The 72,089-nt window shown below is 42.9% G+C and overlaps 1 long non-coding RNA gene and 7 other non-coding genes across 8 annotated transcripts; 6 read left to right on the top strand and 2 right to left on the bottom strand.

The window, feature by feature from the left end:
* Nucleotides 1–15,350: 15,350 nt before the first annotated feature.
* Nucleotides 15,351–23,753, top strand: LOC148804747 (uncharacterized). The gene is made up of 2 exons (XR_016090717.1): nucleotides 15,351–15,610; nucleotides 16,491–23,753. It is a non-coding gene; the product is annotated as an uncharacterized LOC148804747 (long non-coding RNA).
* Nucleotides 23,754–26,809: 3,056 nt separating this feature from the next.
* On the top strand, nucleotides 26,810–26,891 carry trnas-uga (transfer RNA serine (anticodon UGA)). Its single transcript has one exon. It is a non-coding gene; the product is annotated as a tRNA-Ser (tRNA).
* A 14,100-nt stretch (nucleotides 26,892–40,991) lies between these two features.
* trnas-uga (transfer RNA serine (anticodon UGA)) lies at nucleotides 40,992–41,073 on the top strand. The gene has a single exon. It is a non-coding gene; the product is annotated as a tRNA-Ser (tRNA).
* A 1,532-nt stretch (nucleotides 41,074–42,605) lies between these two features.
* On the bottom strand, nucleotides 42,606–42,678 carry trnar-ucg (transfer RNA arginine (anticodon UCG)). The gene has a single exon. It is a non-coding gene; the product is annotated as a tRNA-Arg (tRNA).
* Nucleotides 42,679–45,428: 2,750 nt separating this feature from the next.
* Nucleotides 45,429–45,510, top strand: trnas-uga (transfer RNA serine (anticodon UGA)). Its single transcript has one exon. It is a non-coding gene; the product is annotated as a tRNA-Ser (tRNA).
* A 3,015-nt stretch (nucleotides 45,511–48,525) lies between these two features.
* On the bottom strand, nucleotides 48,526–48,598 carry trnar-ucg (transfer RNA arginine (anticodon UCG)). The gene has a single exon. It is a non-coding gene; the product is annotated as a tRNA-Arg (tRNA).
* Nucleotides 48,599–49,783: 1,185 nt separating this feature from the next.
* trnan-guu (transfer RNA asparagine (anticodon GUU)) lies at nucleotides 49,784–49,857 on the top strand. Its single transcript has one exon. It is a non-coding gene; the product is annotated as a tRNA-Asn (tRNA).
* A 1,525-nt stretch (nucleotides 49,858–51,382) lies between these two features.
* On the top strand, nucleotides 51,383–51,464 carry trnas-uga (transfer RNA serine (anticodon UGA)). Its single transcript has one exon. It is a non-coding gene; the product is annotated as a tRNA-Ser (tRNA).
* Nucleotides 51,465–72,089: the final 20,625 nt, after the last annotated feature.

Genomic DNA, 72,089 nt, shown 5'->3' with positions numbered 1-72,089 from the left:
TGTCCAAGGTCATTGATTATTAATACTATAAGTAATATCTTCGGTAAAGACTTTGATGGCGACAGCTCACACATGAAAGGTTGAGCTTTATTAGCTCCACCTTGCGGAAATTCCGGATATTATTATTTAATTTGCGGTACCACATGGTATCTTGCGGCACTATGCGAGAATTTACAGTATTAATACTGTAACTTGTGTTACACTGCGTCAAGTGCACTGCAAAATAATGCAGTATCGCCCGTTTGTTTTGAATAGCTGCATCTGTACAAAGAAGAGACAGACAAAGTAATAATTCTATATTAACGTGGCCTACATGTTGACAATGATCTAACTAACTGACATGTTCTGATTCAGATCCCCTGCAGTTCATACTAATTAAAGCAACAGCAATGCTGAGTCCTCCCCACCCTTCTGAGCACAAAATCAGCTGCTCTCCAGTTCTGTTCTGTATAAGTATAGAAATAAAACAAAAGAAAAAACGGTGTCGCCAAAGAATGCACAGCTCTGTCGCCTTGGGGAGGTGTCAAGGGCACTGAGCTCCTTGGACATGAAAAGTGCCAGATAAATGCCATTTCTCATCATTTCTCTTGGCGTCAGTTCTGCTATTAAATGGGACGGAGGCAACGGGCTCAGAGAGCAAGTTAAGTGCAAACCGAACACAGATGTGTCCAAGTGTCTGTAAAAGCGTGGTGCTCCGCTGGCGCAGTTCCCTAGTGGCTTAAAGTGCCTGCCTAGTAAACAGGAGATCCTGGATCTGAATACCATCGGTGCTTTTCTCCGTGTCTTGTTGTGCCGAATGTATCATTTCAGACAAACGTGTACAGCTTGGTTCAGTTTAATGCAAGAATACATTTCATTTCTGGAATAACTTGTTTTTGAAGAAATCCATACAGCTTGTGAAAGATGAAATCCATTTCTTGGTTGTCAGTGGAAAAATATTGCTGGCTGCAAGAAGCGCAAGTGATTGTTTTCTTTGACTATCAACCTGCAAATGTAGGGAGGGAAAAAGGCAGTCAGTTTCTGTGGCGCAATTGGTTAGTGTGTTTGGCTATGATCTGAAAGGTTGGTGGTCCAAGCCCACCTGAGAATGCATGTCTCAGTTTTTCCAATGTAAACATCATCACCGCTAAAGAAGATGGCGCAGAAGGCTCCACAGCTGAAACGTCTTGTTTCTTTTCTTCTCTTTTCAGCATGGAGTAAACCTCTGCTTGATCCTTTGCAGCCTACGCATGCTGGCGCAGCTAACTTTCTCTTAACGCGCCTCAATCATTATTCACCAAAACGATCAACAGAATATGTCGCCTTTGTGGTGATATCACTCCTCTGCTTCACAAATGTCCTTAGTGACGGGCCATTTTTTTCTGTCATTTTTCCAGAGCAGTTATTGATTGCTCCATCATTTCCCTCATACTTTCCATCACTAGATTGAAAAAAAACAAAACAGGCTGACAGGACGACAATCAAATTGCAAAAACTTATCAAAGCATCCGATAGAGTATTTGAATCCACAAGTACCTACGAGCAACTATGTCCTGGCTTGCATGAAAGTCGGAAAATGTCAAAAAGAAAAAGATGGCGGCTTTTTCATATTTGTTATTTTATTTTTAGTTTGTTGGCTCTTCTGTCCATTGTCCTCCTGCCTGGCTCTTGACCTTTGACTGTCTGAACGCACACAGTAGACTTTCAGGCGGGGGGTTTGTCCTGAGCCTCTGTGAAAGACCCACCCACCCCCATAAATAACTGCTCTAGAAACACATGAATGCAAAACTAAACCACAGCTTAAAGAGGAGCTCCAACTCAGTGCCATATTAATGTAAACAAGTAGACATGTTCTTATGGATTTGTCTTACCTTGAGATATGTAATTGGATTTCAGGATTAACTTCCACATTCAATGTACTGGTGATTGTTTGCCTGGTCAGTACCTGGGTGGGAGACCTCCAGCAAACAATTAAGCTTGCTGCTGGAAATAGTGTTAAGAGACTCTTAGCATCTTCCAGAGGTGTCTGTCCAATAGCACCAGTTGCCTTAGAGCTGGCTCAAACATTGCTCAAGAGTATACCTTTCACAGATGCGCAAAGATGAATGATGGGGGTACTCGGTTCAAGGAGCCTTCCAACTGTAGGGACTGATTAGAGACGATCCGTAGCGTGTGTTCGTTTCCATATACGCCCCGTGTCTCAACGGTAGGACGGAGTCAAATACTGCCTCGACACGTAACAGCATTATATTAAACCGCAGGACTTGAGGGCTGTTTTGTTTGAATGTTCAAGGCATTCGTAAGAGCGTAGGTCAAGGGCCATTCGTGCATCTCCTGTAACTCGAGTAAAAATGCTATTCAAAGTGCAGTGACTGAAATCGTCGTCCACATTTCTCCGTTGTTGATTTCTTTCTCTCTAAGAAAGTTCTATTTCCATGTCCGAACGGGGAGACTTTATTATTCCAACTTGAAGCCACCCTTAGGTACTCTGAGGTGTGTGTGTCTGCTTGCACGTATGGCGTAAAAGGTTTCTTAAACGGAGAGTGAACTTGAATAAAGTTTCTGCCGCCGCCGCCGACTCACACTCCCTGTTTGATTGTAGCAAGAATGCAGTGGCCTCAGTGCTTGCTGTAGTTGTGGCCGAGTGGTTAAGGTGATAGATTATAAATCTGTTAGGGTCTCCCCACGCATGTTTGAATCCTGCTGACTATGTTGTCTGCCTCCTGTTGTTGTGTGCTGGCGCAAGCAAAGAAAGGTGCCTTTTGCTTTTCCTGGCAGTTTTAAAACGCGAAATCGCTTGTACCCGCTGCCTTGGAAATAAATTCTTCAGCATCCGCGAACGGCATTTTGCAGCTTGAAGCAGATGTCGACGCTTTTTGCACAGAAAAAAGCGTCTTTTTTGGAGTCCTTGGCAGTGAGCATTGGTGGTTCAGTGGTAGAGTTCTCGCCTGCCGCGTTGCAGGCCCACGTTCGATTCCCGGCCAACACAGTGGCTTTTGCAGTGAGCGGCTCCATCACTTGCATCCCCGTGCAACTCGCAACTGAAAACCCACTGAAGCTAAGAAGGTGTGAGCCAGGTCAGTACCCGGATGAGGGTGAGCTACAGGGAAAAACAAAGCTTCCAGCTGGAAGCTGTGTTAATGGAGCCAGCTGGGGGGCGCTCACCCTGAGGTCTGTGCGGGTCCCAATGCCCCAGTATAGTGACGGAGACGTTGTGTTGTAAAAGGGCGCTGTCTTTTGGATGAGATGTAAAACCTAGGTCATAGCGCTCTGTGGTCATTCAAAATTACCACCAAAAGCTCTTGGTAATTGATGGTCTTCAATAATGCTTCTCCTTTAGGTACATTTTAAATCAGCTGAAAAATGCTGTGAAATGGGGGGACACTTCAGGCCAGTGTAGGATTTGGGTTACAAGAACCATTAAACCACACAGAAAGCCCGTACACTGAATTGCACGGCTTTCTATTCAAAGGAGGACAAAAGAAATTCCCTGAGTTCAATTTTTTGCAGCACAGAGAGAACTGCTGTCGTGAGGTCGGTTAGCTCAGTTGGTTAGAGCGTGGTGCTCATAACGCCAAGGTCGTGGGCTTGAGCCCTGTACGGGCCAGGTCATCTCCTCCTCTGTTACCAAAGCTGTTAGGTTCCTTTCCCTGGTAAGATGGGTTGTCATGCAACGCTGCCCCATAGTGCCGACAGATGAGAGTGTTGCAGGAGAAGAGAAAAGTGTTTGAAGATTGAAGAGTGTCTTTGGTGGAAGCAAAATAAAGTATCACAAATGCAAGTGGGAGGATTTCCAGTGTTTAATATGGTAAAAACAAGCAGAAGTTATCTAAAGAAGCCTTTACCGAAGATATTACTAATAGTATTAATAATGAATGACTTTGGACAAGCTGTAAACTCAAAGTATAATGTCTTTAGCACATTTGTACAAGCACTTGGAATCTGTCCAAGCTCTACTTTGTCAGGCATTTTCTTTTACTGCAACGGACATAAAAACTCCCTTGCTTTTAACAGAGCGTTTCATAATTTCTAACTACGAAAATTATTTAAACTGCGACACTTATCATTCAACCAGAGCTCAAAATATCACAAGGATCCTCTAGAGCACAGCAAAGAGTGTATTAAAAGAATCGCGTATCTAAAGAAATTAATACGATATAATTATATTCGTGTACTGCGACAGGGCTGTGTAGGGCTGTTTCACCTCTCTCTTCATGTGACTCTATTCAAAAGCCATTTAGCAAAGAGGGGATGAGAAGAGTGACAAACTAGTATACTTTAGATCTTTTTTTCTGAACCGGGGAAAATCTGATCATGTTTCTCTATAACAATAATAAAAAACATTATTTTACATATCACCTTTAAAAGTGGCATCTCAAAGCAATACAGTAGAAGGAAAAACACTTAAAAGGACCAAAGTAAATACCAGACAAACGCAAACGCGTTTTTAATAAAATGCTTTTATTCATTCAGCAGAGAGTGAGAGGGACATCCAGCAGAGAGAGACACACACACCGGTTTTCATTGACAAAAAGTAATTGTTTTTTTACATTCCTCTTGTCTAACAGGAATGTTTTGTTTGTGGACAGACTGTCAGACTAGAGGAAAAGAGCGCCTCCTTCTACGAAGCATTTCGTTGATCCGATCACGAAATTCTTTTCCAGTCGCACAGAGTAAGGGTTGAGAATCTACGATTCACCATGCTGCTAATGGTTTCCCGGAGATTGCAAGGCAAGGCACTTTTGCCTCTGGACCCATCGAAATTTACAGACGTGGTCCACCCCCAGTAAATTTCAAAAGTCACAAGATTTCGAAACACGGGGGCGGCGTAGCGGTCGGCTCTTGCTTTCCCGTCCAATGAAAGGCAGGTTCCTTTTGCCAAAGTCGGGAGACATTAGAGGATGCCACACCCGGACTGTTAAACCAACGCAGTAGCACGTCAAACCCCATTGAGGAGCCGGGCGCAATAATTGTTTTGTCCCTTGATTTACTGGTCTGCATTAATTACAGAAATCGAGTTCCTGCTCTTTGCAGACGACCTGGTCCTGCTGTCGCCCACAGAACAGAGGCTGCGGCAGAACCTGGCACTGCTGGAGCAGCACTGTCAGACCTGGGCGCTGACAGTCAATCTGGACAAGACCAGAGTTATGGTTTTCCAGAAAAAAAGCCAGACCTCAGGGAAACAGGTACAAATTCACACTTAACAACAACACATTAACACCTAACAAGGGGAGCAGGGCCGAATTAGGCCAGTACCCACTATTGTTAAACATACAGAAAAGAATATTAAAGTATTGGCTTTAGTATTAGCCATACAGAACATTAAAGTGCCCCTTTCCATTCAGCGGGTGTCTGAGCCGCTGTGTCCTATCTTCTGACAGTCGCTGTTGTGAATGTCTGTAGAGTGTATCTTATTTTTATATTATATTCCCTATTAATCAAACTCTAAGAGTATGTATCGGCTTGTCCCCCCCTCCCGCCCCTCTCTGTGTACAGTAGAGCCTCCTGTCCAGCCAGCACGTCCAAAGACATTCACAATTATTACTTGTTTTTCAGGAAGTTAAAAAAAACACTTGAGTTACTTATCCAGTCTCTCAAAATAAAGTTATTTTTCAAGCAATGCAACAAACGTCGGGCAATGTGTTTTTTTTTAATCCAACATTGACAGCCACATCTTAAATCTTGTGAGTCAGCTCTTTTTTCTCTATTTGAATTGTGGCGAATCAAACAACTTGGGATAACAAGTGGTCTCAAAGTCACCGAGCTCACAGAGCTTCAACAACAGATGACAATTCCCTTAGTCCTTCCTTAGTCTTCCTGAAATTGTCAGATTATGAGTGAATAAAAGCATCTTATTAAAAACACATTTGTGTTTGTTTGGGAGCTATATTATGTATTTTTCATATGTAAGATATAATGATGTGTTCCCGCTTACACATCGCACGACTTTAAAAGCTAGAAAAACAGGTTTCGATTCACATTATCTGGCGAGCCTTGTTTTGTCAAAGGACAGCACAAAAAAAACAAACAATACACGGGGGGGGAGGGCAAGCGAGAGAGAGAGTTTTTTACATTCTGTCAAAAAAACCCAAATCACCCGGGGCAGAGACTCTGGGGGGATCATTGTGTGGTACAGAGCGGAGCTCAGTCAATCCAGACAAGTACAGTAGTAAAGAGAGAAAAGTCAACAATTGATTTAAGGACGATCTGTCAAAGTGCAATGAAATACAATATTGTTGTTGTTGCTGTTATTGTTGTTTTTATCCTGTAAAGCGTTTTGAGAAGCCACCTTTAAAGGCGATATATAAAAGCACTGATTCTTATGGAATGTGTTCCGCCGGGGAACAAGTATAACCTTGTTCATGCACAAACAGTGGCATGTTACATTATTAATTTGGGTGTCTCCTCTTGCCAGAAAGCTCTAAATTGCATTTTGAGTGCGGTTTTTGACTTTTTTTTAAATTGTAACCCGTAAATAAAGCTGATACTGTTTAGACTTATATTAGGATTACATACTTTGTGAAAAGTGATAGTCTTTTAACCTTTTCTGTGAATTCGCTTGTTATCTAACAAATGCATACTTTTTGAATTTGATTAACAGGGAATATAATATGGAATTGCGTATCTAAACAAATTAATAACGATATAATTATATTCATGTACTGTCTGGCGGAATAAACTGAAGAGGTTAGTTAATGCGGCACGGGATTACTTTCCACCCCCTCTACATTCTCAGAGTAGAACAGACTAACCTTCTAATGAAAGACGGTCCACCCCCCACGGACAGGAAAAGTGCCCACAGGCACTTAAACTTAATATGGTCAGTAACAGTAAACAGTAACATGGTCAGAAGGAGCACGTACAAACGTTTCCGAAATAACCACATGTAAGACTCTGATGCTTAAAATGTTTAGGGAGAAAGTGGAATACTGGTGTGTATTTTTTCTTTGAACTACCAATACCAGCCATATACAGTCTGTAACGTAGGGATTTCTATATGTCTTTATTTAGTGGTTACATATTTTGACAAAGGCTAAACTTTTAGCTTCAGTAACGCGTACATATCTCCCCTTTTTATAAAATGACATGGTTGAAAACTGTTCCAGAGCCACTGTTGTTTCATCAGTGAAAAGTACATCATGAAATGCCTCTCCTTGTTCAATCCACTGGAAAAAAGAAAAGGAGCATAAAGCGTCTGATGGTCATAAACAATATTCATTTAGGAACAGCATCAGAGATATGTTTTTAACTGCACTGCATCGGAGAGAATACCATAGTGTGTTTTTTTTTTACTCCCTGGCGGAAACTGGCTTCCATAAGAATCAGTATGGCTCAGAGATTAAATAAAACTTCACTCGCACCAAACAAATGTATATTTCTAAATATCACAACATGATCGAATTTAAGTCATTTTAATAACAATGAATAGTCACCTAGGCGTTACAATATAAACATTTATATTGATTTAAATCGCGTTTTGATTTAAATCTCAAACGTGGGTTTAAATATATGTGTTTTTTGATTCACAATAATAATAATAATAATAATAAACTTTATTTTATATAGCGCCTTTAAAGGTGGCTTCTCAAAGCACTTTACAGGATGACAATAACAATAAATAAGAAGACTACAACAAAGAAGATTTCACAAGATAGGACATAATTATAATTACAACAATACAACAATAACAATAGAGGAGACCGTGGAAGGTGGTATTAAGAAGAGCAGAGGGGTGAAGAATGGAACCAGTTAAGTAAAGACTTTTCTGAAGAAGAAGGTTTTGAGTCTGGATTTGAAGGAGTTTAGAGAAGGTGACTCTCTAATATCCTTGGGCAAAGAGTTCCAGAGCTTGGGGGCATAGCAGGAGAAGGCCCTGTCGCCCATACAATGTAGACGGGCTTGGGGGACAGTAAGGAGGACAGAATTTGAAGAGCGGAGGTTGCGAGGTGGGGAGTAGGGCGATAAAAGTTCAGACAGGTATTGAGGTGCCAAGCCATGTAAAGCCTTATAGGTGAGCATGAGGATTTTAAAGTCTACGCGGAATTTGACTGGAAGCCAGTGCAAGGACTCCAGGATAGGAGTAATGTGAACACTTGCACTAGACCTGGTCAGGATTCTGGCTGCTGAATTTTGGACATACTGCAGCTTGTTCAGAGTAGATTTAGATACCCCAGGGAGTAGAGCATTGCAGTAGTCAATTCGAGAGAATACAAATATGTTGATCAGCTTTTCAGCCACAGTTAATGATAGCATAGGGCGTAGTCTTGCGATATTTCTAAGGTGAAAAAAAGATGTTTTGACAGTAAGCTGTACATGTGGGTCGAATGTTAAGCCAGAATCGAATATAACCCCAAGGTTTTTCAATTTTGATTGAAGCTCAAGTACAGAGCCATCTACAGACAGGGTTACAGGACTGGCTTTACGAAGTTGATGGGGGGTACCAATAAGCATGACTTCAGTCTTGTCACAGTTAAGATGAAGGAAGTTTTGAGCCATCCAAATTTTTATGTCAGAGATGCAATTAGATAGAATAGAGACAGCCACATCAGTGTCGGGTTTGGTATGGATGTATATTTGAGTATTGTCAGCGTAAAAATGAAAGCTGAGGCCATGTGATCTTAAAAGCTGACCAAGTGGGAACATGTAAATGCTGAAGAGCAAGGGGCCCAGTACTGAGCCCTGGGGGACACCAGACTTGACAAGACCAATTTCAGACCTGTACCCATTGAGAGAGACAAAGTGACAGCGATCAGTGAGGTAAGACTTAAGCCATTTGAGGGCAGTGTCAGAGACTCCAAACACAGTCTCAAGACGAGAAAGTAAGATGTTATGGTCAACAGTGTCAAAGGCAGCACTGAGATCAAGAAGGATGAGTATAGAAAGAGAACCAGAATCAGAAGCTATTAGGAGATCATTGGTGACTTTGACTAGGGTGGTTTCTGTGCTGTGAAGTTGACGGAAGCCAGATTTGAGGGGTTCGAAAAGGTTGTTTGTCATGAGGTGGTTATGTAACTGAAGTGTGACAGCACGTTCTAGAATTTTAGAGAGAAAGGGTAAGTTGGAGATGGGGCGGAAGTTGTTAAGATTGTCGAGAGCCATGTTAGGCTTCTTTGGCACGGGGGTAATAGCAGCAGTTTTGAGGACCGTTGGTACAATGCCGGTGCTCAAGGATTCATGTATTATATTGAGGACAATGGGACAGAGAGAAGAGAAACAGGACTGGAATAAAGTGGTGGGAATGGGATCTAAAATAGATGTGGTGGGTTTCATGCACGTAACTAGTTTGTTTAGGGATGCTGAGTCAAGAAGAGAGTAGCTGGAGAGATGGGAACCAGAGAAGTTGGATGAGGAGGGAGGAGGTATGGAAATTATATCCGTAGTGGAGAGAATGTGATGCCGGATGTTGTCAATCTTAGAACTAAAGAAATCTAAGAATGTGTTGCAAAGTTGTGATGAGGCAGGTAATGTGGTAGGGCAGTTTGGCTTGAGCAGTCTGTTGATGGTGGAGAAAAGATGTCTGGGGTTGTTTTGGTGATTTTCAATGATGTGAGAGAAGTAGGTGGATCTAGCAGACTCTATAGTAACCTTATAATCAGATAAGTAATCTCTCCAGGCCTGATAATGTACATTTAGGCCAGAAAGTCACCACCTACGCTCAAGTTTGCGAGAGGCTGCCTTCATGAATCGCAGATGGTCATTGTACCAGGGGGCAGGGCGAGAGAAGGAGATGGTTCGAGTTTTTAAAGGGGCAAAGGTGTCGAGAGTAGATAAAAGAGCATTGTCAAGTAACTGTATTTTGTCCTCTAGAGGGTCAGAGGAAGAGAAACAGGATAAGGAGGACAGAACAGAATTTGCAAACCTTGGGTGATCAATTGATCGCCAGTTGTGGAAATTTACAGAGCGTGGGGAGGAGGTGTTAGAAACAGGTAATTCCAGATTGAAGAGAATGGCTAAGTGGTCAGAGAGGCCTAGATCAAGGGGAGAGCAGTGGGAGACAAAGGAGTCATTTGCAATAATTAGATCTAAGGTGTGTCCTTTGTTATGTGTAGGGGTACAAAGTAAGGTCAAAGCATCCCAAAAGAGAAAGGAAGTCTTTAGCCAGACTGGAAGAGGTTGAATCAATGTGTATATTAAAGTCCCCTAGAATAAGGATCCTTTTAAATTTAAGGGATAAGAATGAGAGAAAATCAGCAAACTCACCTAAGAAGACTCCACTGGGTTTGGGTGGTCTGTAAACTGTGGCAATAATAGTAGATTGGGGGATAGAAACATTTAAAACAAGACACTCAAAAGAAGAGGGAGGAGGTATAGTTATAGGACTTAAATGTAAAAAAGGTTGTAAATAACAATGATGCCCCCGCCTCTGCCTGAAAGACGCGGAAGGTAAAACAAACCATATCCAGGAGGAACTAGTTGGTTGAACAGGAGTCCATCGTTTTGTTTGTGCCATGTTTTGGTTAAACACAGAAGGTCCAGTTGTTTTTCTTTGATAATGTCACATAAAAGAAGAGCCTTGCTGTTAACGGAGCGGGTGTTGAGTAGCGCTGATCTGGCCAGTCTCGGGGATGCAGGGGGAAGCGGAGTGCGGTCCAGGTGCGGTAGTGAGAGGAGATTTTTTAGATCGGCGCCGGTACGTGATGGACTTACAGACTGCGCCGAAAGGCAGGGATAGAGACTCCGCAGGCAGACGAACGAAAAAAACGGCATCCTGTGCTGCGATGGATGTAGCGAGTCGGTCGTAAAATCCCAGTAAAACGGCAGTAATCGAATGTGTCTTTGACCAGGAAGTAGCTTTGTTTTAGTTGAAGAAGTTGCAGTGCAGTGTACCTCAGAGACATGATCGATGAATCGAGACGGGAAGGAAATCCAGAGAAGGCGGTAGCAAGTGGTGAAGGTCTTCAGTTGAGTAAGTTCACAATGCAGTGGAAGTCGCATTTGTGAATTTGTAACGTGGAGCGGATAGCGTGAAGCGGATGAAAATAGATAAATTAGAAATCAGTGTAATCGAGGAGAAAAGGGAAAAAAAACTTAACTAAGTAGATAAAAATGAAAAACTGGTGAGAGGAACGGCAGCCAAATGCGCCAGCATTCCCTCTCGACCGGAACCAATGTTGAATGTTGACAAATGCAACATAAATTGATATCTTTGTCTTCTAAGTATCTTAATAAACTTTCAGCATAGCTTTCTCCCCGTTTAGATTTATTTTTCTTAACTAGTATACTTTAGATCTTTTTTTCTGAACCGGGGAAAATCTGATCATGTTTCTCTATAACAATAATAAAAAACATTATTTTACATATCCCCTTTATGTGATATCACCTTAAGGACAGCACATACAAGGGTTAATTGCACAGTGGACCGCGGAAAGAAATAAAATAGTCTTCTTTAGGTGTGAGGGCAGGAGTGGATCGAAGAAGGCATAATCAGCAAATTAGGAAAACAAAGAACAGGACAGGTGAGACGTTTATCCAGAGAGCGAGTGATCAGAAAAAGGAACAGCTGTTACGCCCAGGTTTTACGCTCTCTCTCTGCTGAATGAATAAAAGCATTTTATTAAAAACGCGTTTGTGTTTGTCTGAGTATTTACTTTGTAATCTGTGGTTTACATCTACTGTATTGCTTTGCGATGCCACTTTTAAAGGTGATATGTAAAATAAAGTTTTTTATTATTGTTATAGAGAAACATGATCAGATTTTCCCTGGTTCAGAAAAAAGACGATTAAAATCTGTAATCTTTCCACTTGTATGTCATCGGAAAATACAAGAAGTTTCTGCTTTCTGTAAGGGTGGTATCAAAAAGTAATCTAAGTGGTGAGAAGGCTGTGCTCCTCAAAGCGCTTTACAGGATAAAAACAATAACAACAATAGTGTTAAGCTGGGCAAACGATTTTTTTATAGAAATACAAAATGAGATATAATGATGTTCCGGCTAAGACATTAACGAGTACAACCCCCCTCTCTACGCTAGTGCTGGCTGTAATGAATTAAACCGGTTTCACCGGTGTTGATGTAGAAAAAGTGATTCGGTTTATGAGCAATCTAATTACTTATTCGTTTAAAACGCTATATAAAATAAAGTTTATTATTAATTTGCTGGACAGAGCAGTGAACATTATTATGGATAAGACAAAGATAACGATCCTGATCAGTTTAGAAATCTGTGTACGCTGTAAGGTTTTTACTTCTTAAACTTTTAAAGTACACGTTTCGAATAGAAAGAAATCATCTTCCTGGTACAGTATGTATAGCAAACCAGCACGTCTTTTTTCTCCAATCAGAGGGGTTAGACGCTCGGTTAAAAGCAAAGGAGATTGTCTGTTATAGTGGACATAAAAACAAGAGTTCGCTGGCATTATATCCTAGAAGACACAGACCGGCGCCAGAACGGGAGAATGCCCGCAGCGTAAAAGAAAATGCCTGATGAACTAGGGATTGGACAGTTTCCAAGTGCTTGTACAGTCGATGGAAATGTTCAAATAAATGTGCAAAAGAAATAAACAAAATAATCATTTATTTCTTTATCATATTGGGTAGCTAATGTCCTCTCTTTGCTAGTTAGTGGCTGTGTTTCTGCGTTGGGTAGCAACGGGTGACTGTTCTCAGGCAGAAGATGTAAACAGCTTAATTTTTGTGTTAAATAATTTTTTAAAATTAAAATTCATTCTATACAGCAATCGCATATTTGGGTACCGTTTCATAAAACTTTCACGCTTAAAATGTTTAGGGAGAAATGGAAGACAGGTGTGTATTTTTTCTTTAAACTACCAAGACCAGCCATACACAGTACAGTTTACGTACATACAGTAATGTTTATGTTCCTAAATTAATATCGTTTATGACCTTCAGATGTGTTATGCTCCTCTTCTTTTTATGCTCAGCTACTAAAAGTTCCCTTTAGTGGTAAAATTCCATATAAATATTCAAAACTAAGCGGATTAAAATGTGCACAGTAAAGACATTAAATGATTAAATCTTTTCACTACCAACCAATGCACCACGAGTGCTCCTGTCGGTCATTTTGGCCAGCCAATCACTTACCGCGGTGCCCTACGGTGCCCCGCGGTGGCTTGTGGGTAGATTACCGTACCGCGGGTTTGTACCACGCATTTTGAATGGCTGCATCTGTAGGAGAACATTCCCACTCGTCCTAAAGTTCCCAAAATCCAGCACTGAGCGTAAACAAAGTGTCTTAGTAGCATGGGAATGCTAACCCTAACCCTAGCTGGAGTTTGAGCAATCCAGCACTGAGCGTAAAAAGATGAGTCAAAGTAACGTCTAATCGGATTAGTTTACTTAGAGCTGGTTCAGAGTTTGCTCAAGAGTTTACCTTTTACAGATGCCCCAATAGAACGTTGGGGGTGCACGCTTCAAGGCGCCTTACAGCTGTAGGGAGTGATTAGAGACGATTCGTGGCGTGTGCTTGTTCCCATATACTGTAGCCCCGGGTTGCAGTGCTAGGATGATGTACAATACCGCTTCGGCACGTAACAGCGTTATATGCAAGTGCGGGACGTGAGGGTTTTAGTTCGTTCCTTTTGTTTTGCTCTGCTTTGCTTTGTTTTGCTTTCCATCGAGTTGGTAAGAGCGTAAATAAAAAGGCGATTCCTGCGTCTAACACTAATGTAAGAGCTATTTCAAGTGCGGCGTGGTGCAGCTTTTAAAATGCTTGTGGGCATTTCTCTGTTGTTGATTCTTTTATTGCGTCTAACAAAGTGCCATTTTCATGTCCGGACGGGGAGACTTTATCATTCCAACATGAAGCCACCCTTAAGTCCTCTGAGGCGTGTCTGTCTGCAAGGCTTGTATTTTGGAAATGTTCTTTTGAAACGGAGAAAGACTTTGCAACAGGCTTCTGCCGGTGCCTCGCGATCCACGTAAGATTGTAGCAAGAATGCAGCAGCAGTGGGGCTTGCTGTAGTTGTGGCCGAGTGGTTAAGGCAATGGACTAGAAATCCATTGGGGTCACTCTGCGCAGGTTTGAATCCTGCTGACTATGTTGTTTGCCTCCTGTCATTGTGTGCTGGCGTGAGCGAGGAAATGTGCCTTTCTGCTTTTCCTGGTGGTTTTAAAACGTGAAATCGCTTGTACCCGCTGCCTTGGAAATAAATTCTTCAGTGTCCGCGAACGGCATTTTGCAGCTGGAAGCAGATGTCGACGCTTTTTGCACTGAGCGGAAAAAAAAGTGTCTTTTTTGGAGATCCTGACAGTGAGCATTGGTGGTTCAGTGGTAGAGTTCTCGCCTGCCACATGGTAGGCCCGGGTTCGATTCCCGGCCAACACAGTGGCTTTTGCAGCGAGCGGCTCCATCACTTGCATCCCCTTGCTACTCGCAACTGAAAACCCACTGAAGCTAAGCAGGTGTGAGCCAGCTCAGTACCCGGAAGAGGGTGAGCTACAGGGAAAAACAAAGCTTCCAGCTGGAAGCGGTGTTAATGGAGCCAGCGGGGGGGCGCTTGCCCTGAGGTCTGTGCGGGTCCCAATGCCCCAGTATAGTGACGGAGACGCTGTGTTGTAAAAGGGCGCTGTCTTTTGGATGAGATGTAAAACCGAGGTCATAGCGCTCTGTGGTCATTAAAAATGACCACCAAAACCTTTGACAAAAGCTCTTGGTAATTGATGGTCTTCAATTATGCTTCTCCTTTAGGTACATTTTAAATCAGCTGAAAAATGCTGTGAAATGGGGGGGCACTTCAGGCCAGTGTAGGATTTGGGTTACAAGAACCATTAAACCGCACAGAAAGCCCGTACACTGAATTGCATGGCTTTCTATTCAAAGGAGGACAAAAGAAATTCCCTGAGTTCAATTTTTTGCAGCACAGAGAGGACCACTGTCGTGAGGCCGGTTAGCTCAGTTGGTTAGAGCGTGGTGCTAATAATGCCAAGGTTGTGGGTTTGAGCCACGTATGGGCCAGGTCATTTCCTCCTATGTTACCAAAGCTGTTAGGTTTCTTTCCGTGGTGAGATGGGTTGTCATGCAAAACTGCCACATAGTGCTGTGAAATGGAAATCTAATAAGTAAACTGAGTCTTAAAATGTAGAGAGCTATGCAAAAAGTATGTTGGTGCTTTTAGAAAATATATTTCAAGGATGTAACTGCTGTGCTGCAGTACGAGCAGATTTTTAGAAAACAGTGCGTCAACACAGTACGCACTGTTTAGGTTACTTTAGAAGACAATGTACCAAAACAATATATGCTGTCTGGGTCATTAGATTAGCCAAAAGTAACTGATAAGCTTTGAAAAACAAATCTAGTGGTGCTTCTTCTTTCGTTTTATGATGTAATCTGTTTTGTCTTAGGGAAAGGGGAAGTGTTAGAAGGGACAAAGTGCTGAGCTTTCTCTTACAGCACAACATCTTATAAAAACCCTGTACTGCTTGTAACAAATGGTGTCTCTGGTTGCACTTTGAAATAAAGACCTTACTCAGGTGAGAACTCTCTCTTGTGGCTTTCTTGATAGTTATATTTCCATGACAATTTGGGGGCTCGTCCGGGATCACAAACCTGAGCGCGGACGGATGCTGAAACTCCATCCTGGCCTGGACAATTTTAGCAAATTGGACGGACCTCGGAGGATAAACTGTTTGTCCTTCCAGAGACGTGTCTGGAGAATTCACTGCTGTCTGACGTCAGTAAGTGATCCTTTTAATGAACCTTTTGTTTTACGATTAAGAAATCTTGCTCTAATCCTGGGGCTTGAGTGAGTGAGTCTGGAACTCAAGTAAAAAGACGATTCAGAATATTTTCTGTGGTTTTGTTGCAGAGAAAGAGGAGGCCGGTGAGGATGTTCTCACGCGGGTTTGATGAGTCCAGGACTCATATAAAGAACTTATCTTAACACAGACGTGTGGTTTTTGCTCTGCGGAGTAGTTAATGTGATAAGGGTCTAAAGTAAGGCACCGATCGGTAAAAATGGGAAATGAAAATTCAAAGACGAAAACAGGACCGAGCGGTCCAGCGAAGTACATGTACAAAGAATTTGGAGGGGAATAAAGTGTCTTCCATCGTGGAGTAAGTTAGGTTTTCCAGAAAATGGTAGTTTTAGTACCAGGCAGATACAACAACTAGAAGAACAGTTAAAAGAAAAAGAGAAAAAGGGAAATAAGAAAGTCGACTGGAAGTGTTTTGTGTTGTGGAAAATTGAGGAGCAAGTTAGAGAAAGACAAAGTAAGTTAGGCAATAGTGGGAAGAAAACTGAAACGCCCATGAATATAGTGGGAAGAGAATATGGGTTAATATACTGTCAACCTTTTACTGATAATATGTCAGGATGGACAAATGAGAGATGGCCATGTGCAGGTAGTTTTCAGCCATGGGCCATACGATTATTACACGAAACGACAGATTCACTTAACCCAGAGGGAGATCCCGGGTGGGATTTTGAGTACATGTGCAGATGTGTAAGTGTGTGGGAGGAATGTGCTAAGAGGCATTATTCAGGATGGGGTAAGAAACCTGAACAGATGATGTTGAGCACTACTAAAGTGTATCCCGAATTGGATTGTCTTGCAGTAACTATTGCTCCTGTGACTACCCTTCCGTCGCCTCCACCATATGGGGAGGGCCAACCGGCTTCACCGTATAATAGGCGACGGGATGAAAGAAAGGGTGACACGGAGGGGATGCTCTCACCGTCCCGCACAAGGAGAGGAGTGCGGTATGGTGGGGGTCGCTCCGCCGATCCTTCCGCCGTTCTGTGTCCCCAGTCCATGGAGGAGGGAGAGGGGGTGCTCCACATGCCAATGATTGAATGTCCTAATCCCCGCACCGGTGATAATGAGGAACCTACTGTCCTCGTTTATCGCCCATGGAAATTAACTGAGTTGGCGGCAGTTATTGGGGAGCTGCCAAACCCCAAAACCACTGGGCGTAAGTACACGACAGCCCTGAGACGGCTGGTAGCACAAACCAGACCCACGAGTGGAGAGCTAGAGACTATTTTTATAAAGACTTTGAAGCTTGATTATGGCAATGTAAGGGGAGATGGTCAAAATGAGTTTAGCCCTGACCACCCATACAGCAGCGATGCTGGCAGTGACTATCAGACCCAGCTTAATGCCATATGTCGCAGAATAGAGGCAAAATACTCGGGGAAAGTGGATTGGGTAGTGCTGAGGCGAAGTAACCAGAAACCCGGGGAAACCTGTAATGACTTTTTGGAGAGACTGACTCCTCTCTTCAGTAATCTTAGTGGCCTGCCTGAACCCCCAGCAGGAGGGGCAGGGTCAGTTTATAAAACCCAACTCACTAACCTTTTTGTAGAGTGACTGCTTCCAGAAATAGGTGGCATGGTAAAAGCTACCTGTATCGGCTGGGACACTCCCCGATTAGCAGAAGTATGTCGCCATGTTTATCATGCTGAAAGACAGCTCACAGACAAGAGAGAGCGAAAAGCCCGAAAGGATAATCATCAGCTTCACCAGCTGCAAATGGCTCAGTTACAGTTTTACCAGGGTGAGCAGAACAGAGGGAGAGGACAGCGCACCTGGCGAGGCCAAAGAGGAAGAAGCAGAAGCCCGAGAGGGGACTTCCAGACTTGCTTCAAGTGTGGACGGAAGGGACACTGGGCTCGTGACTGCCCTGAACATAACACAGCAAAACGAAGAAGCGACGGCAACAACTGGGATCTACCACCACCCCCTCCACCTGAGGTAACCGTGAGATCACCCTGGCAGTAGGAAAAAAGGGACTGACGTTCATCGCAAGCTGAGCTAGGGCCTGAGGGCACCGAGACTTTTATCTTACCTGCCCTCTCTCCCCCGTCTCAGCTACCCAAGGTCACTTTATACATAAATTGAGACCCATATGAATTTTTAGTGGATACCGGAGCCACACACTCATTATTCAGGGACAATATCTATAGGTTCGACCCCTCCTCAAAATCCATTTTTAACAATAGGAGTAACGGGACATCCCACAAAGTCTTATTTTACTGCACCCCTGACAGTGGAATGCCAGCAGCATGGGTTTGGGCCTGGTAACCACTCCTTCCTCCTTCCTAAAGAGTGCCCTGTTAATTTGTGTGGCAGAGATTTACTCTGCAAAATGGGCCTCACCGAATCGTCTGTTCAGAACAAGGGCTTGAGCTAACCCGCAATGAAGACTGCTTGCCACACACCATGTTATTACAACACTCATCCACAGTCCCTGACTACTATTACAGCTGGGACTTAGTGCAGGATGAGGAACAAACGCCACAACTTCTTTTACAAGAAATAAAAAGACTGTGGTCAGGCCAGGGTGATTTTCAGGACGTGAGTAATTTACATTGTACAGCAGAGGTTAGTTTTAGAGGTCCAGCTGAGGAATTTGAGATGGTGTGGTTCGGTGACGGACTGTGTAGTGATAAGATAAAAAGCAATGAGTATTTAATTTCGGCAGACTTTGCAGCATTAGCTATTAACTTAACAGAAGAGCAGAAGACACTTTATCGAGCGGGAACGCACCCTCATGTTTCCCTTGCTAAAGCATCAGGTTTTCGCTGGCAGGACGTGGGCAGTTTTGTCCAACGGTGTGTTGAAAGCTGCTCGTGGTCAGCTCCAGACTCTAGGAGAGTTAAATATAATGCCACCCTCCAGGCCAGTTGGTGCCCATACTCAGCGATCCTTCAAACCTGGAGGACAGTGCATCTCACGGCTCCAGATGATCAGATGGGTGCATTATTTGTGTCTACCCCTGTTGACACTTCCCATCCCGCACTAGAGGGGGTGCCCAGCTCCCTCTGGGCGGCTCACAAATATGATGTGGGATTAATAGAGGGGGCTTCCCCGCTCGAAGTAAAACGTTGAAGACGTTGAAGTTGGGCTCAAACCTGTGGTTGAACAGCTGGTCGCCGCAGGAATTTTGATTCCCTGCCCAACATCTCCCTGTAACACTCCACTGTTCCCCGTTAAAAAGGCTGATGGGGAATCCTGGCGCCCGGTACAAGATTTAAGAGCAGTAAATACACCCATATATGCTCGAGCTCCTGTAGTTCCAAATCCAACCACTATTTTGTCATCTATCTCCGGGGACTCAAAAGTTTTTTCTGTAATAGATTTGGCAAATGCATTTTTTAGTATCCCAGTACACTCTGAGTCCCAGTTCTGGTTTGCTTTCACGTTTCAAGGGAAAAAGTATACTTGGACTCGTATGCCTCAGGGGTATGCCGAGGCTCCTACTGTATTTTCCTCTGCATTGCAGTACTGTCTCTCAGGGTTTGGTTTTAAAAACGGTAGTACACTTGTGCAGTATGTTGACGATTTGTTGATTTGCTCTCCAAGTGAAAGCGCTTGCGTTCAGGATACTAAAGATCTTTTAAATTATCTTACCAGTACTGGAAATAAAGTTTCACTATCAAAGCTGCAGCTTGTAAAAAAGAATGTATGATATTTAGGTCATGACATTTCTGCAAATTCACGCTCAATTGGCACGGAGCGAATAAGTGCGATCCAAAAAATTCCAAAACCCTGCACCAAGAAGGAAATGATGTCCTTCTTAGGTTGCACAGGTTACTGTAGGGCGTGGATACCTGGGTATGCAAAAATAGCACAGCCATTGTCTGACATGGCGCACGCCTCAGGCCTGAATATGACTGACAGACTGACTTGGACTGAAGAAGGGGAAAACGCTTTTGGTGATTTCAAGACTGCACTGATGTCTGCCCCTGCATTGGGCATTCCTGATATGACTAAGGGGTTCACTTTATGTGTTGACGAGAAGTCTGGTTTCTACAGTGCTGTCCTTTTACAAGAACACGGAGACCATCTTAAACCAGTTGCTTATTATTCTCAGCGACTTACCTCTGTAACCAGAGGCCTCCCAGCCTGCCTACGTGCTGTAGTGGCAGCAGCTGCAGCTGTCATGGCTTCTGCCTCTTTGGTTTGTTATCGTCCGCTGAAGCTTTTAGTTCCACATGCTGTGGCTTTCATCCTCCTTCAGAGTAAAACTTCACATTTCTCTTCCGCGTCTACTCTTCACTACCATCATGTCCTTTTATCTCTGCCACATGTTACTATCGAGCGATGCACAGTGTTAAACCCTGCAACCTTGTTGGCCACTCAGGACGAGGGGCGGCCATCACCTCTCAGGTAACCCCCAGGCAGGATCTCTCTTCTTCTCCCCTTCCTAACTCTGAGTTGCTCTTCTATGTTGATGGGTCAGCTCGTAAGGACCCGTCCACCGGATTGAGTCATGTTGGGTATGCAGTGGTCTCTGACCACTCCACTGTCGAGGCTGCTCGCCTCCCTTCGCATTTATCTGCCCAGGCAGCCGAACTTTTGGCTTTAACAAGGGCTTGTGTCCTGGCAACCGGAAAGTCAGTTACTATTTACACTGATAGTAGATACGCTTTTGGGGTTGTGCATGACTTCGGTACTCTCTGGAAGAATAGGGGGTTTCTCACATCACAAGGCACACCGATCCAACACTCCCTCCCGGTAAGCAATTTGCTCGAGGCTATTTTGTTGCCCAGCTCTATTGCAGTGTGCAAGTGTGCAGCACACACCCACTTGCTGGATGAGATTTCAAGAGGCAACTCCAGGGCCGATGCTGCAGCAAAGGCGGCTGCAGTATCCCCTTTTTCTTCTGCACTTTTACTTCCCCTTCTCAGCCCTGAGCCCGCAATGGCTTCACTATCTGACATGCAGGCCCTGGCCACTCCGGCTGAAAAGGCAGTCTGGAAAAAGTCTGGCTTGTTTTCTAATGGGGTCTGGCTAGGCCTGACGGGGAAACCATGTCTTCCCCGACATTTCTTCCCCTACATTGCTAAAGTGACACATGGGCGAGACCATGTGTCAAAAGGAGGGATGGTAAGTATGGTAAGTATGCAATGGGACACGAGGGGATTCACAACTTTTGCAGAGAAATTTTGTAATAAATGTCTCATTTGTGCACAAAACAATGTAGGATGAGGCACTAAAACTCAGGCCTTAGCACACCCCATCCCAGATGATCCGTTTGATCACCTTATGATGGATTTTATTGAATTAACACCATGTAACGGATACAAGTACTGCCTGGTAATCGTAGACATGTTTTCTAGATGGGTAGAAGTTTTTCCCTGTAAACACGCTGATGCTAAAAGTGTGGCTAAGCACTTGCTCCAAGATGTTATTCCCAGATGGGGAATTCCAGGAAAACTTAGAAAACTTAGATCAGGTACCCATTTTGTGAACAATGTCATTACCTTTCTCGCAGATCACATGGGCATTGATTTAAAACAGCATTGTTCGTACCACCCTCAAAGTAGTGGAGAGGTGGAACGTGTAAATGGGACCATAAAAAATAAACTAACAAAAATGATGGCTGAAACAGGAATGAATTGGTTGACGTGCCTCCCATTGCATTGGTCTTGATGTATTTAAGGGCCAGGCCACATTCCACCATAGGACTCTCGCCACACAAGGTTCTTACTGGACGCCACATGAGAATAGGGCTTCCAGAAGTAAAGGGGGAGGCCACAGACCTCACCCACTTAGATGAGTGTTTGGTAGCATATCGCCGGAAAATGTCAAAACTTGTTAGTGATATTCATAAACAGGTTAAAGCTGCGATGCCTGCACCAGACCAGGACCTCTGCCATACACTCCAGCCAGGAGACTGGATTCTGGTGAAAGACTTCAGGAGAAAGAAGTGGTGTTCACCCAGGTGGAGGGGGCCGTGCCAGGGGCTGCTGACCACTGCCAGTGCTGTGAAAGTCGAGGAAAGGGTGCCCTGGATTCACGCTTCCCACTGTAAAAAGGTCACAAACAAACTGAACAAGGCGCAGGAGTGATGTCTCCACAAGGACAGATGGGGATCACCTGCTCGGGACTGATGTGCACAGCCTTTTTCCTTTTTATGTGGAAGCCTGTCACCACCCAGAAAGAGGAAGAATCTAAACGCGAAGCCTCTTTGTATACAAACTGGCTGAATGAAACAAACCATGAATAATGTGGGGGATATGAGTAATTTGTGGTACAAATTTATAAATCATACTGTAAAGTTAAAGAAATTTAATGCATCTTGTTATGTATGTGCTTTAATGCCTCATTCTACAGCCTCACCCATGCGACTTTTTCCCCGACCAGTTGGTAGTCACATTTCTGAATGTATAAGTCTAGTGGCAGGATTTCCAAAGCCAGACCCTAGATCTTTTCCCACCTTTACCATAACATATTTAACCTACTCAAAGGGGCATCCATATGCAAAAGGCCTGAAGAAAAATAAGTCTACTACAGTAGCATTAGGCTTCGTTTCTCCCAGTGATCCAGCAGTGCCTTTTGCTATTCACTTCAATGTTGCCAGTAAAAAAGCAGAATGTCCTCCTTTGTGGGATTACCTAAAAAATCACATTACCTGGACTGCTTCTCCTGTTAAAGTAGCAGTTTACCTGCCTTCTAGGGTTAATCACTCTTATTGCTATGAAAACAAAGGTCGCGGCCCCTCAGTAGGAAAAACAGGAGGCTGTAGCGCCACGGTTACTAACCATACTTTATCTGACGGAACTATGGTTTTGATGGATTGGTATTGGCAATGTGGTGCGAAAGTCTATGATAGCCTTCCTCCCCATTGGAGAGGAGTGTGTGCTCTAGTCACATTACACCACTCCATTCTCATTGTCCCAGTAAACTCTTATTTGTTAAATTCAATGAAGCCCCTTCAGAGGGAGTCAAGGGTTAAACGCGCTCTCAGTTGGGCTGACAGATATGGTCCAGATATATCTAAAATACCAGAGGACAATAGACTATTTACTGCAGCTGAAATGATTTTTTCCTCAGGACTGAGTATTCAGGCAGTAGCTAATGCCCGCTGGTTACAAATTACTCGCTATGAAATGTACTCTTTTATTAATATCACGTTAGAAGGCTTAGACGCTTTCAAACAAGAATTAAGGAGAGTTAGATTAATGGCACTTCAGAACAGGTTCGTGCTGGACCTTCAATTGCAACATCTGGAGGAGTCTGTGCTTTAGTAGGAGACTACTGTTGTACATATATTCCATCAAATGACGATGATTACGGAAATCTTACGCTCGCTATTCAGCATTTGAAAGAACTGAAAGACAAGGTGAACAAAGAAAGAGGCATTAAAGATACACCGGCTTTTCTCTCCTGGTGAGAATCACTGTTTGGGCAAGGGGGAATGTTTTTCTTTAAGTTACTAACACCGATTATAGGGGCTGTGATACTTGTCTTCCTGTTTTTATGTTGCTGTATGACATGTATTATTCCAATGCTTTGAAATATGGTAATGAATATGTTTACGCATCAGTATATTCTGATAAAAATGCAAGAATCCAAAGTATGGGATCCTCCTGGGAATCCATATGAAGAATCTAACTTTTAACCATTTTCAAGAATAAAAAGGAGGGAATTGAAATGGAAATCTAATAAGTAAATTGATTCTTAAAATGTAGAGAGCTATGCAAAAAATATATTGGTGCTTTTAGAAAATATATTTCAAGGATGTAACTGCTGTGCTACAGTACGAGCAGATTTTTAGAAAACAGGTTACTTTAGAAGACAATGTACCAAAACAATATATGCTGTCTGGCTCATTAGATTAGCCGAAAGTAACTGATAAGCTTTGAAAAACAAATCTAGTGGTGCTTCTTCTTTTGTTTTATGATGTAATCTGTTTTGTCTTAGGGAAAGGGGAAGTGTTAGAAGGGACAAAGTGCTGAGCTTTCTCTTACAGTACAACATCTTATAAAAACCCTGTACTGCTTGTAACAAATTGAGTCTCTGGTTGCACTTTGCAAAGTGGCAGCAGGGCTCCCAATATTGCAATATTGAAATAAAGACCTTACTCAGGTGAGAACTCTCTCTTGTGGCTTCCTTGATAGGTAAATTTCCACGACAGCCGACAGACAAGAGTGTTGCGGGAGAAGAGAAAAGTGTTTGAAGATTTAAGTGTCTTAGGTGGAGCCAAAATAAACTGTGACAAATGCAAGTGGGAGGATTTCCAATGCTTAATATGGTAAAAATAAGCGGAAGTTATCTGCCGGTCCTGCACAGTCTGCCATACTTTTGTCATATAAAGTGAAACTAGGTGTCGAACTGGAGCCTCACCTTTTGCATACAGATGCAGCCATTCAAAACAAGATGGCGATACCGCATTATTTATTTATACATCGAGTGTCACATTAAATGACAAAAATGAAGAGAGTTAAAGCAGCTGGAGAGGTTTTCTTACAACTTTTGAGCTGACACAGTTTTGGAAAATGTTTCCTTCACGCTGCACTGTACAACATAGGCAGCCAAGAGTCTCCAAAACAAAACAGAATTGACAGATAGGAGAAAATTCCCACTCGTCCTAAAGATCCCAAAATCCAGCACTGAGCGTAAACAAAGTGTCTAAGTAGCGTGGGAATGCTAACCCTAACCCTAGCTGGAGTTTGAGCAATCCAGCACCGAGCTAAAAAGATAAGTCAAAGCAACGTCTAATCGGATTAGTTTCCTTAGAGCTGGTTCAGAGTTTGCTCAAGAGTTTACCTTTCACAGATGCGTAAAGAAGAATTTTAGGGGTAACAACTCAAGGCGCCTTACAGTTGTAGGAAGTGATTAGAGACGATTCGTGGCGTGTGATCGATCCCATATACTGTACGCCCCGGGTTGCAGTGCTAGGATGTAGTACAATACCGCATCAGCACGTAACAGCGTTATATGCAAGTGAGAGACGTGAGGGTTTCATCTTGCAGACTCTACTTCTCTCCTGTAGAAGTAAAGCAGGGCGAGCTTTCGCTCCGGTAAATTAGGTCACGTGTCATCTTCAATCACTTCTAAACACAACATTTGCTGGTGCTAGCTTTCCCCATGAAAAGAGACATTTCCCTTACAGTACATGACATATCGTTTTTTTTCTATCAATAAGTATAGAAATAAAACAAAAGAAAAAACGGTGTCGCCAAAGAATGCCCAGCTCTGTCGCCTTGGGGAGGTGTCAACGGCATTGAGCTCCTTGGACATGAAAAGTGCCAGATAAATGCCATTTCTCATCATTTCTCTTGGCGTCAGTTCTGCTATTAAATGGGACGGAGGCAAGGGGCTCAGAGAGCAGGTTAAGTGCACACCGAACGCAGATGTGTCCAAGTGTCTGTAAAAGCGCGGTGCTCCGCTGGTGCTGTTTCCTAGTGGCTTAAAGTGCCTGCCTGGAAAGCAGGCGATCCTGGGTCTGGATACCAGCGGTGCCTCTCTCTGTGTCTTGTTGTGCCGAATGTATCATTTCAGACAAACATGCACAGCTTGGTTCAGTTTAATGCAAGAATTAATTTCCTTTCTGGAAGAACTTGTTTTTGAAGAAATCCATACAGCTTGTGAAAGATGAAATCCATTTCTTGGTTGTCAATGGAAAAATATCGCCGGCTGCAAGAAGCGCAAGTGATTGTTTTCCTTAACCATAAACCTGCAAATGTAGGGAGCACAAAAGGCCATCAGTCTCTGTGGTGCAATCGGTTAGCGCGTTTGGTTGTTAACCGAAAGGTTGGTGGTTCAAGCCCACCCGAGGATGCGTGTCTCAGTTTTTCAAATGTAAACATCATCACCGCTAAAGAAGATGGCGCAGAAGGCTCCACAGCCGAAACGTGGTGCTTCTTTTCTTCTCTTTTCAGCATGGAGTAAACCTTTGCTTGATCCTTTGCAGCCTACGCATGCTGACGCAGCTACCTTTCTCTTAACGCGCCTCAATCATTATTCACCAAAACGATCAGCAGAATATGTCGCCTTTGTGGTGATGTCACTCCTCTGCTTCACAAATGTCCTAAGTGACGGGCCATTTCTTTCGGCCATTTTTCCGGAGCGGTTATTGATTGCTCCATCATTTCCCTCATGCTTTCCATCACTAGATTGAAAAAAAAACAGAAACAGGACGACAGGACGACAATCAAATTGCAAAAACTCATCAAAGCACTCGATAGAGTATTTGAATCCACAAGTAGCTACGAGCAACTTTGTCCTGGCTTGCATGAAAGTCGGAAAATGTCAAAAAGAAAAAGATGGTGGCTTTTTCATATTCGTTCTTTTATTTTTAGTTTGTTGGCTCTTCTGTCCATTGTCCTCCTGCCTGGCTCTTGACCTGTGACTGTCTGAACGCACACAGTAGACTTTCAGGCGGGGGATTTGTCCTGAGCCTCTGTGAAAGACCCACCCACCCCCATAAATAACTGCTCTAGAAACACATGAATGCAAAACTAAACCACAGCTTAAAGAGGAGCTCCAACTCAGTGCCATACTAATGTAAACGAAGTAATACTAAGACATGCTCTTATGGATTTGTCTTACCTTGAGATATGTAATTGGATTTCAGGATTAACTTCCACATTCAATGTACTGGTGATTGTTTGCCTGGTCAGTACCTGGGTGGGAGACCTCCAGCGAACAATTAAGCTTGCTGCTGGAAGTGGTGTTAAGAGACTCTTAGGATCTTCCAGAGGTGTCTGTCCAATAGCACTAGTTGCCTTAGAGCTGGCTCAAACATTGCTCAAGAGTATACCTTTCACAGATGCGCAAAGATGAATGATGGGGGTGCACGCTTCAAGGAGCCTTCCAACTGTAGGGACTGATTAGAGACGATCCGTAGCGTGTGTTCGTTTCCATAAAGGCCCCGTGTCTCAACGGTAGGACGGAGTCAAATACTGCCTCGACACGTAACAGCATTATATTAAACCGCAGGACTTGAGGGCTGTTTTGTTTGAATGTTCAAGGCATTCGTAAGAGCGTAGGTCAAGGGCCATTCGTGCATCTCCTGTAACTCGAGTAAAAAGGTTTCTTAAACGGAGAGCGAACTTGAAAAAAGTTGCCGCCGCCGCCGCCGCCGCCGCCTCGCACTCCCTGTTCGATTGTAGCAAGAAGGCAGCGGGCGCACCGCTTGCTGTAGTCGTGGCCGAGTGGTTAAGGCGATGGACTTGACATCCGTTGGCATCTCCCCGCGCAGGTTCAAATCCTACCGACTACGGTGTTCTTTGCATTTGGTCGCGTGCGTGTGTGAAAAAGGACCAGTGCCGTTTTGTTTTCGCTGGGGCCTTTAACACCTTAAATCGCCTGGACCCGCTGCCTTGGAAATCGATTCTTCAGCACCCACGAGTGACGCTTTGCGGCTGGACGCAGATAATGATGCTTTTTCTGCAACCAGCTTTCCAGCAGCTCCGTACTGAACCCGTTCTCCATTGCAACATAGCGGAGGCTCGTCACGTCTATAGCAAGGCTGTGTAGGACCGCATACGCCACAGTGACTTTTACACAGACCACATGAAAGGCAAGCAAAATACAGTTTTAAAATTCCAAACACTCACAAGGTCAGAGGAACAGCGATGACCTGAACAGATCTGTTACAGAAGTCTAGGATGACCTTTTTAGAGCTGTAATTGTATTTTTGTTTAATAGAAGATCAAATCCACTCCCATGTACCAGCACCTTACAGTTTATTGATGTTAATTGTGTTTAAGTAATAAGATTGCTAACGCTGTTGGACTTCAGCTGGTGTTTTTTAGAACAAATTGCTTACTCTTCTGTAAGGAATATGCAGTATGCGCCTTTGTCAGTCATTGCTCACCATACCTGTAACTTTCTTATCTAACTCACTACCTCAAATGGTGAAGGTCCACAAACATAAATGAAAAAAAAACCCTTGTTGTAGATGAGGTGCACAAAAAAGCAGCCCCTGATAGTGTATAACACATTTATACTATTGCAGAGACACATGTAACACATATATATATACTGTATATATATGAAACAGAAACAGGAATCGCTTACTCACCTGAAGAATCTCTGTAGGAATATCTAGCATTTATCAATGGAAATAAAAGCTGCTTTAATACAGTGCATGTTCAAACTCAAACCCTCAGCTGCTGTTCTTGTTTGTTTTGTGACAAATTGCAACTGAGCATCGCATGAGCAGTTACGTACCCTTATCTGTTAGGGAATTTCAAGGGATGAGTAAGGTCAGAATGGGTAGGCTGCAAAACAACAAGTAAAGAGTTATTCCAAGATGAAACGTTGTGGCGGTTTTCTTATCTTTTCAGCATGGACTAAACTTTTACGCGTTCCTTATATGCTATATATGTATATACAGATGCAGCCATTCAAAATGCGCGGTAAAAACCCGCGGTACAGTAACCTACCCACAAGCCACCGCAGGGCACCGCGGTAAGTGATTGGCTGGCCAAAATGACCGACAGGGGCACTCGTGGTGCATTGGTTGGTAGTGCAAAGATTTAATCATTTAATGTCTTTACTGTGCACATTTTAATCCGCTTAGTTTTGAATATTTATATGGATTTTACCACTAAAGGGAAATTTTAGTAGCTGAGCATAAAAAGAAGAGGAGCATAACGCATCTGAAGGTCATAAACGATATTAATTTAGGAACATAAACATTACTGTATGTATGTAAACTGTACTGTGTATGGCTGGTCTTGGTAGTTTAAAAAAAAAATACACACCAGTCTTCCATTTCTCCCTAAACATTTTAAGCATGAAAGTTTTATGAAACGGTACCCAAATATGCGATTGCTGTATAGAATGAATTTTAATTTAAAAAAATTATTTAACACGAACATTAAGCTGTTTACATCTTCCGCCTGAGAACAGTCACCCGTTGCTACCCAATGCAGAAACACAGCCACTAACTAGCAAAGAGAGGACATTAGCTACCCAATATGATAAAGAAATAAATGATTATTTTGTTTATTTCTTTTGCACATTTATTTGAACATTTCCATCGATTGTACAAGCACTTGGAAACTGTCCAATCCCTAGTTCATCAGGCATTTTACCGGTCTGGCGCCGGTCTGTTTTTTCCAGGATATAATGCCAGCGAACTCTTGTTTTTATGTCCACTATAACAGACAATCTCCTTTGCTTTTAACCGAGCGTTTAATAATTTCCTAAAATGAAAATGATTTACTTTATTTCCCTCACGGGATCAATAAAAGTATCTATCATCTGTCTAAACTATGGGACAGAATTCTGGGGTCTCCCCATACCAGAGATTATGGTAGAGCTTCAGAATGGTGATTGGTTGACACCATCTGACACCCCTCTGATTGGAGAAAAAAGACGTGCTGGTTTGCTGTACATACTGTACCAGGAAGAGGATTTCTTTCTATTCAAAACGTGTATTTTAAAAGTTTAAGAAGTAAAAACCTTACAGCGTACACAGATTTCTAAACTGATCAGGATCGTTATCTTTGTCTTATGCATAATAATGTTCACCGCTCTGTCCAGCAAATTAATAATAAACTTTATTTTATATAGCGTTTTAAACGAATAAGTAATTAGATTGCTCATAAACCTAATCACTTGCTTTTTCTTTTTATTTAGGCTCAGTTTTCAACTATAGATCGTATTATTAATAACCATAATAACAACCAACCAACAAAAAAAACCATATAAACATAATACCAACCAAAAACATAGATAACAACCACAATACAAAATCAAATATATCAAAACATTTTACTCTCGCAAAGTCCTCCAATTATAATAATCCCGCCCCTTATGCAAAACCAAACCTTCCTCCCATCCCAGTTTATCCTGTTTATCATAAACAAAATCCACCTCAATTTTCAACATAAAGCATTACACAAAATCAATACCTCAACACTCCATACTCAACAACGATAATTCACAAACAGCCAGAACATGTAACTACACATTCCCAAACAGACCTAATTTCCATAGCCCCGCCCCTTATGCAAAACCAACATCCCTTCCCTGTTCTCTCTCTCCCCTGGCGGTTGTAATTGTTTTTATTTTCAAATAAATTTTAGCAAAGTCATGTATTTTAAAAATCTTAAGATTTTTATATTTATGTCTTTATTTAGTGGTTTCATTAGTGACAAAGGCTAAACTTTATTGGAAAAATGTCTTTTATGTAAACCATGTTTGCTATTAATTCATTCAGGGCTAAAATATGTTCATTGTCTTCTAATGAAAGAAGGGTTCCTTTCGCCGTAGTCGGGTTGAAATTAGAAGCTTGCCTCGCCCGGACTGTTACACCAACGCATTAGCATGTTAAAGCGATTTTATTGAGGAGCCTAGCCTTTAACTAGTAAGTACTGTACTTACTGGGTTTTTGAGGGGGGGGAGGTGTCTTTCGCTGGAAATCTCGCCTCCTACTTTGAAAATACCCGTGAAACCGGTTCAATTCGTCACAGCCAGCACTCCTGCAGAGAGGGGGGTTGTACTTGCAGTGTATACAGTACACGCGTTATGCTCTTCGTTAATGTCTAAGCCGGAACATATCATTATATCTCATTTTGTATTTCTTAAAAAAAAATCGTTTTCCCAGCCTAACAGTATTGTTTTTAACCTGTAAAGCGCTTTGAGGAGCCACCTTTAAAGGCGCCATATACAATAAAGTTCATTATTATTACTATTGTAAATTTGCTGGACAGAGAGGTGAACATTATTACACAGAAGACAAAGATAGCGATTTATGTTGCATTGTGTATCGTGCTGCTTTAATACAGTTTTTAATAATTAAAAGTCTAAACAGTATCAGCTTTATTTATGGGTTTTAAATAAAGGTGATTTAAACGCGATTTAAATCAATATAAATGTTTATATTGTAACGCATAGGTGACTATTCATTGTTATTAAAATGACTTAAATTCGATCATGTTGTGATATTTAGAAATATACATTTGTTTGGTGCGAGTGAAGTTTTATTTAATCTCTGAGCCATACTGATTCTTCTGGAAGCCAGTTTCCGCCAGTATTAAAATTCGCACTGATTCCCTTGCGAAGATACGGACATAGGAATATTCGTGCGTGGTCAAAAAATGGCATAAAAACGACAAAGTGAAGGCTGTGAAAACATTCACAATGTACTTTATACACAAAGCAAATATACCCCCCCCCCCCTCTCAATTCAATTCAAGCTGCTTTATTAGCATGACAGATGGGTACAATCAGTGTTGGGTATTTACTTTGCTTTGAGATGCCACTTTTAAAGGTGATATATAAAATCAAGGCTTTAACTTGCTTTAACTCCGCAAGTCTGAGTTCTTGTGTCTGTCCTATCCGAACCCGAAAGTATTACAATATGTATCTTTATAGCAGGTGGTGTACAGCTTTTTAGTATAGATTACACTTTTCTAAAATGTATTTAAAAAATAAAAACGATTACAATCTAATCTTTCCACGTTTGGTCCCAAAATAAATCTAAACGTGGAGAAAGCTATGCTGAAAGTTTATTAAGATACTTAGAAGACAAAGATATCAATTTATGTTGCATTTGTCTGATTGTGAATCAAAAAACACATATATTTAAACCCGCATTTGCGATTTAAATCAAAATGTTATTTAAATCAATATAAATGTTTATATTGTAACGCCTTGGTGACTATTCATTGTTATTAAAATGACTTAAATTCGATCATGTTGTGATATTTAGAAATATAAATTTGTTTGGTGCGAGTGAGGTTTTATTTAATCTCTGACTCAGTGATGGCCTGGCATGGTGAGGTGCGCTGGCAGCTATGTGGTGTTACGCAGTGGTGGCCTGACATGGTGAGGTGCCCTGGCAGCTGTATGATGCAGTGGTGGCCTGGCATGGTGAGGTGCGCTGGCAGCTGTGTGATGCAGTGGTGGTCGGGTATGTAGAGGTGCACTGGCAGCTGTGTGTTGTGACGCAGTGGTGGCCTGGCACGGTGAGGTGCGCTGGCAGCTGTGTGATGCAGTGGTGGCCGGGCACGGTGAGGTGCGCTGGCAGGTGGGTGATGCAGTGGTGGCCTGGCACCGTGAGGTGCGCTGGCAGCTGTGTGGTGTGACGCAGTGGTGGCCTGGCACGGTGAAGTGCGCTGGCAGCTGTGTGGTGTGACGCAGTGGTGGCCTGGCACGGTGAAGTGCGCTGGCAGCTGTGTGGTGTGATGCAGTGGTGGCCTGGTACGGTGAGGTGCGCTGGCAGCTGTGTGGTGTGACGCTGTGGTGGCCTGGCACGGTTACATGCGCTGGCAGCTGTGTGGTGTGACGCAGTGATGGCCTGGCATGGTGAGGTGCGCTGGCAGCTATGTGGTGTTACGCAGTGGTGGCCTGACACGGTGAGGTGCCCTGGCAGCTGTATGATGCAGTGGTGGCCTGGCACGGTGAGGTGCGCTTGCAGCTATGTGACGCAGTGGTGGCCTGGCACGGTGAGGTGCGCTGGCAGCTGTGTGATGCAGTGGTGGTCGGGTATGTAGAGGTGCACTGGCAGCTGTGTGTTGTGACGCAGTGGTGGCCTGGCACGGTGAGGTGCGCTGGCAGCTGTGTGATGCAGTGGTGGCCGGGCACGGTGAGGTGCGCTGGCAGGTGGGTGATGCAGTGGTGGCCTGGCACCGTGAGGTGCGCTGGCAGCTGTGTGGTGTGACGCAGTGGTGGCCTGGTACGGTGAAGTGCACTGGCAGCTGTGTGGTGTGACGCAGTGGTGGCCTGGCACGGTGAAGTGCGCTGGCAGCTGTGTGGTGTGATGCAGTGGTGGCCTGGTACGGTGAGGTGCGCTGGCAGCTGTGTGGTGTGACGCTGTGGTGGCCTGGCACGGTTACATGCGCTGGCAGCTGTGTGGTGTGACGCAGTGATGGCCTGGCATGGTGAGGTGCGCTGGCAGCTATGTGGTGTTACGCAGTGGTGGCCTGACACGGTGAGGTGCCCTGGCAGCTGTATGATGCAGTGGTGGCCTGGCACGGTGAGGTGCGCTTGCAGCTATGTGACGCAGTGGTGGCCTGGCACGGTGAGGTGCGCTGGCAGCTGTGTGATGCAGTGGTGGTCGGGTATGTAGAGGTGCACTGGCAGCTGTGTGTTGTGACGCAGTGGTGGCCTGGCACGGTGAGGTGCGCTGGCATATAATTAATATATTCATGTGCATCCAACACACAGTTCAACACTAGCAACTACACAAAATCTAAAATATGAGCTCTACTTGCCACTTACAATACCAACAGTACCAGCTAACTTTAGTAGTGACATTTTCATGGAGCTTTTTAACAATAAAATTTACAACATCAGACTTCAGACACAATTAAACAGGCCTCAAAAAAGTCTGGTACAAACATTTTCAGCATGGTGAAACATGGTGAACATTTCCACCACTGCGTCACACCACACAGCTGCCAGCGCACCTCACCGTGCCAGGCCACCACTGCGTCACACCACACAGCTGCCAGCACACTTCACCGTGCCAGGCCACCACTGCGTCACACCACACAGCTGCCAGCGCACTTCACCATGCCAGGCCACCACTGCGTCACACCACACAGCTGCCAGCGCACCTCACGGTGCCAGGCCACCACTGCATCACCCACCTGCCAGCGCACCTCACCGTGCCCGGCCACCACTGCATCACACAGCTGCCAGCGCACTTCACCGTGCCAGGCCACAACTGCGCCACACCACACAGCTGTCAGCGCACCTCACCGTGCCAGGCCACCTCTGCATCACACAGCTGCCAGTGCACCTCACCGTGCCAGGCCACCACTGCGTCACAACACACAGCTGCCAGTGCACCTCTACAGTGCCTTGCGAAAGTATTCGGCCCCCTTGAACTTTTCAACCTTTTGCCACATTTCAGGCTTCAAACATAAAGATATAAATTTTTTATTTTATGTGAAGAATCACCAACAAGTGGGACACAATTGTGAAGTGGAACGAAATCTATTGGATTTTTGAAACTTTTTTAACTAATAAAAAAATGAAAAGTGGGGCGTGCAAAATTATTCTGCCCCCTTGCGTTAATACTTTGTAGAGCCACCTTTTGCTGCGATTACAGCTGCAAGTCGCTTGGGGTATGTCTCTATCAGTTTTGCACATCGAGAGACTGAAATTCTTGCCCATTCTTCCTTGCAAAACAGCTCGAGCTCAGTGAGGTTGGATGGAGAGCGTTTGTGAACAGCAGTTTTCAGCTCTTTCCACAGATTCTCGATTGGATTCAGGTCTGGACTTTGACTTGGCCATTCAAACACCTGGATACGTTTATTTGTGAACCATTCCTTTGTAGATTTTGCTGTATGTTTGGGATCATTGTCTTGTTGGAAGATAAATCTCCGTCCCAGTTTCAGGTCTTTTGCAGACTCCAACAGGTTTTCATCCAGAATGGTCCTGTATTTGGCTGCATCCATCTTCCCCTCAATTTTAACCATCTTCCCTGTCCCTGCTGAAGAAAAGCATGCCCAAACCATGATGCTGCCACCACCATGTTTGACAGTGGGGATGGTGTGTTGAGGGTGATGAGCTGTGTTGCTTTTACGCCAAACATATCGTTTTGCATTGTGGCCAAAAAGTTCGATTTTGGTTTCATCTGACCAGAGCACCTTCTTCCACATGTTTGGGGTGTCTCCCAGGTGGCTTGTGGCAAACTTTAGACGAGACTTTTTATGGATATCTTTGAGAAATGGCTTTCTTCTTGCCACTCTTCCATAAAGGCCAGATTTGTGCAGTGTAAGACTGATTGTTGTCCTATGGACAGACTCTCCCACCTCAGCTGTAGTTCTCTGCAGTTCATCCAGAGTGATCATGGGCCTCTTGGCTGCATCTCTGATCAGTCTTCTCCTTGTCTGAGCTGAAAGTTTAGAGGGACGGCCAGGTCTTGGTAGATTTGCAGTGGTCTGATACTCCTTCCATTTCAAGATGATCGCTTGCACAGTGCTCCTTGGGATGTTTGAAGCTTGGGAAATCTTTTTGTATCCAAATCCGGCTTTAAACTTCTCCACAACAGTATTACGGACCTGCCTGGTGTGTTCCTTGGTCTTCATGATGCTCTCTGCGCTTTCAACAGAACCTTGAGACTATCACAGAGCAGGTGCATTTATACAGAGACTTGATTACACACAGGTGGATTCTATTTATCACCATCAGTCATTTAGGACAACATTGGATCATTCAGAGATCCTCGCTGAACTTCTGGAGTGAGTTTGCTGCACTGAAAGTAAAGGGGCCGAATAATTTTGCACGCCCCACTTTTCATTTTTTTATTAGTTAAAAAAGTTTCAAAAATCCAATAGATTTCGTTCCACTTCACAATTGTGTCCCACTTGTTGGTGATTCTTCACATAAAATAAAAAATTTATATCTTTATGTTTGAAGCCTGAAATGTGGCAAAAGGTTGAAAAGTTCAAGGGGGCCAAATACTTTCGCAAGGCACTGTACATACCCGACCACCACTGCATCACACAGCTGCCAGCGCACCTCACCGTGCCAGGCCACCACTGCGTCACATAGCTGCAAGTGCACCTCACCGTGCCAGGCCACAACTGCATCATACATCTGCCAGGGCACCTCACCGTGTCAGGCCGCCACTGCGTCACACATATTTCAGTGCCATATATTTCATGGATATTATGGAATATAATGGATGGATATCTTAGTTATCTTTCTAGTTCACAGGTTTGCATGCATAATTTAATTTTGAAAGCCACTGAGACATCAGGTACTACTGTTGTATTTATGAAAAAGAAACAAAACAAAAAACATACTAACAACTGTGCCATCCTACTCCTTAGTTAATACATTTTATTATTCATAAACAGTTAACATTGTTAGCAAAATATTTTGAATTATATTTAACCCTATTTTTTCTTTAGTTTTGTATTTAACTTATTATATGATAGTCAGACTTAATGTATATTTGAACAATGAAAATATATTTTTACAAGATTTTACATTAAGCACTTAAAATTAATATGGTTAATAATAGTAAACTGTAACATGCTGTAACAAGATCAGTTAAACTGCGAAGAAAATGCTTTCAGAGAAAATGTTTCAGGTGTGAAGAACATAGATCTCCAATGCAATTTCAACCAAACCTGTTCCCACACACCCTGCCCTCACTACCATTAGAATATACACAAAGCACTCAAATCTTTCGAGCTAATGGTCAGGTGTCCCGAGAGAGAGCGAGAGAAACACTAAGGGGTGCGGAACCAAGGAACTATTTACATGGAAAACGGGCGATCTCCCCAGACTGTCCGCCCGTTTCACTGTTACCTGGATACAGTACCTCTTTATTTAGAACTCACTAACACTGATTTTTAGTTTAGAAGGATTCAAGTAGGGTTTTAGATGAAAGGCAGCGACCTTAATCAAGCCCAAATCATAATTGAACCCATTCAGAGCCTAAATTACATTTTAGCGTTTCATTCTGAGCAGAAGACCCTCACACCTGAAGAAGGGGGAGGTGTTTTTCGCTGGAAATCTCGCCTGCTTCTACTTTACAACCGGAGTGCTGGCTGTGACGAATTAAACCGGTTTTACAAGTTTCAATCACAGACCATGTGACATGGGAGTCAGGAAACTAACACACAGCGCCACCAGATTTGATAATGCTATAAAAACGCTATAAAATAATGTGACTTGGCACAGAACAAGTTTACAGCACAGTACAATAATAAATGCTGACCATGACTTTAGAAGCATAAATTGCCTTACACTCAATTTAAACACAAGCTGTCTTTAGCCCTCTAAGCTGGTTCATACAGAAATGTAGAGATCCAGGCTCAGAACACACAGCTTCATTAGCGAATACATATGCAGGACAACTAGAGAAGACGTTTTACAGAGGATGGATTTTTAGAAACATCCCATCAGTGACATCACTGAAGTCAACTCCTAGGTACTGTAACTGTCGTGTGGATAGTTTCACAAGAATCAGACAAAGGTTTAAGTATCGCTTGTTCTAGATAAAACTGCAAAAAAAAAAACAACAACCCATAATGTACTTCTTTGCGGCTCTGTTTGCCCAAATCATATATTCACAACGTGAAATCTAGAAAATAATATTACGTAACCAAAATCCGCAATATGGAAACAGAACCTGTGTAATTGTTGATAGATGATGTACTCGTAACATTTTTTCAAGACGAACTACAACATTTAAAAAATGACTTGTATGTACTTGATATCTCTAATCAATCCATGGGTCCCAGCACGAAACGAAACTAAAACGCATACCGTTTCGCGCTTCTTATTAGTTGCTCAAAAGTAATTTGACCGTATGAAATGCATAATATAAACCTAGAAACATATACGTGAGCAGTACTTAAGCACTGTAGTATCGGTGTTAAGACATACCTCTCAAATACTATAAATCAAGTTAAAAATATCTCAAGACCGATTCTGGTCATAATGAAACCATGTTTCGTGTATGTTTTCTTTAAAGTACCGAGACCAGCCATATACTGTATGTTTATGTTCCAAAATTAATATCGTTTATGGCCTTCACACGCGTTGCAGTATGCCCCTATTCTTTTTATGCTCAGCTACTAAGATTTCCCTTCAGTGGTAAAATTAGATATGAATATTCAATACTTAAACGGGCACAGTTAAGACATTAAATATACATATACATACTGTATACAGTACAGTTTGCATACGGTAATATGTTTATGTTCCTAAATCAATCTCTTTTATGAGCATGTGAAAGGCATGGTGAATCACTGTACTTTGCATGATTGGAAACAAATGCGTGATTGCGAAATGCTGTGGTGTTACTTTTACAAAGATGGTCAATGAAAAAAAGAATGTTGACCAGGGCAATACTTTGAGTTTACACTTACAGCTTGTCCAAGGTCATTCATAATTAATATTATTAGTTATATCTTCGTTAAAGACTTTGATGGCCACAGCTCAAACATGAGAGGTTGAGCTTTATTAGCTCCACCTTGCGGAAATTCCGGATACTATTATTTTGCTTGTCGTATTATAGGAGAATTTACGGTAACTCGCGGTATTTACCGGTAGGTTGCGGTAGACTGCGTACAGCGTACCGCAAAATAATGCGGTATCGCCCGCGCATTTTGAATGGCTGCATCTGTATTAGCACCAATGTCGTTCTTAAAAACTAACATGAAATTGTCAGGGACATTCAGCTATATACAAAGAAGAGACAGACAAAGTAATAATTCTATATTAACGTGGCCTACATATTGACGCAATGATCAAACTAACTGACATGTTCTGATTCAGATCCCCTGCAGTTCATGCTAATTAGAACAATAGCAATGCTGAGTCCTCCCCACCCTACTGAGCACAAACTCCGCTGCTCTCCAGTTCTGTTCTGCATGTTTTTTCATTGCAATTGAGCTCGGAGCTGGAGATGATCTCCATACAGTACTGTGTTAACTAGCCCGCACTTGCGTGCTAATTTACTGGTTGTGGCAAATGTTTTTCTCTAGTTCATTTACATGAAGGCAACCTGTTATCGAGGAACCTGAGAGGTTTAAACGCCTCACGAGCCAGGCAGAACTCGAACCTACAAGCTCCTGATCCGAAGTCAGACGCGTTATCCATTACGCCACTGGCCCACGTGACATGCACTTGCACTCCACCACAGAGAGCTCTACACTGCTACTAGTAGTACACTTCCCCATCTAAATTTTCAAAGCAAGAAACTTGTGTTTCCTACTATTTTTATCAGGTTTAAAATATCATCTCCTTAAAACAGAAAAAGTGTTGATGTGTCGTGCTGAAATTCAGATTGATTTTGAATTCAAAGAAAAAACGTTTACTTCCAAAACACCGTGAAATTGTCACATCTTGCAGACAATAGGTGTATTCCATGTTGAAAAGAGAAGAAAGAAAACCATGGAGCCTTTTACAGGTGTGAGGCTTCTTCAGGTGTGAGAAGACCTCACGGCCGAAACGTGTTTCCTTTCTTCTCTTTTCAGCATGCAATAAACCTATTACTTGTTCCTTTGCAGCCGAGGCATGTTAACGTAGCTACCCAGCTGAACATCTTGCAGACTCTACTTCTCTCCTGTAGAAGTAAAGCAGGGCTTGCTGGGTGAGCTTTTGCTCCGGTAAATTAGGTCACGTGTCATCTTCAATCACTTCTAAACACAACATTTGCTGGTGCTAGCTTTCCCCATGAAAAGAGACATTTCCCTTACAGTACATGACATATCGTTTTTTTTCTATCAATAAGTATAGAAATAAAACAAAAGAAAAAACGGTGTCGCCAAAGAATGCCCAGCTCTGTCGCCTTGGGGAGGTGTCAAGGGCATTGAGCTCCTTGGACATGAAAAGTGCCAGATAAATGCCATTTCTTATCATTTCTCTTGGCGTCAGTTCTGCTATTAAATGGGACGGCGGCAAGGGGCTCAGAGAGCAGGTTAAGTGCACACCGAACGCAGATGTGTCCAAGTGTCTGTAAAAGCGCGGTGCTCCGCTGGCGCTGTTTCCTAGTGGCTTAAAGTGCCTGCCTGGAAAGCAGGCGATCCTGGGTCTGGATACCAGCGGTGCCTCTCTCTGTGTCTTGTTGTGCCGAATGTATCATTTCAGACAAACATGCACAGCTTGGTTCAGTTTAATGCAAGAATTAATTTCCTTTCTGGAAGAACTTGTTTTTGAAGAAATCCATACAGCTTGTGAAAGATGAAATCCATTTCTTGGTTGTCAGTGGAAAAATATCGCCGGCTGCAAGAAGCGCAAGTGATTGTTTTCCTTGACCATAAACCTGCAAATGTAGAGAGCACCAAAGGCCATCAGTGTCTGTGGCGCAATCGGTTAGCGCGTTAGGGTGTTAACCGAAAGGTTGGTGGTTCAAGCCCACCCGGTTACGCATGTCTCAGTTTTTCCAATGTGAACATCATCACCGCTAAAGAAGATGGCGCAGAAGGCTCCACAGCCGAAACGTGGTGCTTCTTTTCTTCTCTTTTCAGCATGGAGTAAACCTTTGCTTGATCCTTTGCAGCCTACGCATGCTGACGCAGCTACCTTTCTCTTAACGCGCCTCAATCATTATTCACCAAAACGATCAGCAGAATATGTCGCCTTTGTGGTGATGTCACTCCTCTGCTTCACAAATGTCCTTAGTGACGGGCCATTTCTTTCGGCCATTTTTCCGGAGCGGTTATTGATTGCTCCATCATTTCCCTCATGCTTTCCATCACTAGATTGAAAAAAAAAACAGAAACAGGCTGACAGGACGACAATCAAATTGCAAAAACTCATCAAAGCACTCGATAGAGTATTTGAATCCACAAGTAGCTACGAGCAACTTTGTCCTGGCTTGCATGAAAGTCGGAAAATGTCAAAAAGAAAAAGATGGTGGCTTTTTCATATTCGTTCTTTTATTTTTAGTTCGTTGGCTCTTCTGTCCATTGTCCTCCTGCCTGGCTCTTGACCTGTGACTGTCTGAACGCACACAGTAGACTTTCAGGCGGGGGATTTGTCCTGAGCCTCTGTGAAAGACCCACCCACCCCCATAAATAACTGCTCTAGAAACACATGAATGCAAAACTAAACCACAGCTTAAAGAGGAGCTCCAACTCAGTGCCATACTAATGTAAACGAAGTAATACTAAGACATGTTCTTATGGATTTGTCTTACCTTGAGATATGTAATTGGATTTCAGGATTAACTTCCACATTCAATGTACTGGTGATTGTTTGCCTGGTCAGTACCTGGGTGGGAGACCTCCAGCGAACAATTAAGCTTGCTGCTGGAAGTGGTGTTAAGAGACTCTTAGGATCTTCCAGAGGTGTCTGTCCAATAGCACTAGTTGCCTTAGAGCTGGCTCAAACATTGCTCAAGAGTATACCTTTCACAGATGCGCAAAGATGAATGATGGGGGTGCACGCTTCAAGGAGCCTTCCAACTGTAGGGACTGATTAGAGACGATCCATAGCGTGTGTTCGTTTCCATAAAGGCCCCGTGTCTCAACGGTAGGACGGAGTCAAATACTGCCTCGACACGTAACAGCATTATATTAAACCGCAGGACTTGAGGGCTGTTTTGTTTGAATGTTCAAGGCATTCGTAAGAGCGTAGGTCAAGGGCCATTCGTGCATCTCCTGTAACTCGAGTAAAAATGCTATTCAAAGTGCAGTGACTGAAATCGTCGTCCACATTTCTCCGTTGTTGATTTCTTTCTGTCTAAGAAAGTTCTATTTTCATGTCCGAACGGGGAGACTTTATCATTCCAACTTGAAGCCACCCTTAAGTACTCTGAGGTGTGTGTGTCTGCTTGCACTTTTGGCGTAAAAGGTTTCTTAAACGGAGAGCGAACTTGAAAAAAGTTGCCGCCGCCGCCTCGCACTCCCTGTTCGACTGTAGCAAGAAGGCAGCGGGGGCAGCACTTGCTGTAGTCGTGGCCGAGTGGTTAAGGCGACGGACTTGAAATCTGTTGGGGTCTCCCCGCGCAGGTTCAAATCCTGCCGACTACGGTGTTCTTTGCATTTGGTCGCGTGCGTGTGTGAAAAAGGACCAGCGCCGTTTTGTTTTCGCTGGGGCCTTTAAGACTCTAAATCGCCTGGACCCGCTGCCTTGGAAATCGATTCTTCAGCACCCACGAGTGACGCTTTGCGGCTGGACGCAGATAATGATGCTTTTTCTGCAACCAGCTTTCCAGCAGCTCCGTACTGAACCCGTTCTCCATTGCAACATAGTGGAGGCTCGTCACGTCTATAGCAAGGCTGTGTAGGACCGCATACGCCACAGTGACTTTTACACAGACCACATGAAAGGCAAGCAAAATACAGTTTTAAAATTCCAAACACTCACAAGGTCAGAGGAACAGCGATGACCTGAACAGATCTGTTACAGAAGTCTAGGTTGACCTTTTTAGAGCTGTAATTGTATTTTTGTTTAATAGAAGATCAAATCCACTCCCATGTACCAGCACCTTACAGTTTATTGATGTTAATTGTGTTTAAGTAATAAGATTGCTAACGCTGTTGGACTTTAGCTGGTGTTTTTTAGAACAAATTGCTTACTCTTCTGTAAGGAATATGCAGTACGCGCCTTTGTCAGTCATTGCTCACCATACCTGTAACTTTCTTATCTAACTCACTACCTCAAATGGTGAAGGTCCACAAACATAAATGAAAAAAAAAACCCTTGTTGTAGATGAGGTGCACAAAAAAGCAGCCCCTGATAGTGTATAACACATTTATACTATTGCAGAGACACATGTAACACATATATATATACTGTATATATATGAAACAGAAACAGGAATCACTTACTCACCTGAAGAATCTCTGTAGGAATATCTAGCATTTATCAATGGAAATAAAAGCTGCTTTAATACAGTGCATGTTCAAACTCAAACCCTCAGCTGCTGTTCTTGTTTGTTTTGTGACAAATTGCAACTGAGCATCGCATGAGCAGTTACGTACCCTTATCTGTTAGGGAATTTCAAGGGATGAGTTAGGTCAGAATGGGTAGGCTGCAAAACAACAAGTAAAGAGTTATTCCAAGATGAAACGTTGTGGCGGTTTTCTTATCTTTTCAGCATGGACTAAACTTTTACGCGTTCCTTATATGCTATATATGTATATATTAGCACCAATGTCGTTCTTAAAAACTAACATGAAATTGTCAGGGACATTCAGCTATATACAAAGAAGAGACAGACAAAGTAATAATTCTATATTAACGTGGCCTACATATTGACGCAATGATCAAACTAACTGACATGTTCTGATTCAGATCCCCTGCAGTTCATGCTAATTAGAACAATAGCAATGCTGAGTCCTCCCCACCCTACTGAGCACAAACTCAGCTGCTCTCCAGTTCTGTTCTGCATGTTTTTTCATTGCAATTGAGCTCGGAGCTGGAGATGATCTCCATACAGTACTGTGTTAACTAGCCCGCACTTGCGTGCTAATTTACTGGTTGTGGCAAATGTTTTTCTCTAGTTCATTTACATGAAGGCAACCTGTTATCGAGGAACCTGAGAGGTTTAAAAGCCTCACGAGCCAGGCAGGACTCGAACCTACAATCTTCTGATCCGAAGTCAGACGCGTTATCCATTACACCACTGGCCCACGTGACAGGCACTTGCACTCCACCACAGAGAGCTCTACACTGCTACTAGTAGTACACTTCCCCATCTAAATTTTCAAAGCAAGAAACTTGTGTTTCCTACTATTTTTATCAGGTTTAAAATATCATCTCCTTAAAACAGAAAAAGTGTTGATGTGTCGTGCTGAAATTCAGATTGATTTTGAATTCAAAGAAAAAACGTTTACTTCCAAAACACCGTGAAATTGTCACATCTTGCAGACAATAGGTGTATTCCATGTTGAAAAGAGAAGAAAGAAAACCATGGAGCCTTTTACAGGTGTGAGGCTTCTTCAGGTGTGAGAAGACCTCACGGCCGAAACGTTGTGTTTCCTTTCTTCTCTTTTCAGCATGTAATAAACCTATTACTTGTTCCTTTGCAGCCGAGGCATGTTAACGTAACTACCCAGCTGAACATCTTGCAGACTCTACTTCTCTCCTGTAGAAGTAAAGCAGGGCTTGCTGGGTGAGCTTTTGCTGCGGTAAATTAGGTCACGTGTCATGTTCAATCACTTCTAAACACAACATTTGCTGGTGCTAGCTTTCCCCATGAAAAGAGACATTTCCCTTACAGTACATGACATATCGTTTTTTTTCTATCAATAAGTATAGAAATAAAACAAAAGAAAAAACGGTGTCGCCAAAGAATGCCCAGCTCTGTCGCCTTGGGGAGGTGTCAAGGGCATTGAGCTCCTTGGACATGAAAAGTGCCAGATAAATGCCATTTCTCATCATTTCTCTTGGCGTCAGTTCTGCTATTAAATGGGACGGAGGCAAGGGGCTCAGAGAGCAGGTTAAGTGCACACCGAACGCAGATGTGTCCAAGTGTCTGTAAAAGCGCGGTGCTCCGCTGGCGCTGTTTCCTAGTGGCTTAAAGTGCCTACCTGGAAAGCAGGCGATCCTGGGTCTGGATACCAGCGGTGCCTCTCTCTGTGTCTTGTTGTGCCGAATGTATCATTTCAGATAAACATGCACAGCTTGGTTCAGTTTAATACAAGAATTAATTTCCTTTCTGGAAGAACTTGTTTTTGAAGAAATCCATACAGCTTGTGAAAGATGAAATCCATTTCTTGGTTGTCAATGGAAAAATATCGCCGGCTGCAAGAAGCGCAAGTGATTGTTTTCCTTGACCATAAACCTGCAAATGTAGGGAGCACAAAAGGCCATCAGTCTCTGTGGCGCAATCGGTTAGCGCGTTCGGCTGTTAACAGGAAGGTTGGTGGTTCAAGCCCACCCAGGGACGCGTGTCTCAGTTTTTCAAATGTAAACATCATCACCGCTAAAGAAGATGGCGCAGAAGGCTCCACAGCCGAAACGTGGTGCTTCTTTTCTTCTCTTTTCAGCATGGAGTAAACCTTTGCTTGATCCTTTGCAGCCTACGCATGCTGACGCAGCTACCTTTCTCTTAACGCGCCTCAATCATTATTCACCAAAACGATCAGCAGAATATGTCGCCTTTGTGGTGATGTCACTCCTCTGCTTCACAAATGTCCTAAGTGACGGGCCATTTCTTTCGGCCATTTTTCCGGAGCGGTTATTGATTGCTCCATCATTTCCCTCATGCTTTCCATCACTAGATTGAAAAAAAAACAGAAACAGGACGACAGGACGACAATCAAATTGCAAAAACTCATCAAAGCACTCGATAGAGTATTTGAATCCACAAGTAGCTACGAGCAACTTTGTCCTGGCTTGCATGAAAGTCGGAAAATGTCAAAAAGAAAAAGATGGTGGCTTTTTCATAGTCGTTCTTTTATTTTTAGTTCGTTGGCTCTTCTGTCCATTGTCCTCCTGCCTGGCTCTTGACCTGTGACTGTCTGAACGCACACAGTAGACTTTCAGGCGGGGGATTTGTCCTGAGCCTCTGTGAAAGACCCACCCACCCCCATAAATAACTGCTCTAGAAACACATGAATGCAAAACTAAACCACAGCTTAAAGAGGAGCTCCAACTCAGTGCCATACTAATGTAAACGAAGTAATACTAAGACATGTTCTTATGGATTTGTCTTACCTTGAGATATGTAATTGGATTTCAGGATTAACTTCCACATTCAATGTACTGGTGATTGTTTGCCTGGTCAGTACCTGGGTGGGAGACCTCCAGCGAACAATTAAGCTTGCTGCTGGAAGTGGTGTTAAGAGACTCTTAGGATCTTCCAGAGCTGGCTCAAACATTGCTCAAGAGTATACCTTTCACAGATGCGCAAAGATGAATGATGGGGGTGCACGCTTCAAGGAGCCTTCCAACTGTAGGGACTGATTAGAGACGATCCGTAGCGTGTGTTCGTTTCCATAAAGGCCCCGTGTCTCAACAGTAGGATGGAGTCAAATACTGCCTCGACACGTAACAGCATTATATTAAACCTCAGGACTTGAGGGCTGTTTTGTTTGAATGTTCAAGGCATTCGTAAGAGCGTAGGTCAAGGGCCATTCGTGCATCTCCTGTAACTCGAGTAAAAATGCTATTCAAAGTGCAGTGACTGAAATCGTCGTCCACATTTCTCCGTTGTTGATTTCTTTCTGTCTAAGAAAGTTCTATTTTCATGTCCGAACGGGGAGACTTTATCATTCCAACTTGAAGCCACCCTTAAGTACTCTGAGGTGTGTGTGTCTGCTTGCACTTTTGGCGTAAAAGGTTTCTTAAACGGAGAGCGAACTTGAAAAAAGTTGCCGCCGCCGCCTCGCACTCCCTGTTCGACTGTAGCAAGAAGGCAGCGGGCGCAGCGCTTGCTGTAGTCGTGGCCGAGTGGTTAAGGCGATGGACTTGAAATCCGTTGGGGTCTCCCCGCGCAGGTTCAAATCCTGCCGACTACGGCGTTCTTTGCATTTGGTCGCGTGCGTGTGTGAAAAAGGACCAGCGCCGTTTTGCTTTCGCTGGGGCTTTTAACACTCTAAATCGCCTGGACCCGCTGCCTTGGAAATCGATTCTTCAGCACCCACGAGTGACGCTTTGCGGCTGGACGCAGATAATGATGCTTTTTCTGCAACCAGCTTTCCAGCAGCTCCGTACTGAACCCGTTCTCCATTGCAACATAGTGGAGGCTCGTCACGTCTATAGCAAGGCTGTGTAGGACCGCATACGCCACAGTGACTTTTACACAGACCACATGAAAGGCAAGCAAAATACAGTTTTAAAATTCCAAACACTCACAAGGTCAGAGGAACAGCGATGACCTGAACAGATCTGTTACAGAAGTCTAGGTTGACCTTTTTAGAGCTGTAATTGTATTTTTGTTTAATAGAAGATCAAATCCACTCCCATGTACCAGCACCTTACAGTTTATTGATGTTAATTGTGTTTAAGTAATAAGATTGCTAACGCTGTTGGACTTTAGCTGGTGTTTTTTAGAACAAATTGCTTACTCTTCTGTAAGGAATATGCAGTACGCGCCTTTGTCAGTCATTGCTCACCATACCTGTAACTTTCTTATCTAACTCACTACCTCAAATGGTGAAGGTCCACAAACATAAATTAAAAAAAAAAACCCTTGTTGTAGATGAGGTGCACAAAAAAGCAGCCCCTGATAGTGTATAACACATTTATACTATTGCAGAGACACATGTAACACATATATATATACTGTATATATATGAAACAGAAACAGGAATCACTTACTCACCTGAAGAATCTCTGTAGGAATATCTAGCATTTATCAATGGAAATAAAAGCTGCTTTAATACAGTGCATGTTCAAACTCAAACCCTCAGCTGCTGTTCTTGTTTGTTTTGTGACAAATTGCAACTGAGCATCGCATGAGCAGTTACGTACCCTTATCTGTTAGGGAATTTCAAGGGATGAGTTAGGTCAGAATGGGTAGGCTGCAAAACAACAAGTAAAGAGTTATTCCAAGATGAAACGTTGTGGCGGTTTTCTTATCTTTTCAGCATGGACTAAACTTTTACGCGTTCCTTATATGCTATTGTAGTGTTTCATAGCCGTTCAGGGAAGCCAAATATGTAACCATAGTGGCTCTCTGAAGGCACCAGTTCTGTAGGGTTTGGGCATTTACTGAGACAATTATTAATTGTAGCAGTAAATCACAAAATTGATTCTTTTGATGGCTTTAGAATCCAACCATGCGACATAACTCAAACAACGCACACACACAGGTATTAATACACGAGGATACATTTATTAATACATAGAATATGCATGTAAACCTAACAGATCTTATCGAGAGGGTTATCAGAATACAAAAGGTATATATTCAATCAGTTACGAAGTGTTACACATCAAGAGGACATACGTTCAGTATATCATTCATTAAGACCGTTTCGTAAAGTGAACTTGGTTACAACTTCTACATTAGATACTCAAAACAAGTACATAACTCTTAGGAATTAAATTGATATCAACTGGTTGGGATAACAATTGAATTCTCGAGCTGTAATGCATTGAAGTTGAATACTCATCCAATTTCTGGGGATTCAGATCTCCTGCAGGCACAAACAATCAGCTGCAGGCTTGTTGCTGTCCAATCCGCGCTCTCTGGCTCCGTGCCAGGCTGTGCTGTGCGGCTTGCGACGGTGCGCTGCAGATGCTCACTGACCGGCTAGTTAGTGTTGGCTTTAACTAGCAAAGTTTGTGCACAGGAGAAAAGATGACTGTGGGTCCCAGCAAGTCAGGAAGAGGACCGGTTCGTTCCTGATGAAGAGCTAGTTCTGAATAGTGATTCAGCTGTCCACAGTTCTGACCTGTCCACGAGGCCTGCTGCTGGTTACTCTCTGGCAACCTCCACTCTAGACTCTTAGAACAAAGGAAAGTTCTGGCACTCGGACACACTGGCCGTTCCGTGGTTGTCCGGGCTGAGTCTCGGGATGGTCAGGAGGCGCGCTGCGAGAATGTCCTGCCCTTGGGAGCCTTCTGCTCCTGGGCCGTCCTGCCCTGGAATTCTCCTTTGAACTCCCTTTAGAACAGTCCACAGAATCCTCTCCAGAATCTTACTGAATCTCCCGAATCTGAATCTTGTTGAATCTGAATCTTGTTGAATCTCTCAGGCTCTCTGTGTTGCCTGTTTTTACCTGGAGGAACTTCAGCTCGTTGATTGGCTGAAAGTTCCATGGGCATCAGAGTCCCACGTGGGTTACTCAGCCCTACCAGTCCCTGATTGGTTGATCAAGGTGAGATATGAGTCACTTAGTCCTGACACTTAGTAATGCAGTCCAGATGTCCATCCGGCACTCCCTAGACTGATAGGCGCCAGTGGATGACCATTGATCATGATAGCCAGACTTAGCTAAGTGCATCCCCCTTTGGGAGCTGTCCTAGGAAACCTTAAATCATCTTGCATGAATAGTTTCTCTGTGGCTGCACCACAGAGATGAACAGAGAAATGGGGCCTCATTTGGGAAGCTCAGAAACACTTAATTCTGCCTTATTAATAAGCCTCGCCGCTACACTATATATGTATATATTAGCACCAATGTCGTTCTTAAAAACTAACATGAAATTGTCAGGGACATTCAGCTATATACAAAGAAGAGACAGACAAAGTAATAATTCTATATTAACGTGGCCTACATATTGACGCAATGATCAAACTAACTGACATGTTCTGATTCAGATCCCCTGCAGTTCATGCTAATTAGAACAATAGCAATGCTGAGTCCTCCCCACCCTACTGAGCACAAACTCAGCTGCTCTCCAGTTCTGTTCTGCATGTTTTTTCATTGCAATTGAGCTCGGAGCTGGAGATGATCTCCATACAGTACTGTGTTAACTAGCCCGCACTTGCGTGCTAATTTACTGGTTGTGGCAAATGTTTTTCTCTAGTTCATTTACATGAAGGCAACCTGTTATCGAGGAACCTGAGAGGTTTAAAAGCCTCACGAGCCAGGCAGGACTCGAACCTACAATCTCCTGATCCGAAGTCAGACGCGTTATCCATTACGCCACTGGCCCACGTGAGATGCACTTGCACTCCACCACAGAGAGCTCTACACTGCTACTAGTAGTACACTTCCCCATCTAAATTTTCAAAGCAAGAAACTTGTGTTTCCTACTATTTTTAACAGGTTTAAAATATCATCTCCTTAAAACAGAAAAAGTGTTGATGTGTCGTGCTGAAATTCAGATTGATTTTGAATTCAAAGAAAAAACGTTTACTTCCAAAACACCGTGAAATTGTCACATCTTGCAGACAATAGGTGTATTCCATGTTGAAAAGAGAAGAAAGAAAACCATGGAGCCTTTTACAGGTGTGAGGCTTCTTCAGGTGTGAGAAGACCTCACGGCCGAAACGTTGTGTTTCCTTTCTTCTCTTTTCAGCATGCAATAAACCTATAACTTGTTCCTTTGCAGCCGAGGCATGTTAACGTAGCTCCCCAGCTGAACATCTTGCAGACTCTACTTCTCTCCTGTAGAAGTAAAGCAGGGCTTGCTGGGTGAGCTTTTGCTCCGGTAAATTAGGTCACGTGTCATGTTCAATCACTTCTAAACACAACATTTGCTGGTGCTAGCTTTCCCCATGAAAAGAGACATTTCCCTTACAGTACATGACATATCGTTTTTTTTCTATCAATAAGTATAGAAATAAAACAAAAGAAAAAACGGTGTCGCCAAAGAATGCCCAGCTCTGTCGCCTTGGGGAGGTGTCAAGGGCATTGAGCTCCTTGGACATGAAAAGTGCCAGATAAATGCCATTTCTCATCATTTCTCTTGGCGTCAGTTCTGCTATTAAATGGGACGGAGGCAAGGGGCTCAGAGAGCAGGTTAAGTGCACACCGAACGCAGATGTGTCCAAGTGTCTGTAAAAGCGCGGTGCTCCGCTGGCGCTGTTTCCTAGTGGCTTAAAGTGCCTGCCTGGAAAGCAGGCGATCCTGGGTCTGGATACCAGCGGTGCCTCTCTCTGTGTCTTGTTGTGCCGAATGTATCATTTCAGACAAACATGCACAGCTTGGTTCAGTTTAATACAAGAATTAATTTCCTTTCTGGAAGAACTTGTTTTTGAAGAAATCCATACAGCTTGTGAAAGATGAAATCCATTTCTTGGTTGTCAGTGGAAAAATATCGCCGGCTGCAAGAAGCGCAAGTGATTGTTTTCCTTGACCATAAACCTGCAAATGTAGGGAGCACAAAAGGCCATCAGTCTCTGTGGCGCAATTGGTTAGCGCGTTCGGCTGTTAACCGAAAGGTTGGTGGTTCAAGCCCACCCAGGGACGCATGTCTCAGTTTTTCCAATGTAAACATCATCACCGCTAAAGAAGATGGCGCAGAAGGCTCCACAGCCGAAACGTGGTGCTTCTTTTCTTCTCTTTTCAGCATGGAGTAAACCTTTGCTTGATCCTTTGCAGCCTACGCATGCTGACGCAGCTACCTTTCTCTTAACGCGCCTCAATCATTATTCACCAAAACGATCAGCAGAATATGTCGCCTTTGTGGTGATGTCACTCCTCTGCTTCACAAATGTCCTTAGTGACGGGCCATTTCTTTCGGCCATTTTTCCGGAGCGGTTATTGATTGCTCCATCATTTCCCTCATGCTTTCCATCACTAGATTGAAAAAAAAAAACAGAAACAGGACGACAGGACGACAATCAAATTGCAAAAACTCATCAAAGCACTCGATAGAGTATTTGAATCCACAAGTAGCTACGAGCAACTTTGTCCTGGCTTGCATGAAAGTCGGAAAATGTCAAAAAGAAAAAGATGGTGGCTTTTTCATATTCGTTCTTTTATTTTTAGTTCGTTGGCTCTTCTGTCCATTGTCCTCCTGCCTGGCTCTTGACCTGTGACTGTCTGAACGCACACAGTAGACTTTCAGGCGGGGGATTTGTCCTGAGCCTCTGTGAAAGACCCACCCACCCCCATAAATAACTGCTCTAGAAACACATGAATGCAAAACTAAACCACAGCTTAAAGAGGAGCTCCAACTCAGTGCCATACTAATGTAAACGAAGTAATACTAAGACATGCTCTTATGGATTTGTCTTACCTTGAGATATGTAATTGGATTTCAGGATTAACTTCCACATTCAATGTACTGGTGATTGTTTGCCTGGTCAGTACCTGGGTGGGAGACCTCCAGCGAACAATTAAGCTTGCTGCTGGAAGTGGTGTTAAGAGACTCTTAGGATCTTCCAGAGGTGTCTGTCCAATAGCACTAGTTGCCTTAGAGCTGGCTCAAACATTGCTCAAGAGTATACCTTTCACAGATGCGCAAAGATGAATGATGGGGGTGCACGCTTCAAGGAGCCTTCCAACTGTAGGGACTGATTAGAGACGATCCGTAGCGTGTGTTCGTTTCCATAAAGGCCCCATGTCTCAATGGTAGGACGGAGTCAAATACTGCCTCGACACGTAACAGCATTATATTAAACCTCAGGACTTGAGGGCTGTTTTGTTTGAATGTTCAAGGCATTCGTAAGAGCGCAGGTCAAGGGCCATTCGTGCATCTCCTGTAACTCGAGTAAAAATGCTATTCAAAGTGCAGTGACTGAAATCGTCGTCCACATTTCTCCGTTGTTGATTTCTTTCTGTCTAAGAAAGTTCTATTTTCATGTCCGAACGGGGAGACTTTATCATTCCAACTTGAAGCCACCCTTAAGTACTCTGAGGTGTGTGTGTCTGCTTGCACTTTTGGCGTAAAAGGTTTCTTAAACGGAGAGCGAACTTGAAAAAAGTTGCCGCCGCCGCCTCGCACTCCCTGTTCGACTGTAGCAAGAAGGCAGCGGGTGCAGCGCTTGCTGTAGTCGTGGCCGAGTGGTTAAGGCGACGGATTTGAAATCCGTTGGGGTCTCCCCGCGCAGGTTCAAATCCTGCCGACTACGGCGTTCTTTGCATTTGGTCGCGTGCGTGTGTGAAAAAGGACCAGCGCCGTTTTGTTTTCGCTGGGGCCTTTAACACTCTAAATCGCCTGGACCCGCTGCCTTGGAAATCGATTCTTCAGCACCCACGAGTGACGCTTTGCGGCTGGACGCAGATGATGCTTTTTCTGCAACCAGCTTTCCAGCAGCTCCGTACTGAACCCGTTCTCCATTGCAACATAGCGGAGGCTCGTCACGTCTATAGCAAGGCTGTGTAGGACCGCATACGCCACAGTGACTTTTACACAGACCACATGAAAGGCAAGCAAAATACAGTTTTAAAATTCCAAACACTCACAAGGTCAGAGGAACAGCGATGACCTGAACAGATCTGTTACAGAAGTCTAGGTTGACCTTTTTAGAGCTGTAATTGTATTTTTGTTTAATAGAAGATCAAATCCACTCCCATGTACCAGCACCTTACAGTTTATTGATGTTAATTGTGTTTAAGTAATAAGATTGCTAACGCTGTTGGACTTTAGCTGGTGTTTTTTAGAACAAATTGCTTACTCTTCTGTAAGGAATATGCAGTACGCGCCTTTGTCAGTCATTGCTCACCATACCTGTAACTTTCTTATCTAACTCACTACCTCAAATGGTGAAGGTCCACAAACATAAATGAAAAAAAAAAACCCTTGTTGTAGATGAGGTGCACAAAAAAGCAGCCCCTGATAGTGTATAACACATTTATACTATTGCAGAGACACATGTAACACATATATATATATACTGTATATATACAGATGCAGCCATTCAAAATGCATGAGGTATTTCGCGGCATACCCCGGTGGGCGTGTCACAGTATCACGCGGTATGACGCAGTTAACGTGGTGTCACGTGGTTAACTATCTGGCGTTGCCTTGTAAAACCGCCAGGGGGAGCTTAACCTCTCATGTACATTATTTGAGCCTTTAATTTTGAACTGTGTATTACAGCATGTTAATCATCAGTCATTAAAATGTTGGTATATTTTATGAAAGCAAGATTGCTCAGTTGGACAAAAGTACACAACCTACCTTTATCAGAAATATCAAAGCCTTTACTGAAGATATTACTAATAGTATTAATAATGGATGACTTTGGACAAGCTGTATACTCAAAGTATAATTTCTTTAGCACATTTGTACAAGCATTTGGAATCTGTCCAAGCCATACTTTGTCAGGCATTTTGTTTTACTTCAACGGGCATAAAAACTTCCTTGCTTTTAACAGGGCGTTTCATAATTTCTAGCTACGAAAATGATTTAAAATGCGACACCTATCATTCAACTAGAGCTTAAAATATCACAAGGAAAAATACACACCGGTATTCCATTTCTCCCTAAACATTGTAAGCTTCGAAGTCTTTAACTAACGTGATACCGGAGTCAACAAGCATACTTTTAGAATTTGATTAAAAGGGAATATAATATGGAATCGCGTATCTCAAGAAATTAATAACGGTATGATTATATCCGTGTACTGCGGCAGGGCTGTGTAGGGCTGTTTCGCCTGCTTGTTCATGTGAGCTGTCTTGTAGCCTACTGGTCTAGGTGCGTGACTACCAACTGACAGCTTGTGTGTTCAAAGCCAGCTGGTGCTGGACCTTCCAGTTTTATTTATTTATTTATTTTTTAATCACGTAACATAAGCATATTACCGTATGCAAACTGTACTGTATACAATATGTATATGTATATTTAATGTCTTAACTGTGCCCGTTTAAGTATTGAATATTCATATCTAATTTTCCACTGAAGGGAAATCTTAACATAAACATACAGTATATGGCTGGTCTCGGTACTTTAAAGAAAAAAATACACACCAGTATTCCATTTCTCCCTAAACATTGTAAGCTTCGAAGTCTTTAACTAACGTGATACCGGAGTCAACAAGCATACTTTTAGAATTTGATTAAAAGGGAATATAATATGGAATCGCGTATCTCAAGAAATTAATAACGATATAATTATATTCATGTTGCAAAAGAACTGCAACGGACATAAAAACTCCCTTGCTTTTAACAGAGCGTTCCATAATTTCTAACTACGAAAATGCCAGGTGAAAGGATTTGTAAACATATTTTGTTAAAGCAAGTCAGTTTTTTCTGCAACACATAAAATACATTTTTCCAAGAAAGTTTAGCCTTTGTCACTAATGAAACCACTAAATAAAGACATAAATATAGAAATCTAAAGATTTGTTTTATTTAATGTTGGTAGCAGGATGAACTGTCAGAGTGTATATTTTGTCGCAAAGTTGCTGCAAGATGTTAACAGTGAAAAAGGTATTTAGAAATGAGTTATTTCAAGATGAAAAAGAAAACATACACGAAACATGGTTTCATTACGACCAGAATCGGTCTTGAGATATTTTTAACTTGATTTACAGTATTTGAGAGGTATGTCTTAACACCGATACTACAGTGCTTAAGTACTGCTCACGTATATGTTTCTAGGTTTATATTATGCATTTCATATGGTCAAATTACTTTTGAGCAACTAATAAGAAGCGCGAAACGGTATGCGTGTTACTTTCGTTTTGTGCTGGGAGCCATGGATTGATTAGAGATATCAAGTACATACAAGTCATTTTTTAAATGTTGTAGTTCGTCTTGAAAAAATGTTACGAGTACATCATCTATCAACAATCACACAGGTTCTGTTTCCATATTGCGGATTTTGGTTAGGTATTATCAAATCCAGTGGAGCTGTTAGTTTACTGAGTCCCATGTCACATGGTCTGTGATTGAAACCGGAAAAACCGGTTTAATTCGTCACAGCCAGCACTCTTCAGGTGTGAGGGTCTTCTGCTCAGAATGAAATGCTAAAATGTTTGTGTATATTCTAATGGTAGTGGGGGCAGGGTGTGTGGGAACAGGTTTGGTTGAAATTGCATTGGAGATCTATGTTCTTCACACCTGAAACATTTTCTCTGAAAGCATTTTCTTCGCAGTTTAACCGATCTTGTTACAGCATGTTACAGTTTACTATTATTAACCATATTAATTTTAAGTGCTTAATGTAAAATCTTGTAAAAATATATTTTCATTGTTCAAATATACATTAAGTCTGACTATCATATAATAAGTTAAATACAAAACTAAAGAAAAAATAGGGTTAAATATAATTCAAAATATTTTGCTAACAATGTTAACTGTTTATGAATAATAAAATGTATTAACTAAGGAGTAGGATGGCACAGTTGTTAGTATGTTTTTTGTTTTGTTTCTTTTTCATAAATACAACAGTAGTACCTGATGTCTCAGTGGCTTTCAAAATTAAATTATTTCTCCCTAAACATTTTAAGCATCGAAGTCTTTAACTAACGCGATACCGGAGTCAACAAGCATACTTTTAGAATTTGATTAAAAGGGAATATAATATGGAATCGCGTATCTCTAGAATTTAAAGACCAGACAATCGCAAACTCGTTTTCAATAAAATTATTTTATTCATTCAGCAGTTTGTGAGAGGGACATCCAGCAGGGAGAGACACACACACCGGTTTTCATTGACAACATTGTTTTTTTTTCAATTCCTCTTGTCTAACAGGAATGTTTTGTTTGTGGACAGACTGTTAGACAAGAGGAAATTTGTCTAACAAATTAAAAAACTCCATCCCGGCCTCTCAGTTCACCACCGCGCAGGACTCTGTTGATGCTGTCCCCGCCGGCTATCTCCCCCCAGGAAGCACAGCGGAATTCACAGATGCCAGTGGGACGAATAATTCTCCCAGATGTCCAACTGCTACCCATCACCCAGGAGATGGAGGGGGGGTTGTACTTGCAGTGCATCGGCATAGACGGGAAAGCAAGAGCCGACCGCTACGCCGCCCTCGTGTTTCGAAATCTTGTGACTTTTGAAATTTACTGGGGGTGGACCACGTCTGTAAATTTCGATGGGTCCAGAGGCAAAAGTGCCTTGCCTTGTAATCTCCGGGAAACCATTAGTACGATGGTGAATCGGAGATTCTCAACCCTTGCTGCGTACGACTGGAAAAGAATTCGTGATCGGATCAACGAAATGCTTCGTAGGAGGAGGCGGTCTTTTCCTCTTGTCTAACAGTCTGTCCACAAACAAAACATTCCTGTTAGACAAGAGGAATTGAAAAAAAAACAATGTTGTCAATGAAAACCGGTGTGTGTGTCTCTCCCTGCTGGATGTCCCTCTCACAAACTGCTGAATGAATAAAATAATTTTATTGAAAACGAGTTTGCGATTGTCTGGTCTTTAAATTCTGGAGATATGCGATTCCATATTATATTCCCTTTTAATCAAATTCTAAAAGTATGCTTGTTGACTCCGGTATGGCGTTAGTTAAAGACTTTGATGCTTAAAATGTTTAGGGAGAAATGGAATACTGGTGTGTATGTTTTCTTTAAAGTACCGAGACCAGCCATATACTGTATGTTTAAGTTCCAAAATTAATATCGTTTATGGGCTTCACACGCGTTGCAGTATGCTCAGGCACTAAGTAAAAGGAGATGCTTCGTATTGCTTGACTAATTTTAAAAACTAAGTTATAAATGCAGGCGCTGCTCTGATGCGTCGGCTCCTACACAGTGCCTGTCTGCTGTAAGCGTTACAATATACATACCCAACACTGCTTGTACCCATCTGTCATGCAAATAAAACACCTTGAATTGAATTGAGGGGAGAAGGGGGGGATACTAAAGCCAATACTGGCTCAATGGGCTTTGACGTGCTCATGCGTTGGTTTAACAGTGCGGGTGTGGCAGGCTTCCAATGTCAACTCGATTGGAAGACAATGAACATATTTTAGCCCGAAATGAATTAATAGCAAACATGGTTTACATAAAATACATTTTTCCAAGAAAGTTTATAATAATATGATCTATAGTTGAAATCTGAGCCTACTTTAAAAATAAAGGAAAAGCATTTTCAGAGAGCAATCACGCTGTGTTTATGTAGAAAAAGTGATTAGGTTTATGAGCAATCATATTACCTAATCGCTTAAAACGCTATATAAAATAAAGTTTATTTAGTATAGCAAACTATACTAGTTTATAAAATAAAATAAAGTTTATTTAGAGATGAATGATCAGTGTGGTAGTTTAAATAATGTGAGTCAGGAAACTAACACAGCGCCACCGGATTTAATAACGCAATAAAAACGCTATAAAATAATGTGACACAGTACAGCACAGTACAATAATACTGACCATGACTTTGGAAGCATAAATTACCTTACACTCAATTTAAACACAAGCTGTCTTTCTGTATGAACCTCTAAGCTGGTTCATACAGAAAATGTAGAAATGCATTAGCCTGATTATGATTAAAAACACATAATTAAACACGCGTTTGCGATTTAAATCAGAACACGATTTAAATCAATATAAATGTTTATATTGTAACGCATACTGTCCAGCCTCCATTTCTCTATAAAAATTTACTGTTGCACACACACACACAATAGAAGCAGGAACCGCTGTCAGAAGGGAAGATATGTTCAAAATATCGCAAATATCGATCATGTTGCGATATTTTGAAATATAAAAGTCAACTGATTGTCCATAATATCGCTTACCTATTTTTTTGAAGAAATGTTTGTTAAAATGAAAGTCCAGCACCAGCTGGATTCGAACACACAACCTGCCAGTTGGTAGTCACGCACGTAGACCAGTAGGCTACAAGAGAGCTTGCATGATCAGGCAGGCGAAACAGCCCTACACAGCCCTGCCGCAGTACACGGATATAATCATACCGTTATTAAATTCTTGAGATACGCGATTCCATATTATATTCCCTTTTAATCAAATTCTAAAAGTATGCTTGTTGACTCCGGTATCACGTTAGTTAAAGACTTCGAAGCTTACAATGTTTAGGGAGAAATGGAATACCGGTGTGTATTTTTTTCTTTAAAGTACCAAGACCAGCTATATACTGTATGTTTACGTTCCAAAATTAATATCGTTTATGGCCTTCACACGCGTTACAGTATGCTCCTATTCTTTTTATGCTCAGCTACTAAGATTTCCCTTCAGTGGTAAAATTCAATATCTACAACGGGCACAGTAAAGACGTTTACAGTAAGTCTTTCTACGACAGACCAACGGACCACGAGTGCCCCTGTCGGTCAACCAATCACGCACCGCGGTATCCCGTGTCATCATACCTGCGGTATCTGTACCGCGCACTTTGAATGGCTGCATCTGTATGAAACAGAAACAGGAATCGCTTACTCACCTGAAGAATCTCTGTAGGAATATCTAGCATTTATCAATGGAAATAAAAGCTGCTTTAATACAGTGCATGTTCAAACTCAAACCCTCAGCTGCTGTTCTTGTTTGTTTTGTGACAAACCACACAGCTGCCAGCGCACCTCACGGTGCCAGGCCACCACTGCATCACCCACCTGCAAGCGCACCTCACCGTGCCCGGCCACCACTGCATCACACAGCTGCCAGCGCACTTCACCGTGCCAGGCCACAACTGCGCCACACCACACAGCTGTCAGCACACCTCACCATGCCAGGCCACCACTGCATCACACAGCTGCCAGCGCACCTCACCGTGCCAGGCCACCACTGCATCACATAGCTGCAAGCGCACCTCACCGTGCCAGGCCACCACTGCATCATACAGCTGCCAGGGCACCTCACCGTGTCAGGCCACCACTGCGTAACACCACATAGCTGCCAGCGCACCTCACCATGCCAGGCCATCACTGAGTCAGAGATTAAATAAAACCTCACTCGCACCAAACAAATTTATATTTCTAAATATCACAACATGATCGAATTTAAGTCATTTTAATAACAATGAATAGTCACCTAGGCGTTACAATATAAACATTTATATTGATTTAAATAATGTTTTGATTTAAATCGAAAATGCGGGTTTAAATATATGTGTTTTTTGATTCACAATCAGACAAATGCAACATAAATTGATATCTTTGTCTTCTAAGTATCTTAATAAACTTTCAGCATAGCTTTCTCCCCGTTTAGATTTATTTTGGGATCAAACGTGGAAAGATTAGATTGTAATCGTTTTTATTTTTTAAATACATTTTAGAAAAGTGTAATCTATACTAAAAAGCTGTACACCACCTGCTATAAAGATACATATTGTAATACTTTCGGGTTCGGATAGGACAGACACAGGAACTCAGACTTGCGGAGTTAAAGCAAGTTAAAGCCTTGATTTTATATATCACCTTTAAAAGTGGCATCTCAAAGCAAAGTAAATACCCAACACTGATTGTACCCATCTGTCATGCTAATAAAGCAGCTTGAATTGAATTGAGGGGGGGGGGGGGATATTTGCTTTGTGTATAAAGTACATTGTGAATGTTTTCACAGCCTTCACTTTGTCGTTTTTATGCCATTTTTTGACCACGCACGAATATTCCTATGTCCGTATCTTTGCAAGGGAATCAGTGCGAATTTTAATACTAATTAAATGACCGCGGGCACTTTCCACCCCCTCTACATTCTCAGAGTAGAACAGACTAACCTTCTAATGAAAGACGGTCCACCCCCCACGGACAGGAAAAGTGCCCACAGGCACTTAAACTTAATATGGTCAGTAACAGTAAACAGTAACATGGTCAGAAGGAGCACGTACAAACGTTTCCGAAATAACCACATGTAAGACTCTGATGCTTAAAATGTTTAGGGAGAAAGTGGAATACTGGTGTGTATTTTTTCTTTAAACTACCAATACCAGCCATATACAGTCTGTAACGTAGGGATTTCTATATGTCTTTATTTAGTGGTTACATTAGTGACAAAGGCTAAACTTTTAGCTTCAGTAACGTGTACATATCTCCCCTTTTTATAAAACGACATGGTTAAAACTGTTCCAGAGCCACTGTTGTTTCATCAGTGAAAAGTACATCATGAAATGCCTCTCCCTGTTCAATCCACTGGAAAAAAGAAAAGGAGCATAAAGCTTCTGATGGTCATAAACGATATTCATTTAGGAGCAGCATCAGAGGTATGTTTTTAACTGCACTGCATTGGAGAGAATACCATAGTGTGTTTTTTTTTTTTACTCCCTGGCGGAAACTGGCTTCCAGAAGAATCAGTATGGCTCAGAGATTAAATAAAACTTCACTCGCACCAAACAAATGTATATTTCTAAATATCACAACATGATCGAATTTAAGTCATTTTAATAACAATGAATAGTCACCTATGCGTTACAATATAAACATTTATATTGATTTAAATCGCGTTTAAATCACCTTTATTTAAAACCCATAAATAAAGCTGATACTGTTTAGACTTTTAATTATTTAAAACTGTATTAAAGCAGCACGATACACAATGCAACGTAAATTGCTATCTTTGTCTTCTGTGTAATAATGTTCACCTCTCTGTCCAGCAAATTTACAATAGTAATAATAATGAACTTTATTGTATATGGCGCCTTTAAAGGTGGCTCCTCAAAGCGCTTTACAGGTTAAAAACAATACTGTTAGGCTGGGAAAACGATTTTTTTTTTAAGAAATACAAAATGAGATATAATGATATGTTCCGGCTTAGACATTAACGAAGAGCATAACGCGTTTACTGTATACACTCCAAGTACAACCCCCCTCTCTGCAGGAGTGCTGGCTGTGACGAATTGAACCGGTTTCACGGGTATTTTCAAAGTAGGAGGCGAGATTTCCAGCGAAAGACACCTCCCCCCCCCTCAAAAACCCAGTAAGTACAGTACTTACTAGTTAAAGGCTAGGCTCCTCAATGAAATCGCTTTAACATGCTAATGCGTTGGTGTAACAGTCCGGGCGTGGCAAGCTTCTAATTTCAACCCGACTACGGCGAAAGGAACCCTTCTTTCATTAGAAGACAATGAACATATTTTAGCCCTGAATGAATTAATAGCAAACATGGTTTACATAAAAGACATTTTTCCAATAAAGTTTAGCCTTTGTCACTAATGAAACCACTAAATGAAGACATAAATATAAAAATCTTAAGATTTTTAAAATACATGATTTTGCTAAAATTTATTTGAAAATAAAAACAATTACAACCGCCAGGGGAGGGAGAGAACAGGGGAGGGATGTTGGTTTTGCATAAGGGGCGGGGCTATGGAAATTGGGTCTGTTTGGGAATGTGTAGTTACATGTTCTGGCTGTTTGTGAATTATCGTTGTTGAGTATGGAGTGTTGAGGTATTGATTTTGCGTAATGCTTTATGTTGAAAATTGAGGTGGATTTTGTTTATGATAAATAGGATAAACTGGGATGTGAGGAAGGTTTGGTTTTGCATAAGGGGCGGGATTATGATAATTGGAGGACTTTGCGAGAGTAAAATGGTTTGATATATTTGATTTTGTATTGTGGTTGTTATCTATGTTTTTGGTTGGTATTATGTTTATATGGTTGTTTTTGTTGGTTGGTTGTTATTATGGTTATTAATAATACGATCTATAGTTGAAATCTGAGCCTAAATAAAAAGAAAAAGCAAGTGATTAGGTTTATGAGCAATCTAATTACTTATTCGTTTAAAACGCTATATAAAATAGTTTATTATTAATTTGCTGGACAGAGCGGTGAACATTATTATGCATAAGACAAAGATAACGATCCTGATCAGTTTAGAAATCTGTGTACGCTGTAAGGTTTTTACTTCTTAAACTTTTAAAATACACGTTTTGAATAGAAACAAATCCTCTTCCTGGTACAGTATGTATAGCAAACCAGCACGTCTTTTTTCTCCAATCAGAGGGGTGTCAGATGGTGTCAGCCAATCACCATTCTGAAGCCCTACCATAATCTCTGGTATGGGGAGACCCCAGAATTCTGTCCCATAGTTTAGACAGATGATTTTATTGATCCCGTGAGGGAAATAAAGTGAATCATTTTCATTTTAGGAAATTATTAAACGCTCGGTTAAAAGCAAAGGAGATTGTCTGTTATAGTGGACATAAAAACAAGAGTTCGCTGGCATTATATCCTGGAAGACACAGACCGGCGCCAGACCGGTAAAATGCCTGATGAACTAGGGATTGGACAGTTTCCAAGTGCTTGTACAATCGATGGAAATGTTCAAATAAATGTGCAAAAGAAATAAACAAAATAATCATTTATTTCTTTATCATATTGGGTAGCTAATGTCCTCTCTTTGCTAGTTAGTGGCTGTGTTTCTGCATTGGGTAGCAACGGGTGACTGTTCTCAGGCGGAAGATGTAAACAGCTTAATGTTCGTGTTAAATATTTTTTTTAAATTAAAATTCATTCTATACAGGAATCGCATATTTGGGTACCGTTTCATAAAACTTTCATGCTTAAAATGTTTAGGGAGAAATGGAAGACTGGTGTGTATTTTTTCTTTAAACTACCAAGACCAGCCATACACAGTACAGTTTACATACATACAGTAATGTTTATGTTCCTAAATTAATATCGTTTATGACCTTCAGATGCGTTATGCTCCTCTTCTTTTTATGCTCAGCTACTAAAATTTCCCTTTAGTGGTAAAATCCATATAAATATTCAAAACTAAGCGGATTAAAATGTGCACAGTAAAGACATTAAATGATTAAATCTTTGCACTACCAACCAATGCACCACGAGTGCCCCTGTCGGTCATTTTGGCCAGCCAATCACTTACCGCGGTGCCCTCCGGTGCCCTGCGGTGGCTTGTGGGTAGGTTACTGTACCGCGGGTTTTTACCGCGCATTTTGAATGGCTGCATCTGTAAATGCCATTTCTCATCATTTGGCGTCAGTTCTGCTATTAAAGGGGACGGAGGCAAGGGGCTCAGAGAGCAGGTTAAGTGCACACCGAACGCAGATGTGTCCAAGTGTCTGTAAAAGCGCGGTGCTCCGCTGGCGCTGTTTCCTAGTGGCTTAAAGTGCCTGCCTGGAAAGCAGGCGATCCTGGGTCTGGATACCAGCGGTGCCTCTCTCTGTGTCTTGTTGTGCCGAAAGTATCATTTCAGATAAACATGCACAGCTTGGTTCAGTTTAATGCAAGAATTAATTTCCTTTCTGGAAGAACTTGTTTTTGAAGAAATCCATACAGCTTGTGAAAGATGAAATCCATTTCTTGGTTGTCAATGGAAAAATATCGCCGGCTGCAAGAAGCGCAAGTGATTGTTTTCCTTGACCATAAACCTGCAAATGTAGGGAGCACAAAAGGCCATCAGTCTCTGTGGCGCAATGGGTTGCCCGTTCGGCTGTTAACCGGAAGGTTGGTGGTTCAAGCCCACCCAGGGACGCGTGTCTCAGTTTTTCAAATGTAAACATCATCACCGCTAAAGAAGATGGCGCAGAAGGCTCCACAGCCGAAACGTGGTGCTTCTTTTCTTCTCTTTTCAGCATGGAGTAAACCTTTGCTTGATCCTTTGCAGCCTACGCATGCTGACGCAGCTACCTTTCTCTTAACGCGCCTCAATCATTATTCACCAAAACGATCAGCAGAATATGTCGCCTTTGTGGTGATGTCACTCCTCTGCTTCACAAATGTCCTTAGTGACGGGCCATTTCTTTCGGCCATTTTTCCGGAGCGGTTATTGATTGCTCCATCATTTCCCTCATGCTTTCCATCACTAGATTGAAAAAAAAACAGAAACAGGACGACAGGACGACAATCAAATTGCAAAAACTCATCAAAGCACTCGATAGAGTATTTGAATCCACAAGTAGCTACGAGCAACTTTGTCCTGACTTGCATGAAAGTCGGAAAATGTCAAAAAGAAAAAGATGGTGGCTTTTTCATATTCGTTCTTTTATTTTTAGTTCGTTGGCTCTTCTGTCCATTGTCCTCCTGCCTGGCTCTTGACCTGTGACTGTCTGAACGCACACAGTAGACTTTCAGGCGGGGGATTTGTCCTGAGCCTCTGTGAAAGACCCACCCACCCCCATAAATAACTGTTCTTTCTACGACCGACCAATGCACCACGAGTGCCCCTTTCGGTCTACCAATCACGTACCACAGTATTGCGCGTCATCGTGTGTCACAATTTGCAAGGACGTAGGCAATTACCCGCTGTACGTGTCTGTGCCGCGCACTTTGAATGGCTCCATCTGTTTGTCATTTTTAAGCTATTTTTTTGAGCACGCACGAAAATTCTTTTCTCCATATCTTCGCAATGGAAACACAGAACGCCTTCAACCAAATGCATTTTAAAGACTATGACTTATGAAAATTTTCACACTCTCTACATCAAACTATCAGTGAGCCAATTATCTTTTTTTAAACCTCCGGTTTTTCAATGATGCATAATTACGCACTAACTGTAACCTGGTGGACCACTCTATACACACGTTCACAATGTGAGAAAGACTGCTCAATACGGTTTTGTGCGAAAAACCTGTATATCACCATAGGAAGCAGAACAGTGCAGTCTCCAATTCCCCAGACTGTAAGCATGGGACCAAAGCTTTGTTTGATTTCTGAAACCCTTTGTTTGTATCCTGTTTTCATTCAGGTAAGGGTCAACTATATACACAATACTGCTGACAGCAGGAAAATTAAGAATATTCTTTACTCAGCAGCATATTAAAAACAGCTCCCATGATGTACCAACCGATTTTTTACACAGGAGGCTGACACAGCTTTGCGTTCTGAATCTCTTTTTCTCGTGCTTTTATTTAATGTGGCACTATGCACTGGGATAGGGGAATGCTGTTCAGAAGACAATAGCATTCAAACCACAGCACCCACAATGCTGCAAGTAAGTGTTTTACACACTAAGCAGGTCCTCTGACCTTTCCAAGCCTTGCTTTGGCTTGTGAAACCTTTTTGTTTTATATTGGCACCATGAGACATGCAATACACTGGGATAGTGGGGTCTTCTTCATGACTCAATTTCTTTTTAAGCACAACACCCACAATGCTGCAGCTAAGTGTTTCACATACTAGGCCGGTCCTCTGACCTTTCCCAGCTTTGTTTTGTGTTGTGAACTTTTCTTTATTTTTTAATGATTTTTTGACTATAGCACTACAGGTAATATACTGAAATAAGGGGGTCTTCTTTAAAATGCATCTGGTTTGAAGGCGTTCTGTGTTTCCATTGTGTTGATATGGACAAGAGAATATTAGTGAGTTGTCAAAAAAAATGTCATAAAAACGACAAAGTGAAGGCTGTGAAAACAGTCACAATGTACTTTATACACAAAGCAAGTGTTCTCGTAACCCTAGGAGGTTTCGTGAAAACGCTACTGGCATGCCAAAATCGTTATCAAACTTTACCCCGGTGCATGCCGGGAGGAATTCATGCACTACAGATGAAAGGGGGCAGGCACGTACAGTTCACATTGAAGCCACAAGTACTCTTCTCGGATGTTGCACAAACAAATCCTAATGTCCTGAAAGCATTGCAGCATGTTTGTGTCTCTCTTCCTGTAGCTGCAGGACGACTGACACGAATGGACAATCATAATCTGTGGCGTTTAGCGTGACATAGTCTTGCAGGCATCGTGCTGTCTCACTGCAATACTATACCACTCGAGGAAACAGTCCATCTGGCCATGAAACTCATTTGAACGTCTAGCTACAGTTACTAACAATATCATGATTTATTCACAATATGTGGAATCAGCACGTCCCAGAGACAGCTTCCGATATCGTGAGCATTCTCTGATGGTGTGCTCCATGGCTTCTGGTTGTGTACGTTGGTGGTATAGTGGTGAGCAAAGCTGCCTTCCAAGCAGTTGACCCAGGTTTGATTCCCAGCCAACACATTGGTGAATATTTTCAAATGCTGTGATGAACCTAGGAATGCGACTAGCAAAGCCCAACCCTTTGAAAGAGCTAAAGCACTGCAAAACTGAATTGGGGAGAATCTTACTGGGGATTCTGAGCGATGACTGTGTAACCAGGTGGTTATGGAGGGGATATTTGAAATCTGACACTGAAATTGGTAGCTGTCTCTTTAAGACATGCACGTATGAGTGACATCAGCACGCCAGTAATTGTGGGAGTGGACATCGTACAGTTGAGCGTGGTCTGTGGCTACACATGATGTGAATGCAAAGAGCATGTTCAAATAAGACTGATGTTCTGTGCATCTTGGATTAGGCGAGATCAAAGAGGAAATTGCCACTACCATATTTTTTGCTTTGTCTTTGTTATTATAGTATATATAATAACAAAGAGCTATAGTCGCTCTTTGTGCATCCTGGTGTGTGTATATCTCCAGGTATATCTATGTGAAGCTTTTGAGTTAAAGGTTATACTGCATCCAACCTAAGTTCTGTAACAGAAAATAATACAACCCCTCATTTTTATGATTTCATGCAGATCCAGAATTAAAAAATCCCCATTTAAATTCATTGTAGTACGGTGTGTTCTTTGCCAGGCTACAAATTTTGGTACCAGAAATGGGGTATTCTGAGCATTTAGATGAAACTTTGGATGCCGTATAAGGTAAAATAAATAAAAAAATACGGTAGTGGTGAAGAGCTGCAATGCGGGTGTCTGGTCTGCCCAGAGAGGCGGGGGAAGGGATGTCCAGAGCAGGGACCCAGGAGAGGATCGCCAGCAGAACCAGCATTCTGGACTGTTCTAGTGCACGTTGGCAGATACTTTAGTGCTATTTATCACTTTCTGTAGTCAGTCACTGAGTTTGAGTTTGTAGGCATCCTCTCATGAGGCACCAATAAATGTAGGGGTTTTGTGCATTACAGGGACAATTATTAATTGTAGCAGTAAGTCACAAAATGATTCTTTGATGGCTATTAGAAAACCAACCTTGCGGGATAACACACACACACACGGATACTATTACACAACAATACATTTATTAAGGCATAAAATGTGTATATAAACATAACAGATCTTATAGTGAGGGTTAGCAGAATACAAAAGGTATATATTCGATCACGAAGAGTTACAAACCAAGAGGGACATACATTCAGTATACCATTCATTTATACCATTTCGTTAATGAGCTTTGATTTCAGTTTCTACACTAGATACTCAAAAGCAAGTACATCACTCATAGGAATTAAACTGATATCAACTGGGGTTGAGGTAACAATTGAATTCTCGAGCTGTAACTCAGAATATTGAATACTCATCCAATCTGTGTGGATTCAGATCTCCCGTGGACACAAAGAAACAGTGGCAGGCTTGTTGCTGTGTCCAATCAGCATTCTCTGGCCTAGTGTCAGGCAGTGCTGGTTTGGCATGAGGGAAGTGGGAGAGATTCCTGCTGCGACGCTCTGGTAGTAGGCTCTCTGAAGACCAGCTAGTTAGTTCTGGCTTACTAGTGAGAGTTTGTGCACATGAGAAAAGCGACTGCGGGTCCAAGCAGGTCACACTCTTTAGACAGGAAGAAGACCGGTTCGTTCCTGATGTATTGCTAGTTCTGAATCCATACAAGAACGATTCTATAAAACGCTCACCAGATTACGTTTTAAGAAGGAACTGCGGCTCAGGTTCAGCCAAGATCTAAACTCAGATGGCAGGATTCAGAGTCCAGAGTGCGGACTGATGGCGCACGGAGGGTCCATATAGATCCCTCAGTGATCTTCCGCGTGTTTAAACCGCCAGTGTGTGACTACCCTGTCCCCGTGACCTCATTGCTCTGCTCTCGCCTCTGTGCAGCCGAGCCCGACTCATGGTAAAGTGAAAAAAAAAATGCCCTAAACGTGTGATTTTCTCTGGAGCGAGGATAGATGTTACCTTTATATCACTGAACAGAATGTATGAGATGTGGCGGCTAGGTTCAATTTTTTATCCTCTTTAAAAGATTAAGGACTGGGGTGAGCGTGATTCACCACCCTAAGAGCCCGATGTGCGGACCGATTAAGCTGCATAGACTTGGTCATTTAACTATTCTCCATTCGCAGGGTTAAGGTTAATGAGAAAACATTGCTGACTTTTTTTTGCCAGCCACGAGCGCAGATTAGCAAGGTTTGTATTTCATCTTTTGCAAGTTGCATCCATTTAAAAAAAAGTCGTTCAAGACAGGAAATGAATACTTGCATTTAATTAAGTCTAGCCGTAGGAGGTTGTCCATAATGACCAGTTCTGCACGAGAAGACAGAAAAAAAAGGCACCGCTGGGATTCGGACCCAGGATCTCCTGTTTACTAGGCAGGCACTTTAACCAACTAAGCCACAGCACCCCTGGAGTGCTGTCCTTTTACAACTACTTGGACACACCACTCTGAGACATCTGCATTCGGTGCGCGCTCCGCCTGCTCGCTGAGCAAGTTGCCACCTTTACATACAAAAGCAACATCGACACCAAGAGAAAGGATGACAAATGGCTTTTATCTGGAACTTTTCATGTCCAAGGAGCTCAATGTGCTTTCCGTGTACAACAGGGCCACTGAACTCCACACCGGCCACTGAAGCACAGCAGTGGCTTGGTGGCTTGATATCTCCCAAAGAAAATGTTGAAATCGCATGTGGAACAGAAAAATGACCCTTCGAGTACAAGGGAAAAAAAAAAGATCATCTGGAGCACGCCAACACATGTACGGACAGCCCAGTTTCCTTGACGAGGTGGCCAAGTGGTTAAGGCAATGGACTGCTAATTCATTGGGCTTTGCATGCATGGGTTTGAATCCCATCCTTGTCACATTCAGCATTTGACACATGTGCCCATTCAAAGTTGGCCTTGCTTTCTTTTGCTCCGGTACTAGAGCAGTACATTTTCTAGCTGTGGCTGAAGATGGTATAGTAGGCTAACATCGGTATCGAGCAGTGACAGTAACAGTATTTACTGAGAGAGAGAGAGGCAGCTCAGAAGTTGAGCTCCTAATTTCTTTGAGATTTTATTGTTTTCTGTAACTGAACAAATAGTCTAGGAATAAGGCAACATCTAACAAAAACTAAAGAAAACCAAAGAAGTAAAGAAAAATCATTGAAATTATCATTGAAAAAAAAACAACAAAGCAAACATCTGAAAATCTGAAGACCAACTATAAGACACAGCTACACCTGAAGATAAAGGACCTGAGGAAAAACTTCAAAGAGAAAAATCTTCAAGAAATGAAGAGGAGCAAACAGAAAAAAGGAACAATTAAAACAAGGAAATAGAATAAGAAGACAAGAAAGAAATAAAAAGTACACCAAAGGAAACAAGAAGGAAAGGGAAAATACAAGCAGCATCAAGAGAAGCCAAGAACTCAGCCATAAGCATGAAAAACAATGGGTAAGCCCTGATCTTTCTTCTCCTTATTTGAAGAGGCCTCTAAAATTGAACTGATTTACTAAATAAAAGTAAAAAAAAAGTCTTTAGAAAAAGTTACCTTAAAGTTTAAACTAAACCAAATACCACTTGGGCCCATTAAACTCAAAAGGCCAAAGTTGAAGAACCTGTTCCCAAGCAACAGTGGGGCTGATTGTATTCAAAACGCCCTAGCCAGGCTGTCTTTTTGCTCTTCTCACCTGGGCCAATTGTATTTAAAAGAAGCAAGATGAATACAGAGCAGAAGACAGCCCCACTGGACCAGCCCTGCCCTCTCAGCACAGTACTCCAATACCCTGAGGACGCGAAAACCGTTAAGACCAGGAAACAGTACAAAGACACATGGATGAAGGAAAATCCAGAGACCCTTATCGCTGACTACTGCCAGGCAGGAGAAAAACACATTAAAACCTGCTCTTCTTTACTGAGCACCCAAATGCCTGGCACACAGCTGTGTGCAAGACATATACAAACACCACGAGAAGGGGCATCAGCAAAGGCAGGCAAATCTCCATAGGGGGTGACAGCGAGCTAGAAGACACTGTCCTGACCGTCAACACTTACCACAATGGTACAGTGATGATAAAGGGCAGTGAGGCTGCTCTGGAGCTATTTGAGGAAATGTTCACGGACCTGAAATCACAGGCTGACCTGGAGAAACCTCCCCCAGAAACAGGAGAGAGACCCAGTAGCCTGATGCCTACCACACCGGAGAGTTCAGCTCCACCTGACTCTGAGCCCATGAACACAGCCACAGCTACAGAACAGATCAGCAAGAGTGTAGCCCTAGGCAACACTGAATCACACCACCCAGACACACACGGCCCACACCAACCCCCCTATGACCACAGCACAGCCCGCCTCCTGAGAGAGAAACTCTCTGCTCTGGAGCTGGACTTCACTGAGTCCAAGGAACTGATGCTGGGGAGACTCACAGAGGGGCAGACAGCACAACAGCTAAGAGACGAGGTTAACAAACACAGGAACGAATGCAAAACCTCCAACAAACAGCTCAGGGCACAGATGGAAGAGTTGCTGCAGGACAACAGTAAGCTGCAGTCGGAAGTAGCAGAGCTGAGAGAGGAGGTGCAGCTCGCGGAGAGGACAAGCAAGACCCTCAAAGAACAGCTGAGGAAACTCACTACTTCCCACTGCAGCCCCGACTGCAACAGAACAGCCCTGAGGCCCAGAACACACAACACACAACACCCACCCCCAACCCGCAAAGACACACCGACCCCCACACAACCTGACATCCCTACAACCTCCACCACCAACTCCCACTTACCCAATACCCCCACCGTAGCAAACACCACACCCACTGCACCCCCCGGCATCCCAGATCCACTCACAACATCACTCCCCAAAAGCACATCCACCTTGCCAAACACTCAGGGTGACCCACACACACACCCAGTCCCAGAGACGGCCCCACCCAACACCTCCACCTCACACACTGCACCCCCCATGCAGCCCCCCGCCTGGCAGCACACCAGACACCAGAGGCAGATGCACGGAAGTAGCCCTTCTCATTGACTCCAACGGGAAGTACATTGATGAGCACAGGCTCTTCCCGGGACTACAAACAGCAAAGCTCTGGTGTCCGACGACAGAGAAGGCCCTGCAGCTGCTGTCCAGGTCTGTCCTGGGAGCCCCACGGCACATCATCATCCACACCGGCACCAACGATCTGAGGACCTGGAGGGAGCAGGTGGCCCAGTCCATTAGGAGAGTGGCAGAGAGGGCCATACAGGAGTTCCCTCGCGCCCAATTGTCATCTCCACCCTGCTGTCAAGACAGGATGAGCAGCACCACACCATCCAGAGAATCAAAGCTGAGATCTCACAGTGCTGTGCCCTGCTCCCAAACGTCCACCTGGCCCATCACCCCACCCTTGGATCACAGCATCTACATGACCATAAACACCTCAAAAAACAGACCATCGGACTCTTCACAAAAACTCTGAAAGACACCACACTGGGCAGACACCCAAACAGCACCCCAGAGAGAAACAGCAGGACTACCAGAGGAACACCCCAACACCCACACCCCCACCCCAGACCAGCTCAACCCACAAAGAACAGAACCAGCCCCATCCTACAGCCCTCCAACCCAGACCAACGACCGAACGGGACCAGAACCAGCGCCTCACCCCATGCCCCTCAGCCAGACCAGCAGCTGAACCAGGCCAATCCACAAACCCCCACCCAGCACAACAGCAGAGCTGGACCGAGCCCCTCCTGCACAGCTACGCCGCAGCCCTGGCCAGACCAGCAGTCCCGAGCGGTTTGGAGCTGGGAGAAATCTGGCAGCTCCTGAACCTCATCTGCACCCGGCTTATGAGCTAAACTACCACCACCCACAGCGACAGACAATACTGTTTTTGTTGATGATGTAAGTGTCCGACACAAATTTGTTACAGTTCCAGAAAGCAAAAACAAACTGCAAAGATAATTCAAACGATAACAATGAGATCTCTAACGATAAGTATATGGAACATTTAGGGTCTGGGCTTGTCAGCATTTGGGCTGAAGAACACTGATCCTGACTTTATGAAGAATGTAAAGGAGACAGACATCATGATCCTACAGGAGACATGGTGTCAGGGAGACTTGGCTACCCACTGTCCCCCCGGCTACAAGGAGATCATGGTGCCCTTTGTCAAAAAAAAACAAATCACCCGGGGCAGAGACTCTGGGGGGATCATTGTGTGGTACAGAGTGGAGCTCAGTCACTCCATACAATTAGTTAAGAGAGAAGAGTCACAAGTTTGGCTTAAAATCAAAAGAAATACCATATGTACAGAAAATGAGGTTTTTCTGTGTGCTGTCTACATCCCACCCTCAGAATCCCCTTACTACAGTGGGGGAATTCTCCCCAGTCTCCACACGGAGATCGGTCATTTCCAGGGCCAGGGAAACGTGCTGCTCTGTGGTGACCTCAATGCACAAACAGGCACACTGGCAGACTTTACTAACACACAGGGAAACACTCATGTATTCGGACAATCCCCTCTGTACCACACACCAGTCACCTCACACAGGTGCAGCCATGACACCACGGTCAACAGCACCGGTGCGAGCTGCTCCAGCTGTCAAGGGCTGTGCCTGTACATCGTCAAAGGCAGCACTAGAGGGGACTCTCTAGGCAGGTTCACCTTCAGCTCAGCTCTGGGCAGCAGTGTGGTGGACTACGCCATCACCGACCTGGACCCCTTCTGTATCAGTGCCTTCACTATCAGGCCACAAACTCCTCTCCGACCATAGCCAGATCACACTCTACATGAAGAGAGCACACCAGCACAGAGACACACTGACACAGCCCAGCCAGCTGTATGACCTCAACCAGGCGTACAGATGGGACACAAACAGCCTAGACAGATACCAAACTGTACTGGGCGATGAAGAAATTCACATTCCTAAACACTCCGTATCAATCCAACAAATTAGGCATAAACTTGGCCACACAAAAACTAAATCA

This window comes from Atractosteus spatula, unplaced genomic scaffold (genome assembly GCF_055471065.1).
Source record: "Atractosteus spatula isolate fAtrSpa1 unplaced genomic scaffold, fAtrSpa1.hap1 Scaffold_9, whole genome shotgun sequence".
Classification (NCBI taxonomy): Eukaryota; Metazoa; Chordata; class Actinopteri; order Semionotiformes; family Lepisosteidae; genus Atractosteus; species Atractosteus spatula.
Note: the sequence above shows the minus strand (reverse complement) of the source record. Positions and strands in the feature narration are given on the sequence as shown.